We start from the raw sequence: 72,089 nt of genomic DNA on the forward strand, positions 1-72,089 counted from the left end.
AGCAAACCCTTCAATGAAATCACGAGAAAAAATTACCAAGCCTTAAAATTGTTCTAAAGGACTGCCTATGCAAAGGTCTGGGCACCTGAAGTATGGCTGATACTCATTCTCTAGTAGTGCATCTTGTACCCATTTGGATTGATACTCCCAAAAATGTCACCTTTTGTCTCATTAATTATACTTTTGAAGTGTTTAACTTGAGGCCAGATTCAGCAATAAACTCAAACAGTTCATTCAGCTGCTCCAAATGTTCCTCTACTGTCTCTGTTTGTAACAAAATATCTTCTACATACTGTCTTTCTGGGACTGAGAATGTTTTTAATACCTCTGCTAATGCTTGGTGAAAGTATGATGGAGAATTATGAAAGCCCTGAGGGAGAGAATTGAAGCAATATTGCGTGTTAGCAAAGCAAAAAGCAAACTTATATTGGCACTCTGGGGCTAGTCTGACACTCCAAAAACCATTACTTTTATCCAGAATGGAATACCACCTACATGTGGCACTCAATTTGGATACAACTTCAGGAGTAGAAGCAACTACATTTGTAACAGGTGGGGTAACTTTATTCCCCATACAAAAATCAGCAGTTAACCTCCAAGTATTATTCACTTTCTTCATTGGCCAAAAAGCAGAATTATTAGAGGAGGAACATTTTCTAATTATTCCTTGGCTTTCAAGCTGACTATTAATTTGCCTCACAGGTTCAATAGCTTCTGCTGAAAAACGATACTGTCTTTGTGGAGTGGGGTCAGGGCCTACAATATTGATTTCAATGCCTTTTAATATGCCACAATCATTCTTATGTTGAGCCCATATGTCAGGGAAATCCATGACCAATCTCTTCAAATGAGAGTGACTTTCAGTATCTGGCCACACCCTTTCTGAAGGAATTGATGCAATGGATGCTATATGACTGATGTAAGAGTCATCTAATATAACAGGCTTTCTCCCTCTAGTATCCCTCCACAAAACATTGTTACACAGGTCCACTATCATCCCTTCTGATCTCATTATATCAGCACCAAGTATTGTACCCTCTGTGTTTTTGCTCTGCCAAATGGGAATTTCCTTAGTCCACTGATTGCCTAGTGTCATAGTCACATTTGGGATATGGGATACTTGGGACTGGGATCCCCCAAGTCCCACAAGAAATGTCTGACTTGTCCCCTGTGGGGGACTTAATGGTAAGTCTGTCAGAGTCACTGAAGCTCCTGTGTCTATGAGAAGTTTTGTGCAATGGCCCTCAATCACACCATAGACACAGGGACGTCCAGAATGATCCCTAAAGGTGTTACATATAGGGACTATGTCATCCAGGGCCTGAGGTAGTCAGTCAGAGCAGGATATCAGAGGATAATTCTTTTCATAATTCTTTTCATGATATCCCACTTCCCTCCCCCTACAGTTATCAATCTCAAAGCCTCATATGCTAGGCCAAACAGATTAGTACCAGGCCTAAGCTTTGGGGTGTATTCCTGTCCTGTTTTATCTGGGGGCTTAAGCTTGTTATTTTTCCCTACCCAATTCTGTCCATAGCTTTCCTTTGGAGGTGCAGAGGGATGTAATCTTTCCTGCCCTCCCTCAGTTTCCTTCTGAATCCTCTTTAAAAATATGCAATCTGTGCCCATATTTATTGCAATAATGGCAAGTACCTTTAAAGGGACCCTCTGAATATTTTTGTTTCCCTTCATTAGTGGTTACCACAGCAATCCTATGTTGCCCTGTGTTCCTTTTCTTTAGAATGTTTTGCCTAGCCTTACCTATAATAGATAACACATCCTCTAGTGTATTCTTTTCCTCAGCCATCATTTGTGTGCTAGGGTCAAAGTATGTGAATTTTTTAATTAAATATTGCAACATATCATGGTTCTCTGTTCTGGTGTCTGTTCTAGTGAAATTCTATGTGTCTAAATATTTGTTCAAATTTAGCTGCAAATACTCATGGGTCATCATTTAATGCTATTTGCATTACAGAGTGACTGTCTAAATCTCTACTCCCTGTGACTAGTTTACAAACTGCTTTTAATCAGTCCCCATCTGAACCCCATTTATCCTCCTTAAACCAATCTGTGTTCAAAATAACTGGGCCTGCAACTGGTGATTGTAATCTAGCCACAATGCTGCCTGGAAGCCAAATCTTTAACGTTATACATGCTTCTTTAGGAGAAAGCATGTATTGTTTTATTGCAGACTCAAAATTTGACATGTTAGTAAATAAATCTGTTTTTACATCATACACTGGAAAGAGGGGTTTTAACTTCACCAGTTGTCTCATTACTTTATCTCTATCTTGGTTTTTAATGGTAGTTGTTACCAGGGATGGTGTTCCAGGAGAGGTGGTAGAGAAAAGTAAATTTTGCGATTGAGTTAAATTTCTTCCCCTGGATCTTAAACTGGGTGTTAGTGATAAAGTATCTGTTTGGTGTTCTGGACTTAATATTCTTGGCTAAGTTTTCTGTGGAGTTAGTATGGGAATGTGTGTGCTCTCTGTATTTTGTGTGTGATCAAATCTTTCCTCACTGTGTGGAATAGGCACCCTCCCCCCATCAACATGTGGACTTCGCACCCTCCCCCCATCAACGTGCCCCATCTTCCTCAGAAGTAGATGGATTATCCTGACCTAATACTGCGATCGGGGTTAAGTTTGCAAGCCCCTGTCTCAATGAAGCTATAAGTTGGCCTCTCGCGTCATAATTTTCTTCTAAAGTATTAATAAATTCTGCATTCACACCACACATGGGACAGTTCTCATCTAATGTGTTACAATTGATCTCTGTTAACATGGCTATTGGGGGAGAATGTTCAGAGATTGCTCTATTCATTTGGTCTTTGATTACTAACAACATTTTCATACAATTTTGTAACTTAGATTTTTCTTTTGTTAAACAAAACCTCTTTTTATCAATAAGCTTATTTTCATTCTCACATTGCAACCATAAAACTTTCAGTCTTTTAACTATATTAGTGTTTTCATCAATAACAGGCTCAAATCAGAGTCACGTCCTGCGCGATATGATTTTCTCTGTGTCCGGTTCGACTGATCCCTAGGTATTCACCTAATTGCCTCTTGAATCTAGTCCTGACCAGGTACTTATTGCTGAAGCGCTCATGCAAAAACAGTATAGCAACAGAAAAACTAGGTTAAATTTTCGTCCAAAAAAATCACACTTGTATTATAAAAAGAACATGGATTTGTCCCCCCCCCCTTTAAAACAAGTGTAGTTGGTAAGAAAATTATCGCTGGGGCTCGCCAATGAAATAAATGAATGAACTAAGATTTTGTATTTCTTAGTGTCTGTTTGCTATACCTTTAGTGATAGGCTAATATTCCTCTTAATAATCCCTTATGAATTATTAAACTACTATAAAATATTAACACACAATCACTAGCTTAATTTAACTACCTGCAAGGACATAACTCACAAAGTCTTGCTTCAAGCAATGCAAATTTTATTACAATGAGGCTATATAAACATTAATACGATATGCAGATTAACTATACATGTACATCACTGAATTAAACATCAATATACGTATGCCCATTCTATCATATATATATATATATATATATATATATATATATATATATATATATATATTACTGATGTAGCATCAATATCACACTAATACATGTGCTCATTCTATGTGAAAGTACATGGTGTGTCTGTAATGGTGGTCTCAGTAAGAAGTACTCACGTGGTGTTATCAGAGCAAAATCTAAAAGACAAGAGAGATAGAAGCTTGTGTGTGGAGGGACTTTATTGTTTTTCATCCCTACCCCAATGATGAAGTACACACAACAAGTGAAAGTATGTACAATAAGAAAATATAGAACTTATTCTTCAGCAGCAAAATAAAGAACTCCCTGATAAAGTAACATATATTATCGTAACCAACATGAATAAGTTTGCAACATGTAACAGAGAATAGCATAAGGCTTTAAATGAACAATGTATCCCCATTGGATGCCTAACTAAACATGATTGACATGCAATCCTACCAATCAGAATCAAAATAATTCCTTATGATCATCCAATCCCACACATAAAGTGGGACTTATGAACCAGTAAATAGATTTACCAAACAGCCGGCGTGTAACCCCTTTGAGGAAGCGTGAGCGAAACACCTGTCAGGGGTCTGGCTTCAGAGAGTACATACTCTCGTTTTTTAACCACTTACTATCCATGATAATTGTTGATTGCAATAATTTTTGCCAATAGCTTGTAAGAGTGTGTTATATTCTGAGATCAGACGTTATGCTATGATAGTGAAACAAGTCAGTTAAACGTTAATCTATTACACTGGACAGCTGTGCTAAAGTTAACTGTGTAAGCAAGGATTTTATAATTACAGATAGAGTATTAGCTAGATAGCTTTAATCTCGTAAATTCGTAATCTGACATCTCACATATTAACAGGTCCTCTCTTTACAAAGTTATTTCTGAATTTATTAATAGCCGGCTACAAAAGATATTCACCTAGATTGCGAGTTTTGCGTTAACAGGGGTGCGGTGCTAATGAGCAGTTTAAGCTCACCGCTCATTTGCAGACAACGCTGGTATTACGGGTTTTTAGAAACCCGCCGTTAGCCGCAAACAAGTGAGCGAAGAGCAAAATTTAGCTCCACATCTCACCTCAATACCAGCGCTGCTTACGGTAGCGGTGAGTTGGTAAAACATGCTCGTGCATGATTTCCCAATAGGAATCAATGGGGGAGAGTCGGCTGAAAAAAAACTCTGCAGAAAAGCAGCATTCAGCTTCTAAGCAGCCCCATTGATTCCTATGGGGAAATACTTTTTATGTCTACACCTAACACCCTAACATGAACCCCAAGTCTAAACACCTCTAATATTACACTTATTAACCCATAATCTGCCGCCCCCGACATTGCCGACACCTACATTATATTATTAACCCCAAATCTGCCGCTCTGTAAACCGCCGCCACCTACATTATACTTATGAACCCCTAATCTGCTGCCCCCAACATCGCCGAACCCTACATTATATTTATTAACCCCTAATCTCCCGCCCCCAATGTCGCCGCAACCTAACTACATTTATTAACCCCTAATCTGCCGCCCCCGTTGCCACCACTATAATAAAGTTATTAACCCCTAAATCTAAATCTAACTTTAAGCCTAACCCCCCTAACTTAAATTTAATTTAAATAAATCTAAATAAAATTAATACAATTCAATAAATTATTCCTATTTAAAACTAAATACTTACCTATAAAATAAACCCTAAAATAGCTACAATATAACTAATAGTTACATTTGCCTAGATTATGAGTTTTGCGGTAACAGGGGTGCGTTGCTAACAAGCCTTTTTTTTTTTAACGCTACCTTAAGATAACGCTGGTAGTACAGGATTTTTTCAACTCGGCGTTAGCCGCAAAAAGGTGAGCGTAGAGCAAAATTTAGCTCCACATCTCACCTCAATACCAGCGTTGCTTGCGGTAGTGGTAAGCTGGCTAAACGTGCTCGTGCACGATTTCCCCATAGGAAACAATGGGGCTGAGCCGGCTGAAAAAAAACCTAACACCTGCAAAAAGCAGCGTCCAGCTTCTAATGCAGCCCCATTGATTCCTATGGGGAAACAAAAGTTATGTCTACACCTAACACCCTAACATGAACCCCGAGTCGAAACACCCCTAATCTTACACTTATTAACCCCTAATCTGCCGTCCCCAACATCGCCGACACCTGCATTATAATTATTAACCCCTACTCTGCTGCTCCGGACACCACCGGCACCTACATTATCCCTATGAACCCCTAATCTGCTGCCCCCAACATCGCCGAACCCTACATTATATTTCTTAACCCCTAATCTGCCCCCCCCCAATGTCTCCGCAACCTAACTACATTGATTAACCCCTAATCTGCTTCCGCCTACGTCGCCGCCACTATAATAAAGTTATTAACCCCTAAACCTAAGTCTAACCCTAACACCCCTAACTTAAATTTAATTCAAATAAATCTAAATAAAATAAATATAATTAAATAAATTATTCCTATTTAAAACTAAATACTTTCCTATAAAATAAACCCTAAGCTAGCTACAATATAACTAATAGTTACATTGTAGCTAGCTTAGGGTTTATATTTATTTTACAGGCAACTTTGTGTTTATTTTAACTAGGTACAATAGTTATTAAATAGTTATTAACTAAATTAACTATTTAATAGCTACCTAGTTAAAATAAGTACAAATTTACCTGTAAAATAAATCCTAACCTAAGTTACAATTACACCTAACACTACACTATCATTAAATTAATTTACTAAATTACCTACAATTAAATACAATTAAATTAAATAAACTAAAGTATGAAAAACAACAAACACTAAATTACAGAAAATAAAAAAATAATTACAAAATTTTTAAACTAATTACACCTAATCTAATCCCCCTAATAAAATAAAAAAGCACACCAAAATAATAAAATTCCCTACCCTATACTAAATTACAAATAGCCCTTAAAAGGGCCTTTTGCGGGGCATTGCCCCAAAGTAATCAGCTCTTTTACCTGTAAAAAAAAATACAATACCCCCCCAACATTAAAACCCACCACCCAAAAACTCAACCCTACTCTAAAACACACCCAATCCCCCCTTAATAAAACCTAACACTACCCCATTGAAGATCTCTCAACCTTGAGACGTCTTCACCCAGCCGGGCACAAGTGGACCTCCAGAGGGGCAGAAGTCTTCATCCGATCCGGGCAGAAGAGGTCCTCCAAGCGGCAGAAGTCTTCATCCAGGTGGCATCTTCTATCTTCATCCATCCGGAGTGGATCTGGTCCATCTTCAATCCAGCCGACGTGGAGCCATCCTCTTCAAACGAAGTCCAAGAGAAGAATGATGGTTCCTTTAAATGACATCATCCAAGATGGTGTCCCTTGAATTCCGATTGGCTGATAGGATTCTATCAGCCAATCGGAATTAAGGTAGGAAAAAAAAAAAAATGAAGTTCAATCCTATTGGCTGATCCAATCAGCCAATAGGATTGAGCTCGCATTCTATTGGCTGTTCCAATCAGCCAATAGAATGCGAGCTCAATCCTATTGGCTGATCCAATCAGCCAATATGATTTTTCCTACCTTAATTCCGATTGGCGTTAATTTATTAAAACGCTGCATTTTAAGCCTAACGCACAACTCGTAATCTAGCCGACTGCATAGGAGCAAGATTTACATCTCCTACTACCACATTTGAAAAAAACAGGTTTAATAGACAACCAATTATGGCTTTTAATTATGGGTAACATTGATGGGGACAAAATACTCCCTAATGTTTTCGCCTTACGTGACACAAAAGGAACCCCTTTTCTAATAATGCTTTGTAAATTCTCATCTGTTTCAAAAATTGGAAGCGCTTTGTGCACTATGTTACATATTTGACCATATTCTTCACTATATGTAGTGATACATTTGGGCTGATTAAATCTCTTGTTTCCTTTGCCCTTCCTTGTTTGAAATAAACTAGGCCTATCTGTGACATCAACTTCTCTCTTAGCAGATTCTAGTACCTCTCTACAGTACCCCCTGTGGATCAATCTGTCAGTTAATTCATTGGAGTGTTTCTGGCAACCCTGTTCATTCGTACAATTTCTCTTAATCCTGATATATTGGCTTTTAGGAATGGATCGAATTATGTGTTTTGGGTAGCAAGATTGTGCATTTAAAATAGAATTACCCGCAATCTCTTTGCGGAATAATTCCACATCTATAGATGAATTTGCAACATTAGACAAAAGTCTAATGTCCAAAAAGGGCATTGACGTTTTACTGAATTCCAGAGTAAACTTAAGATTCATGGTATTATTCTGTAGGTACTCTGAAAACTGTTCAATGAGGTCCATGGGACCCTTCCAAATTAACAAAATATCATCGATGAAATGACCGTAAAGATAAATAAACTCTTTGAAGAGGTTTCTATCCCCATAGACGTGGGGCAGCTCCCACCAACCCATATACAGGTTGGCATAGGAGGGGGCAAATTTCGCCCCCATGGCTGTCCCACGTCTCTGGAGATAGAAACTCCCCTCAAACAAGAAAAAATTATGTTTCAGTAAATAGTCAACCAAATTGATTATGAACTGCTTCAGAGCATCTTCATAATCAGAAAAGGGATTAAGAACTCAATGGCCATAATACCCTGCTCATGAGGGATGCAAGTATATAATGAGACCACGTCAATGGTCACAAATACATAATCCTCATGCCACACAATATTTGCCACACATTTTACAACATCGGTGGTATCTTTGATATAGCTCATCAGATTCAAGACAATTGGCTGTAAATATCCGTCTATCATTTCTGAAAGAGGCTCATTTAATGAGCCAATTCCAGCCACAATTGGTCTACCTGGGGGATTGTACTTGTCTTTGTGGACTTTAGGTAAATAATGAAAGATGGCTGTAACAGGATGCTCAGTGTATAGGAAGTCAAAATTTACCTCTGTTATCAAACCTTCAAGTAAAGCCCAATTGAGGATTCTTTTAAGTTCAGTTTGGTAAAAAAAATACAGGATTATACTTGAGCTTCTCATAGACTGATGCATCTAATAACTGTCTGTGTGCCTCTTTGATATAATCTTCACGATTAAGGACAACCACCTTACCACCTTTGTCCGAGTTACGGATAACCAACTCATTATTTGTCTCTAACTGTTTGATAGACAGATATTGCTCTTTAGACAAATTGTCATTCCTATGATCCATAGAGGATCTGTTAGAATTAAGCTTTTTCAATGCAATTTCAACAGTGTTCTGAAATACTTCTATAGCGCTAGACCTAGCATTCAAAGGATAAAATTTAGATTTCTTCCTTAATCTGGACATACAGTATCTTGTACATCTTTACTCACACACAAATGTGAGTCTTTAATATCTTCATTTAATGCTATAAGGTCTAAAAGAGTGCAATCATCAACAAATTCAAAGCCACATCTAACCGGTTCAGGTCTCTCTTTATACCTCACATCATGACTCACACTTGTAGTGCCCAAAAAATGCTTCTTTAGGACTAATGATCTCACAAATCTATTGAGATCTACTACAGTGTCAAACAAGTTAAAGTGCGAAGTAGGAGAGAAACCCAGACCAAGAGACAGTATCTTTAATTGAGTTTGAGAAAGAACAACAGATGAAAAATTTATGACATTATTAGTATCTATGCATATTTCTGAAATAGTACGGCTCTCCTCCTCTGTGGTTAGCGCCGAGGCTTGGGTGGTAAAGTCTCTTGATAACAATCCTGCCCTCCCAGACCTTCCACCTCCCCCTCTATGTATTTTTTTCTTCGAACACTGGACTTCTGTGGGCCCCTCTCGTTTTTTGACTGTGAGGAGGATATAGTGGATGCATGATCATCATGGGTTGTAAGGGCAAATGAGGTACCCGCCACAGGTGTTGGTGAACTCTCATTAGTGACTTCCAAGTCTGAGGGGTCATAATCATACTCAGTGTCAGTCTCTGCAAATCTTACTCTCTTATCATGTTTATATTTTCTATATCTTCTCCTAGTTTCAGAGACTGTCCATTTGTATACTTTATTATTTTCATAATCTTGTTTGTCACGTAAAAGTTTCTGTTTCTTAAAATGCCACAAGTTATCTCTAAACTCAGTAATAACTTTCTGTAGTTTAGTGTCATATTTATTAAAAACAGGATCTTGACTTAAAGGTTGCATATATGACTGCAACTTAATCTTGTCACGACACAACTCTTGATGTATTTGCTTCTTATATTCTATAAGTAAGTCAATTAATGCTAAAGAGCATTCTGTTAATATTTTGTTCCACTTATCAATGAACGTTTGATCAGTCACCTGGAAAGAAGGAAACTTCCTTATGCGAAGCCCTCTTGGTATACGTTGGGCTTTTTTGTAGATTTGAAAACTTTTTATGTCCATTTCAATAATGGAATCCTTTTTTAATAAAGTATCCATTTTGAAAAAGAGACTATCCAAATTAGTATTTGCTTCCTGCTCAATTATGTCAGTATTGAATAGATCTTCCGTATCACTTACATCTTCAGCAAACTGCTGAAAAACATATCCTCCAGCTGCCATGTCTATGCAACACAAGGCCTATTCGATATAACCAACTGCAAACTTATGAGCCTATTCATAAAGTCCAAACACTAGCTTCAGGGGCACCTTACGACTTTAGCACATGAATAACCTTTAATCCCAGACCACATTAGTAAAGTCTATATAAAAGACAAAGAATATCCGTGCTGCTTATCCTTTCCAAACCGGTGGATGATCAAAGTAATGGCAACAGCGTGGGAGCGCTCAGACATCCGCTCTGTGTGTGGCCGTAGGCTCGTATGAACTTCACGTAAGGACACGCCCCCCTTAGTTCCTCCTGACGTCTCATTGACGCTACACGGACACTTCTACTATGCCGGTGCAAATGTAAAAAGCGATCCACCACCGCTTCAAAATGCAAATAAAAGACAACATCCAATAATTAATTGGATTAATTAATAATAATATAATAATAATATAATAATATAATGCAGGTGTTGCGATGTCGGGGGCGGCAGATTAGGGTTAATAAGTGTAAGATTAGGGGTGTTTAGACTCGGGGTTCATGTTAGGGTGTTAGGTGTAGACATAACTTTTATTTCCCCATAGGAATCAATGGGGCTGCGTTAGGAGCTTTACGCTGCTTTTTTGCAAGTGTTAGGTTTTTTTCAGCTGGCTCTCCCCCATTGATTTCTATGGGGAAATCGTGCACAAGCACGTTTTAGCAGCTCACCACTAACGTAAGCAGAGCTGGTATCGAGGCGAGATGTGGAGTTAAATTTTGCTCTTCGCTCACTTTTTTGCGGTTAACGCCGGGTTTCTAAAAACCCGTAATACCAGCGTTGTCTGTAAGTGAGCGGTGAGCTTAAACTGCTTGTAAGCACCGCACCCCTCCTAAAGCAAAACTCGTAATCTAGGTGTGTGTTTCCTAACAATTTGCATACATCAGAACATGAAAATGATGCATTGCTATTTATGGCTGCTCATTTTATTGTGTTGACACCACTGAGATAGCAGCAATGCAAAATGAATTGTGAACGTAAATTGTATAGGGAAATTAAGGTATTGGATCAATAAAGTATAGAATCATGCTAAAATGCAGCTAACATTTGGAAGTGTTTAATGTGTGTGAGTATGTATATACTGTACATACATACACATACATACACAATATACATACACACATACATACACATACATACACAATATACATACACACATACATACACATACATACACAATATACATACACACATTCATACACAAACATACACAATATCTACAGTACATACATACACATACATACACAATATACATACACACACACATACACATACATACACAATATACATACACACATTCATACACAAACATACACAATATCTACAGTACATACATACACAAACATACACAATATATACAGTACATACATACACAATATACATACACACATACATACACAAACATACACAATATATACAGTACATACATACAAAATATACATACACACATACATACACAAACATACACAATATCTACAATACATACATACACAATATACATACACACATACACAAACATACACAATATCTACAATACATACATGCACACATACATACACAAACATACACAATATACAGTACATACATACACAATATACATACACACATACATACACAAACATACACAATATATACAGTACATACATACACAATATACAGTACATACATACACAATATACATACACACATACATACACAAACATACACAATATACATACACAAACATACACAATATATACAGTACATACATACACAATATACAGTACATACATACACAATATACATACACACACAATATACAGTACATGCATACACAATATATATACACACATACACACCCATACATAAACAATATACATACACACATACATACACATACATACACAATATACATACACACATACATACACAGACATACACAATATATACAGTACATACATACACAATATACAGTACATACATATACAATATAAATACACAAACATACTCAATATACATACACACATACATACACATACATACACAATATACATACACACATACATACACAAACATACACAATATATACAGTACATACATACACAATATACATACACACATACATACACATACATACACAATATACATACACACATACATACACAATATACATACACACATACATACACAAACATGCACAATATACAGTACATACATACACACACAATATACATACACAAACATACACAATATATACAGTACATACATACACACTATACATACACACATACATACACAATATACATACACACATACATACACAAACATGCACAATATACAGTACATACATACACACACAATATACATACACAAACATACACAATATCTACAGTACATACATACATACACATACATACACAATATACATACACACACATACACATACATACACAATATACATACACACATACATACACAATATACATACACACATACATACACAAACATACACAATATCTACAGTACATACATACACAAACATACACAATATATACAGTACATACATACACAATATACATACACACATACATACACAAACATACACAATATATACAGTACATACATACACAATATACATACACACATACATACACATACATACACAATATACATACACACATACATACACAATATACATACACAAACATACACAATATCTACAGTACATACATACACATACATACACAATATACATACACACACATACACATACATACACAATATACATACACACATACATACACAATATACATACACACATACATACACAAACATACACAATATCTACAGTACATACATACACAAACATACACAATATATACAGTACATACATACACAATATACATACACACATACATACACAAACATACACAATATATACAGTACATACATACACAATATACATACACACATACATACACAAACATACACAATATCTACAATATATACATACACAATATACATACACACATACATACACAAACATACACAATATCTACAATACATACATACACACATACATACACAAACATACACAATATACAGTACATACATACACAATATACATACACACATACATACACAAACATACACAATATATACAGTACATACATACACAATATACAGTACTTACATACACAATATATATACACACATACATACACAAACATACACAATATACACACACAAACATACACAATATATACATACACATACATACACAATATACATACACACATACACACCCATACATAAACAATATACATACACACATACATACACATACATACACAATATACATACACACATACATACCCAAACATACACAATATATACAGTACATACATACACAATATACAGTACATACATACACAATATACATACACACATACATACACAAACATACACAATATACATACACACATACATACACAATATACATACACACATACATACACAAACATACACAATATATACAGTACATACATACACAATATACAGTACATACATACACAATATACATACACATACATACACAATATACAGTACATACATACACAATATACATACACACATACACACACATACATAAACAATATACATGCACACATACATACACATACATACACAATATACATACACACATACATACACAAACATACACAATATATACAGAGCATATACATACACAATATACATACATACATACATACATACATACATACATACACAAACATACACAATATCTACAGTACATACATACACAATATACATTCACACATACATACACAAACATAAACAATATACAGTACATACATACACAATATACATACACACATACATATACAAGCATACACAATATATACAGTACATACATACACAATATACATACACATACATACACAATATACAGTATATACATACACAATATAAATACACACATACATACACAAACATACACAATATACAGTATATGCTGTACATACACATACATACACAATATACATACACACATACATACACAAACATACACAATATACAGTGCATACATACACAATATACATACACACATACATACACAAACATTCACAATATACAGTATATACTGTACATACACATACATACACAAACATACACAATATACAGTACACACATACACAATATACATACACACATACATACACAAACATGCACAATATACAGTACATACATACACACACAATATACATACACAAACATACACAATATATACAGTACATACATGCACACTATACATACACACATACATACACAATATACATACACACATACATACACAAACATGCACAATATACAGTACATACATACACACACAATATACATACACAAACATACACAATATATACAGTACATACATACACAATATACATACACAAACATACACAATATACAGTACATACATACACAATATACATACACAAACATGCACAATATACAGTACATACATACACAATATACATACACAAACATGCACAATATACAGTACATACATACACACACAATATACATACACAAACATACACAATATATACAGTACATACATACACACTATACATACACACATACATACACAATATACATACACACATACATACACAAACATGCACAATATACAGTACATACATACACACACAATATACATACACAAACATACACAATATATACAGTACATACATACACACTATACATACACACATACATACACAATATACATACACACATACATACACAAACATGCACAATATACAGTACATACATACACACACAATATACATACACAAACATACACAATATATACAGTACATACATACACAATATACATACACAAACATACACAATATACAGTACATACATACACAATATACATACACACATACATACAGAAACATACACAATATACAGTACATACATACACAATATACATACACAAACATTCACAATATACAGTACATACATACACAATATACATACACAAACATACACAATATATACAGTACATATATACATAATATACATACACAAACATACACAATATACAGTACATACATACACAATATACATACACACATACATACACAAACATACACAATATACAGTATATACTGTACATGCACATACATACACAATATACATACACATATACGAATATACACAGAAATATGTGTAATCCTTTATTCTAATATGTTTTAAATCTGTTTCGATACTTTTTTCTAGCCCTATCAATTTATTTCAGGTCTCAAGTCCTGCTAACTTTTCTAGTGCTGATCTGTGTAATATGAGCAATTTTTACCACAATATCCATTGAAAGTAAAGGACAAGCTAAAGATATATGGCTGCAATAAATATTCAAGTCTACTCAAGTTCGGATGATTCTTATGAAGGCTAATATCTGCTATCCGATGCAGTCAAGATCCCTATGAGCAAAGGTGATATGACTTTGAAAAGTGGAGGCAGAAAGCAGTTTGACGTCGAAAGTACCTGTCCCGACTCTGCACGTAACTTAATTATCCATACCCGAACCAGAGACTGAAGTTTTCAATTGCGGATATAAGGTGGATCAGGAGGTGAGCACTAATACAGACACCCGGACCTCTACTAATCGCAGAAATCCGGAGGAGAGTATTGATGCAGATACTCGGACTGCTACTTACCGCAGTTTCCTGGAAAGCTGCATTTGTCTTGGGTCATAAGTAACAACGGTATTTGGTTTGCAACACAGTATCGTATATCCATGCTAGCTAGAGAGGACGTTCTTACCTCGGAGTTCTAGCATACAAGTCTTGTCACAAAGACCTTGATTAAAAGCAAAGAGAGAGCTTTGGAAATATTTTCCTTTAAACACGCTTTTCTTCATCTGGAACCTGGGCCCAGGCAGAAATGGACTCTTTATGAACCTATGGGTTTTTTCTTATCCGTAAACCATAAGGAGGACTTTAAAACAGGTCGTATATATGATAATAAGTAAATCTGCTTGGTAAATAGCTATATTTCTCTCTGCTTTACAGGAATCAATATAATGTTACTACATTGTTGCTGTTTTAGTAATATATTACGATTGATAGTTTGTTTTAATATCCCACTGAAGTGGTAGTAATATATTCTTTCTAAGTACCTAGACAAATTGCAAATGTCAGTATGTTTGTTACTTTGTAAATAAATTTGTCGTGCTATCTGAACCTATGTGCATCCGTGTATATGTCTCTTAATAGCTTCCAGTCAAACACCTAAACTGGGTAAGATGAAGTTCTATTGAGTGCTGAAATCCCCCATCTTTACACAGTAACTCTTATAGCTCTACTGTGGCACTTTCTCTTTTCTAACTATATATATATATATATATATATATATATATATATACTGTATATATATATATATATATATATATACTGTATATATATATATATGTATACATATATATATATATATATATGTATATATATATATATATATATATATATATATACCTGTATACATATTCATATAGATAATAAATATTTAAAAAATAAAAATAAAGTTTTCCTCTATGTGGAGAACATTGGAATGTAAAATATTCAGTCTAAAGAGGTGTTAGTCTAAAGAGGTTTCAGGTTAGTGCACAAGCACTATTTTTTTAATTTATTTTTTAAACAGCCCACTCCATTGAAGTCTATAGGGGAGAATAAATTAACACGTTGTTATATAAAGTCCCGGATTTCCACTCAATGTTAACTTTTTAAGATTTAATTACAACGCAGATTGCATGTGAGTGAAAAAATCAGTTTGGGCAACACTTATAACCTGGCCCATAGCCTTGAGCCTAGATTATAAAAGTTACATTTAGTGTCTGCACTCCTTAGCTGTGGCCGGCTAGAGAATGAATGTAGTTAGTTACAATCATCCAGATTAAAAGTTTTGCTCTAAACCGGGTGCGTAAATAACGCAACAAAATGAACGGTATTGCACTCTCCATAACACCCTAACATAAACCCCTAGTCTAAATACCCCTAATCTGCCTCCCCCCGACATCACAGACTCTAATTAAAGTTATTAACCCCTAAACTGCCACCCTCTGACATCGCAGACACTAAATAAACATTTTAACCCCTAAACCGCTGACACCCCACATCACCAACACTAAAATAAAGTATTAACCCCTAAAACCCCGGCCCTCCACATCACTACTAATAAAATAAAATTATTAACCCCTAAACTGCAGGCCCCCACATTGATAATACTAAACTAAAACTATTAACCCCTAAACCGCTGCCCCCCCACATCGATAATACTATACTAAAACTATTAACCACTAAACCTCCGCCCCCCCACATTGCAAAGCACTAAATTAAATTATTAACCCCTAAACCTAAACCCCCCCTAACTTTAAATTAAAATTACAATATACATAGTAACATAAGGTTGAAAAAAGACCGAAGTCCATCGAGTTCAACCTATACAAATCTAAAATACTTACAAAAAGCTCCAGTTAAGCTTAAATAACTCCACTAAAAGGTGATCCATTTAATACTAGCAATCATATCCATGAATTTTGTTTATATACAGAAATGTATCCAGACTATTTTTAAATGTATCTAGGGTATTGGCATTCACTACCTCCTTTGGCAATGAGTTACACAATGTTATTGCTCTTACAGTGAAAAAACGTTTCCGTTTCAGGAGATTAAATATCCTTTCCTCCAACCTTAAATTGTGACCTCTTGTCACAAACAATTTTTTTGGAATAAACAGAGCTTCTGCCATCTCTGTATATGGGCCTTGAATATATTTATATAAAGTAATCATGTCACCTCTCAAGCGCCTTTTTTCTAACGAAAACAGACCTAGTTTGGCTAGCCTCTCCTGATAGGTTAAATTCTCAAATCCCCTTATTAGCTTTGTGGCCCTTCTCTGAACTTTTTCTAGTTCTGCAATATCTTTTTTGCGATCGGTCCCCAGAACTGCACTCCATACTCAAGGTGAGTACTACCTTAAAATAAGGTGAGCACTACCTTAAAATAAATAAAAACTCCCCCTGACATCACCAACATGAATTAAAGTTATTAAGCCCTAAACCGTCGCCCTCTGACATCGCAGACACTAAATAAACGTATTAACCCCTAAACCGCCAACCCCCCACTAAAATGAAGTATTTACCCCTAAACCACCAGCCCTCCACATCACTACTACTAAAATAAATATATTAACCCTAAAATGCTGAGCCCCCACATCGATAATACTAAACTAAAACTATTAACCCCTAAACCGCCGGCCCCACACATCGCAAAAAAAAACAAATTAAACTATTAACCCCTAAACCTAAACCCCCTAACTTTAAATTAAAATTACAATATAACTACCTTAAAATAAATAAAAACTTACCTGGTCTCAGATAGCAGAATGGATCGTGGCAGTATAAGCTATAACGCTAATGTCATAGCCGGACCACGCAATCTTTAATACAGATGCAATGAAAATCCAGCACTCTAAAGCCATTTTTTGAGGCGGGAATGGAGAGTTGCATAAAGGCTAAAATGCTGTACCGCCGCGACTTGTAATATGGGCGACCTGCATATACTGTGCACAATGGCCTATTTTTCAGCGGTATAGTTGTACCGCAAAACTTGTAATTTTGCTGATTGTTAGGAGGTTGGTGTTTTTTTCAGCAGGTAAAGTGATTTGGTGAGCTAATAAATATCTAAGGACTTTAAAGAATTTATTTTAAATTAAGATCAGCCATTTGTTTTTGGTTTTAATTTCTTATTACATTTATTTGTACAGGTGGCCCTCGTTTTACAACGGTTCAATTTACACCGTTTCAGAATAACAACCTTTTTTTCCAGTCATGTGACTGCTATTGAAAAGCATTGAGAAGCAGTGCATTTCTTAAAATAGCCAGTAGGTGGTGCTGTCAGCTTGTGTTGCAGCAAAGCCAAGCAAGCTGAAATTAATCAGTTTAACCAGACCTGAGCTATCGAGCAGATTTCAAAGTAACAAGATCTTCCTGTCTATAAATCAGTCCAGATTGGAATGCATAGAAAGAACTGTTTGCAGAAAAATGCAAGTGAAGTCTGTGTTGTGTGATTATTTTATTAGGTTTATAATGCTGTTTAGCATTTAAAGTCTTCATTTCAAAGCTTTAAAAATAATGTATTAGGTGTTACTTATGACACTTTTGAGAGGGGCCTGGAACCTATCTTCCTCACTTCCCATTGACTTACATTATAAACTGGGTTTCAATTTACAACGGTTTCAATTTACAACCATTCCCTCTGGAACCTAACCCCGGCGTAAACTGAAGGCTACCTGTATATGTAATATTTAGTGCTGCCCCAGGCATAGGTCTAGTCAGAGTTATGTGCTTAATTATATTTTTATATGAAGTACAGACTGAAAAATAATTAAGAACATAATTCCAAACTGCCTGTGGCAGCAGCAAATATTACATATAAAAACAAATTTAAAAAGAAAAAAACTAGCATTGTTTGCAAACTTTAAAATCTCAATGGAAAAGAGTCCATACAAAGCTTATTTTTTCCTCTCTTTTTTTTTTTTTGTTTAAATGAATTTTTATTCAGTTTTAGAATGTAAAACAACATTTGGGGACACGCAAGACCCCTGTTCAAACATAAACAGACAAAAAGGGATGCAGTGATTAAACGATAATTTCAATTCAAGTGAGTTACAACAGGTATGCTGGCATCAAAGTGGGATCTTAAACCAAGTATGTATGAGCAAAACCAATAAACAAGACAATCAGTAATTAGTCATGGAAATCAAGGCCAAGCTCCTCATATATATATTATGTCAGGGTAGTGAGGGTAGGGGCGAGAGGAGGAATTGCTCAAAGAAAGAAAGATCCCTTCTGGGTCTCACTTATAGGACACAAACTCAGTATAATAAAATGGAAAGAGTGGAGTTTAAAGATGGTTTGGTAATACGAGGGGGATTTTCAAGCACCCCCTTAAATTGACTTGTATGTTTAGAGTGGGGTGGGGGGAGGCAGGAAAGTTAGGGGGGTAATGGGTAAGGTGGGAAAATGTAGAGGGTGAGGAAGTGGTATGAACCTAGAGAAGAATCTCTACTTGTAAGTCGCCTATTAAGGGGAAGAGGTGAATTCAGTAGTCAAGTGTCCTGAGCAGTTATGTTTGGCTTCCAGTCAGTATTGTGTTGTTCTTTCCAGTCTGTCTAGACTAGTTCAAACAGGTCAGAGTTGTTTAGTTTATAAAAGATGTCCTCCATAGTATATAAGTATGCCATTGTGTTACAAACTGTGGACCAACTAGGGGAGAGCTCTTTTTTCCATGAGCAGGCTATGGAATGTTTGACAGTCATAAATAGGTATATACAGATGTGTGAGTGATGTTTAGGAAGGGCATGAATGTGTAAATGCAGAAGGGCAATAGCAGGCGACTTAGGGAGGGGAACACCCATACGCGAAAGAAATGCAAAACATTGACGCCACAAGGGTTGAATCACAGGGCACTCCCACCATATATGGAATGCTGTACCTCTGAGGCCACATTTCCTCCAACACTCAGAGGATGCATTCGGGAACATCTTCGCCAGCCTAGTAGGCACATAGTACCAATGAGATAAGAGTTTAAAGTAAACCTCATAAAGCGTTGTACAGTGTATGGCCTTCTGCGTTAAACAAAAGGCATGTTCCAACACATCAGGGAGGACACTCACCCCCAAGAGTTTCTCCCAAAGTGCCAGATGGGAAGATGTTTCAGGGCATTGCGCACCGCCTAGCATCACGTAATGAAGAGATAGGGGCCTGCACAGCCTGGCGCCCTGATCCCAAATGGTCTCCCACATGGTCAGCGGGCGAGTGAGGCTTGGTTTAAATCCCCAACTGTTAAAGAAACTCTTGATTCTGTAGAACTCAAAGGGCAAGTAGGGAGGTACTTGGGTATCTCCACTAATTTGGGGGAGCTGTTTGAAGGAGTCTCGAGTGGTTGCAGACCACAGGTCCGACACCCGATTAACCCCCATTTGAATCCATTTATTAGGATGAGAGTCCTGAAGGCCCGAAAGGAGACCCGCCATAGAGGTAATAGGGGAGGGATGTGGAGCAATGTGTGGGTGGTGTCTAATCTTGTCCCAGAAGTCGAGACACCCCGCAACAACTGGGTTCATGAGTTCTAGTTCTCTGCGACAATGCAGCGGAGTCCAAATTAAGTTGCACAGACTAATTTGGTGAGGTAGGGAGGCTTGCTCAATCGCTCTCCACTTAGAATGGGACAGCTTAACACCCCATTGGGACACATCGGTTAGCATAGCACCATCATAGTATCTAGAAACCGACGGGGATGCTACCCCTCCAGAAGTTTTAGGAAGTTGAAGTAGTTTGTGTGCCACTCTAGGAGGTTTATTCTGCTAGATAAATCTCGTAAATCCAATCTGGAATTGGAGCAGGAGGGATTTAGGAATCGTGATAGGGAGGCATCGAAAAAGATAGGTAAGTCTTGGGAGAAAGGACATTTTTAAAGCAGCAATTCTTCCAAGCCAGGATACATGCTGCACGTTCCAATCTCTTCTCAGGGTGCGGAGTGAGGTGAGAAGGGGAATATAGTTATCCTTTATAATCTGGGGAAAGCTACTCGATAGTCTAACACCCAAGTGCAGGACAGAATGTTCTGTCCAGGTGAAATTAAAGCTTTTTTTCATGGAGGCCAACTGCTCGCCAGTGAAACCTTGTGTGGACACTTCCATTTTTGACAGGTTTAATTTGTAATAGGAGTGGGCACCGAAAGAGGTAAGTATGTCCAGGAGTCTAGGGATATTCTGCATGGGCTGGGTCGCAAAGAGTGTGACATCATCCGCAAAAAGCGCAATTTTGAGTACAGTGCCAAACAAGGTGATACCCTGTATCTGAGGATCAGTCCTAATTTGCTCTGCTAAAGGCTCGATTGATAAGGCGAACAACAACGGCGATAGTGGGCAGCCCTGTCTGGTGCCGTTTGCAATGGTAAAGGCAGAAGAACGAAAGCCCAATCCGCTCACAAACGCTGTGGGAGTCGCGTAAAGGGCCCTAATTGCTCCAATAAAATCACGAGGGAGACGAAAATGCTCAAGAACCACCCAGAGATATTGCCATCTGACGTGGTCAAAGGCCTTCTCCGCGTCAAGAGAGATGACCGAAAGCGGTTTCCGTAGTCGGGAAGAGAGAGTTAGGATATTAAGTAACCGTCGCGTGTTATCCGGGCCCTCCCTCTGGAGCACAAAACCCACCTGGTCTGGGTCAATTAGGGAGGGTAAAAACTTAGCGAGTCTGTTGGCCAATATTTTAGAGTAAAACTTTATGTCAGTATTTATCAGAGAAATGGGTCTGTAGCTGGCGCAAAGAGTTGGATCTTTGTTTGGTTTTAAGATGGTAACTATGTTGGCTTCGAGAAATTCTTTTTGAAAGTAGCCTTCCTTTCTGGCTAGATTATAAAACTTAAGTAATAAAGGGGAGAGCTCACGCGCAAACATTTTATAAAAATGTACCGGATATCCGTCTGGCCCAGGTGACATAAACGATTTTGCATTTTTAATGACTGTCATAACTTCCATGAGTGAAAAAGGGGAACTTAAAAGGTTGTGTTGCTCAGAAGATAGTGTGGGAAGTGACAGGGTCTCCAGGTAGGTACGTAGGACCTCTTCTGGGGTAGACCTAGGAGATTCAAATGCGGCTGTATTATACAACTTAGTATAATAGTCAGCAAACGCCTCCCCGATGTGAGACGGGATTTGGAGGTGAGAGTCTGAGGTTCGTATGCAGTGAATTCGTGAAGCCCCGGTTCTGTTTCTGATCTTATTGGCCAGTAAAGAATCAGCTTTGTTACCTTTGTAATAAAACATGTGTTTCAGCTTAGTGAGGTTGACCTGAGTTCTGCAAAGCTCAAATTGAGAAATGTGGTTCTTGACCGCAGTGATTTGTGACGTAATGTCTGCATGAGCTGCACCTCTATTTTGCTCTTCTAATTGTCTCAGTTTAATATGGGCCTGCGAGAGGGTCAGGCCAGCTTGCTTTCGGAGGTGTGCTTGTTTAGTGATCAGGAGTCCTCTAAATGTGGCTTTGGCCGCACCCCATAAAGTGTCATCCCTAACTGTGGCGTTATCGTTTGCTTGTGTGTAATGGGTGATATCCCTTCGAAGATCTTCCCTAAAGGGTATATCCTCAAGGATGTGATGGGGTAAACGCCAATTGGACCTCAAACGGGTGCTGTTAGCAGTGTCAATATCAATCTGGACCAGGTCATGATCAGACCAAGCGCAGAGGGAAATTCTAGCCTGTGAGACTAGGTATAGGGATTCTGCAGAGGAGAAGATGTAGTCTAATCTGGAATACAGTCTATGTGGGTGAGAAAAGTGTGTATAGTCATAATCTTGTGGGTGGATAGCTCTCCAGATGTCATAGAGACCTTATGATGACATTAGATGACAAAATCTACTAGATAATTGTTTGGCTGGAGAAGACGCCATAGTCCTAGAGGTAGTTTTTCTGTCAATTGTGTGGTCCCACACCATGTTGAAATCACCTGCTATGAAAACTCTGCCTTGTTGTACACGCTCAAGGATGTGGAGGATATGCTTAAGGTATCTCGGTTGGTTGGAGTTTGGGAGATATATGGAGGCCAAAGTGTGGGTGACATGATTTAATTTGCAAATTAAAATAATATATCTCACCTGTGTATCTTTAATAGTTTTAATTGGCTCAAAGGCGAGTCTTTTGTGTAGAAGAATCGCTACCCCTCTAGCTTTTTTGGTAAATGAGGCTGTTTCAATGTGCGAATAGGTCTTGGAAACAAGTTTGAGGGGTTCACTATCTAGCCAATGGGTCTCTTGGAGGAATACTACATCTGGATTGTGATGCTTCAGGGATCTTAATAGGAGGCTGCACTTATAAGGAGAGTTGAGACCTCTAACATTGTGTGTTAATAACCTAATAGAGGGCATAGGGGGTAGTAGGTAATAATGTTTCAGAGATGGGGTAGGGAATTTGAGGGAGAAAGTGGAAGGGTAGGGCGGGCTCTAATAAAGACCCCTAGATTGTGGTGATAATAATCCACCTGAAAGAGTCCTAGTGCGGACTTCTAAGTGGGGGCGGAGGGTATGAGGTGATAAACCAAGGTGTATAGGGCTGAGAACATCATCAGCCCCACTCCATAAACTACACATACTTAAATATTAATAAATAAAAGTTAATCTGAACTAATTCAGCAAAACAATGAAAAAGTATATAAACACAGCATACAGTGCAATTTAGACTTGCAAAGGTGTAACAGATAGAACAGGACTACAAGAAATATGTAGAAGTGTAGTCCACTTAAACCTATCAATGACCCTTAAGATATTCAGGGAAACATTCAAAACATATATGAACAAAATATATAGTGGGAATTTTAGGCCTGTATAGGTGCTGCAGAGAGAGACAGGCCTTCAAGTTGCAGAAAAAAGAGCAGATCACTTGAATCAGTCAGCGTCCATGGGCTGGGGTATCCTCGCCCTTTTAATTCTCTGTTCTTTAACAGACCACTCAGGTGCAGAAGCTCGTAACTTAGGATGAGGGGGATCTCGGGCATGAGACCCCAGTTCATTAAAAGAGAAAGGCCCTGGACTAAGGTTGCTGCCACAAAGGTTTGGTTATCCTTAGTGATAATGAGCCTGGTGGGATATCTCCATCTGTACTTGATGCTGTTTTTACGCAGGGTAACAGTGATAGGTTGATAATGCCTCCTTTGTTGAAGGGTGTGAGCCGAGAGATCGGGGAGGAGTTGTATATCTTTAAATCTCTCACTGAGAGATGGCTTCTTGAAGGCTGCTTGCATTAGTCTGTCCTTGTATAGGAAACTATGGAAGCAAACTATTACATCCCGCGGCTTATCAGAGGCCACAGTTCTAGGACGCAAAGCTCTATGCGCACGTTCCATGGTGTTGGTCAAGCCCTCCGGAGTGCCTATTAGATCACGAAACAAGTCCACCAGAAACTCCTGTAGCTCAGCTGGAGCCACCGTCTCAGGAACTCCGCGGAATCTAATATTATTGCTCCTGGATCTGTCCTCGACGTCTGCTAACTTAAGCTCAAGCTGAGATATCTGGTCAGCTAGAGTTTCTGAGTATGTAAGTAGGTTAGACTGATCAACCACAATGTCATCCTGCTTCCGTTCCAGGGAATCCACCCTTTCGCCTATTTCAGAGATCTCTTTTTTAAGTTCGGCACAACTACGCTGTATTTCTTGTGTGATGAATTTAGTCTGCGAGGCTAACATCTTCTTTAGTGTTGTTTCAGTAATGAAATGCTGTGAAGCAGACACAGAATGAATGCTAGATTGAGATTCCTCATCTTGAGAATCAGGGTCACTTATATCTCTTTGGGATTCCATGTTTGAACCTTTGGGTGGCTGCGTAAAGTGGTCATAGACCGTCTTCTTAGATTTCAACGACAACTTGGGGAGCTTTCTACCTGAGTGCGGCATATTGCGAAGCTAAAGTATTAGCGGAAAGCCGCAAGGCAAGGGTCCCAAGCTCTCTCTGCAACTTAAAATACGAATAGCTCTGCTGAAAAAGAAAGTCAGTAAATCACATGTACATGACAAATACTATCCTGACCTCTGTGGAGCGGGGCTGTATGTCACTTTAATGATCTCTATCACATTGTTAGATGTAATGAACCATTACCTCCCTCCTAATGGAGCAGTGGGCTCCTATAGAACCTGTGTGGATGGTGGAGACCTGTCGAGTGGCCCAGCTAAGGATGAGGAGCGCAGTAAAGCTAGGGTTATCTGGGTACCTCCCCCTCACCTCGGGGAGGTAGAGGATACGACCCGAAGGAAGAGGAAAAGGGAGTGGGAAGTGACCCACCCAGACAAGCTGGGCAGGAGCGGGGAGGTGAGGGGAGACTGTATAAAACACAACTTAGTGAGGGATGAATGAGCAGTTAGTATACCTTAAGAGTGCTGTACTGGAGGAACTAATTAAGATTAAGCTGGCCTTTGATCCTGCCTATAGTAAAGTATTAGGTATCTTGCTTCTAATGATGCTCTACTGTGATCCTATGTGAAATCAGTATGGGGAGGGCTCACCATGCAGATTAAAGGTATAAGGAAACAGTTAGACAATGCAAAACTTCAAAAAGAAAAGGGCTACGTAAGTGGCACAGCTACCTCCTAAATGGTCACTTATAGTCAAAATGGAGTATGGTAGCGCTAGAGGAAAAAAGTCAGGCTCACTAATCTGCAGTGCCTAGGTTACTGTGAAGAGAAGGGTATGGTTAATAAGAAAAATGACACTACACCCTGAAAGAACAATTTTCAGAGACACCGGAGCTGGCGCAGCAGCCTTAGCAAAGTGAATACAGAATTTCCTGCGCACTTCTTACGCTACTTGTCACTAATCTAAGTATGCATATAACTAGGTGGCCTAAGGTGACTTTACTAAAGGCAAATATAACACAGGAAATATATGCTTGACCGGTGTCGGTCAGTAGAACCTGGAAAGAAGAGACCCTAGGAGGTTACAGAATGCAAAACTCACAGAAACAATTTCATAAGGACCAATAATGTACAAAACATTAGCAATAATATCCCTGCAAAGGATAGGTTAAAGTTACTTGACAAATTAACACTACAATTTGGGCAGATAGCCCAAATACAAAAAGCTGGCGCAGCAGCTGTTAGTGTAAAGGGTCCACAAGATGTAATGAGAGTAGTGGCAAGAAGTATGGGCCTTTAGTGTGTCAGAAGAAAGTCACTGCAGATCAGGTGCAAGGATAAGTATTAATCAATAAAGTTCAGTAAATGAGAAGTTTATTGCATATGTAAGAGCAGTGCAGCCATTAAGGGAAACTCTGCTGATAAGGTGAGGCTTGTAGAGTACCAGGAAAGAGCTGGGTACAGGAGGACCCCCCTGTTTATGGCAACGCTAGGTGTCTTGGAGAACACTTCCAGGGGCCACAAAATATATTTGGAGTATAGTTCCTATTATCGTGGTGGCACTCAAAATATATACAAATGATCCCAATGTCACTGCTGTGATGTAGTGGCAAAGTTCATAAAGCGGTGTGAAGGGCCTTAGAGTTAAGTTTATGCCACCTAAATAAGAAACAGGGGTAACAGAAGGTGTCAGTGTCCCCAGGCAGCCCACATGCTATATGTAAATTAGATTGATCTCACCCAGATTGCTCAGTCAAAGGTCCACACACCGGAACTCCTTGATGTCACACCTCACAAAAGGCTCTTAGTGCTCCTAGGACAGTCAGCCGGACACAAACGTTGCAAGTGTCCCTGCTGCTTTAAGGCCACAGTCACCTCCAATGGCCGCCTCCTACTTGTTGAAACAATATGGCCGTGGTTCGTGCCAGAAGTGCTGAGGGTAAGCTCACAAGCCTCTGCTTACCCTCCTCTTGGTCTGCAGGGTCACCAGTGGTCCCCTAACACCCCACTTCACCCCACTCTGGGCAGCGTGATGTAGGCGAAGCTTTCAGGCATCTGGGCAACACCGAATTATAGTGTGGGACACGTAAGTGTGGCACGGAACTCCCCAGCCAGACCAGGGTTGTTGTCAGCTACAGTCCGCTTCTCTTGGCCTAAATTGTAGATGTGGCACAGTTCTTCAGCTCCGGAGCGGATCCCCGACCCTCCGGAGCCTGCTGCAGGGCGTCTGTGTGGGACTGGCGTGAGGGAAGGTAACATGGCGGCTTTTTGCGCCACACCGCACTGACAATGTGAAGTGCAAAAGCACTTACCTGTTTGGCCTCACAGCTTTCTCAAGATGAGGGACATCTTCCGTGATTTGAGACCGCCTGGATAAGTCGCAGTCAGCTGCAGTTGGGTTGCAGCCGGGTCCCCTACTGTGTCAGGTATAGGTCTGAGCCGCATCCCCGCTTATGGTTGGAGACCAGCGATGAGGAGATGCGATGCCTGAGGCTGCTACAGCTCCGGAGCGGATCCCCGACCCTCCGGAGCTGGGTCTCGGTTGCAGATGCCGGCTGACAGGTAGGGTAACTGAGTAGAAGTGGTTAGTGTGAGACGCAGACTGTTAGGCAGTTGAACTCGATGCAGTTCCCTCAATATGCACTGGTCAATGCAGGGAGAAATCCTGAACCCAAACCCTCCGTACAGGGGGATAACTATGTGCATAAAAAAAAGTTAATCCCAAGGCTGTAATTAGAGAAAACTAAACTTTTAAACACTTTTCTGTGAGGGGTTCCTCTCTGCTGCGACTGTTCAGCTAGGCAGCTAACTCCACTCCTATTTTTTCCTCTTTTACAACAGTTTACTATGCTGTAATGTTTCAGACCTTATTAATAACCAGAAGTGAATTCTTGGCTGCCAGGGCTGCAATGCTTTGCACTGCTTCACTATCAGGCAGTCAAGGGGTTAAGCAGGGGTTGCTGATAACATGAAAACAAAGTTTATACTCTCAATATAATTTTGTTGCCTCCTGATTTGTTAGGATGAAGATGGGAAACCCAATGTGGGAGTATTGCAAGGCAAAAAAAATAAAAGTGGGCAAACATCCCCTAAAAGTCGTTTCAAGAATCACAGACCCCATTTCTCATTGCCAAAGGGAACATTATCAACTGCCCATCTTCTGGGGGGAGATTGTCACAGACGTGCAAGCAATGGCGAGATATGAGTTATTGATTTAACAGTGACATTTGTTTTTACTTTTACATATGGTCAATGGTCAGCAAGTACACTAATCAAATATTGGGTCGCATTCAAGTTTGAGACTTGTGTTTAAGATTTCTTTCATGTAATTAGCAAGAGTCCATGAGCTAGTGACGTATGGGATATACATTCCTACCAGGAGGGGCAAAGTTTCCCAAACCTCAAAATGCCTACAAATACACCCCTCACCACACCCACAAATCAGTTTTACAAACTTTGCCTCCTATGGAGGTGGTGAAGTAAGTTTGTGCCAGATTCTAAGTTGATATGCGCTCCGCAGCAGGTTGGAGCCCGGTTTTCCTCTCAGCATGCAGTGAATGTCAGAGGGATGTGAGGAGAGTATTGCCTATTTGAATTCAATGATCTCCTTCTACGGGGTCTATTTCATAGGTTCTCTATTATCGGTCGTAGAGATTCATCTCTTACCTCCCTTTTCAGATCGACGATATACTCTTATATATATATATATACCATTACCTCTGCTGATTTTCGTTTCAGTACTGGTTTGGCTTTCTACAACATGTAGATGAGTGTCCTGGGGTAAGTAAGTCTTATTTTCTGTGACACTCTAAGCTATGGTTGGGCACTTTTTTATAAAGTTCTAAATATATGTATTCAAACATTTATTTGCCTTGACTCAGGATGTTCAACATTCCTTATTTCAGGCAGTCAGTTTCATATTTGGGATAATGCATTTGAATCAATCATTTTTTTCTTACCTTAAAATTTGACTTTTTCCCTGTGGGCTGTTAGGCTCGCGGGGGCTGAAAATGCTTCATTTTATTGCGTCATTGTTGGCGCGGACTTTTTTGGCGCAAATTTTTTTTTCTGTTTCCGGCGTCATACGTGTCGTCGGAAGTTACGTCATTTTTTACGTTCTTTTGCGCCAAAAGTGTCGGCGTGTGTGAATTTGTAAGAGAGATAGACAGACAGAGAAAGGGTGAGAGAGTTCTTGTTAGCAACTGTGCCATAACAACTACTTTACTATAATGCAAATTAAATCACATTTCTGTAGTTTAAGAAGTTATATTATGTAGCCTAGGTTTATATTTTAAAACATAAAGCATGCTATTTTATTTTTTTCCACAAAAAAGCTTATAAAATGTGCACTTAAAGCTAGATTGTTATCTCTTAAAGACCTGGAATACATTCTATTCAATTGGCATAAACATTTTTTTTCCATGGCAACACTTAATTAGGATAAACTATGACTCATATTTTCTCTGGTCTGCATTTTTCTAATTTTGGTCATACTCTTCTCTTAAACTTGGAAAGCAAGTCAAAGATTTGATTCAGATAATATTTTATTTCAGATAAAAAATCAATACATTTATTATATTTTTGATTCCTAAGTAGTTAAACAGAGCAGGTCATTTGGCAAAGCTCTCAAAAATATATCTCTTCAGAAAAATAATAATAATAATAATAAAAAAAATTAAATGACAGATGACTCACTAAAATATTTTTTTTTGTTATTGCTTAGTATGTGTGATTGCTGTAAATTGCTGATGTTTCTGTTAACAGATTGCAGAAACACCCACAGACTCAGAGGGACGCTCTCTAAAAGTTGCACTTACCTTACTTGAGCAATTTGTTCTGTGACATTTTTAAAAGCTTTGAATTAATTGTCACTTCAAATATGAAACATTTTGATTACTTGACACGTTTCATATACTTTAGGCTGGATAAATCCTGCTTCCATTATTTGCATTGAGACTAGCAAATACGCAAACAAAAACTGGTTGCAATAAAATATAATCAAGATGCTAAGAGCCTGATAATCTAAAGGTCTCCGACATCATCTAATAAGTTTTGTTAGCACTGTGGAGTCCCCGAAAAAAATTTAGAACGGCAAATTTTACCTTGAGAGCTATTTATCTTTTTATGCAGAATGCTGCATGTGAAGGAGAGAGACATCTACTTTACAAAATAATGCTAAAATCCCCCAAACATGTCTAAAATCTCCAAGTTATAGGACATTGTACTTCTTAATAGTGATCTGATTTATCCACCTCAGTCCTGCACATAGAAAATTACACAACCATAAGAGAAACTGTATTGAAATTGTTTTACACATATTTGCCACTTTATTAGGTCCACACTGTTTTCAGTATCTTGTTGAATCCATGTCTAGATGAGTTCAGGCTGTTTTAAAGGCTAAAGGAGGCTCAACATGCTACTAGGTAGCTGTACCTAATAAAGTGGCTGCACAGTGTATGTTTAATTGTAACTGCGAGGAAGAAAGGACAGCTCTTTTAATATCAATCAACCCAGGCTCTACTTGTGTTTGAGGGATTTCACCCTCCTTAAAGGGACATGGAACCAAATTTTTTTCTTTCATGATTTAGAAGGAGCATGCAACTTTAAACAACTTTCTAATTTACTTCTATTATCTAATATGTTTCATTCTCTTGATATTCTTGGCTGAAAAGCATATCTAGATAGGCTCAGTAGCTGCTGGTTGGTGGCTGCACATAGATGCATTGTGTGATTGGCTCATCCATGTACATTGCTATTTCTTTAACTATGTATATCTTAAAAATTAAACAAATTAGATAACAGAAGTAAATTGGAATGTTGTTTAAGATTGTATTCTCTATCTGTATCATGAAAGAAAAAAAATTTGGTTTAGTGTCCCTTTAATGCTGCTGATGCCCCAGAACATGTATTTTACCTTATTTTGTTTATTTCTTTCCTAACAGGTTTTCACAATGATTAGTAATTCCTACAACTATGTGACCCACTGGTAGCTAATGAGAACAGTCCAAAACCCTGGATTAAAGGGACAGTCTACACCAGAATTGTTATTGTTTTAAAAGATAGATAATCCCTTTTTTTAGCCATTCCCCAGTTTTGCATAACCAACACAGTTATAGTTATATATTTTTTACCTCTGTGATTATCTTGTATCTGAGCCTCTGCAAACTGCCCCTTTATTTCAGTTATTTTGTCAGACTTGCAGTCTAGCCAATCAGTGATAGCTCCCAGGTAAATTCATGTGCATGATCACAGTGTTATCTATATGAAATTCATGAACTAACACCCTCTAGTGGTGAAAAACCTGTTAAAATGCATTCTTAAGAGGCGGCCTTCAAGGTCTAAGAAATTAGCATATGAACCTCCTAGGTTAAGCTTTCAACTAAAAATACCAAGAGAACAAAGCAAAATTGGTGATAAAAGTAAATTGGAAAATTGTTTAAAATTACATGCCCTATCTGAATCATGAAAGTTTATTTTGGACTAGACTGTCCCTTTAAGCAACAATCCACCAGAATGCAAGGTTGGAAAAAGGAGTATGGGTAAGAAGTGAGTCTTATTTGAATAGAAGACTCACTTTGAGAACCTGGTTAAATATAAAATAAAGGCCCACACTGCCCCATATTAACAAAAACATTGCTCATTGACAAAGGGAAAAATCAACTGCAAGTTATTTTTTTTACACTTATACATACATTTAATAAAACATATTTTATATACTTATTAGGCAGGCCATAAAAATGTAGATTAGTGCTAGGTTCTTTTTATGGTCATAGTTTTAAAACCAGAGGGACTCCATAAGGTGCTTGTGGGGCCTTGGGTGCTAGTGGTGTTGTTTGATGCAAATGGGGTTTCACTAAGGATTTGTGGTGTTTACACCAGAAAAGGCACCAAATATACATATTAGCACTGGAAAAGGGATGATACTCAAATGCTGTAAAATAAGATCTATTTTATTGTAAGCCTAACTTAAAATAAAGTGATGATTGTACATTCAGCAATTCTTAGCTTCAGTCAGTTAGTGGTTAGTGTAGCATGCACTGGAAGGTAGGTAAATTACAGTAATCACACACAGAAGGAACTTCATCTTATTAAGTGACAAAACTCTCTGCAAGCAAGTGTCTCAGCAAGATTGGATCTCAGGAACAGGACACAAGTTAATTCCCACAGAGACTGCACAAGTTGATTCTGCTAATAAGTAGTTTGGCTTACAAATTTCAATCCTGCATCTTTGTCAGGGTCTGGTGATCTAAATCTCTTTGCTCAGGTGAGATGATCTAAAATGATCCCTAGGTCTCTATGTATCAAGCCGTCTACTTACCTGCATTCGCCGGCCCAATATGCTCGCCTAAGCTCACCTACCATCGCCGCCGCGGACCTGAATACGTTCGCCAAAGTTATCAAGAAAGCTGTCAAGAAGCCGCGCACCAAGTATGGTGCGATGAGCAGCGGACTGTTGTTAACTGACAGTCATCGATCTTGCTGCTCATCGGCTTCTTTGCAGCTTTCTTGCTAGCCTGTCACTAAGCACTCACACTAAACTATACTGTTTTACCCCCTAAACCGCCACTCCCGGAGCCCCCTGCACCTAAATAAAGTTATTACCCCCTAAACCGCTGCTCCTGGACCCCGCTGCAACTATAATAAATATATTAACCCCTAAACCACCGCTCCCGGACCCCGCCGCCACCTACTTTATACCTATTAACCCCTAATCTGCCGCTCCCGGACCCCGCCGCAACGAAATAAATATATTAACCCCTAAACTGCCACTCCCGGACCCCGCCGCCACCTACATTATACCTATTAACCCATAATCTGCTGCCCCCTATACCGCCGCCACCTACATAAAGTTATTAACCCCTATCCTGCCGATCCCGGACCCCGCCGCAAATAAATTAATTGTTGAACCCCTAAACCGCCGCACCCGGACCCCACCACCACCTACATTACATTTATTAACCCCTATCCTGCCCCCCCACACCGCCGCCACCTACAGTAAGTACATTGATTAACCCCTAATCTACCCCTCCTACACCGCCGCCAATATATTAAATGAATTAACCCCAAACCTAAGTCTAACCCTAACACCACCCTAACTTAAATATTATTTAAAATAATCTATTAAAATATTCCTATAATTAAATAAATTATTCCTATTTAAAACTAAATACTTACCTATAAAATAAACCCTAAGATAGCTACAATATAACTAATAATAACATTATAGCTATTTTAGGGTTTATTTTTATTTTACAGGCAACTTTGTATTTATTTTAACTAGGTACAATAGCTATTAAATAGTTATTAACTATTTAATAGCTACCTAGCTAAAATAACTTCAAAATTACCTGTAAAATAAATCCTAACCTAAGTTACAAATACACCTAACACTACACTATCAATAAATTAATTAAATAAATTAACTACAATTATCTATAATAAAATACAATTAAATAAACTAAACTATATTACAAAAAACAAACACTAAATTACAAAAAATAAAATAATTTTACAAGAAGTTTAATCTAATTACACCTAATCTAAGCCCCCTTATAAAATAAAAAAGCCCCCCAAAATAATAAAATTCCCTATCCTAAACTAAATTACAAATAGTAGTAATCAGCTCTTTTACCAGCCCTTAAAAGGGCCTTTTGAGGGGCATTGCCCCAAAGTAATCAGCTCTTTTACCTGTAAAAAAAAGAAATACAATACCCCCCTAACATTACAACCCACCACCCACACACCCCTACTCTAAAACCCACCCGATCCCCCCTTAAATAAACCTAACACTACCCCATTGAAGATCACCCTACCTTGAGCCGTGTTCACCCAGTCGGGCACTACTGGTCATCCGATGCGGCAGAAGAGGACATCCGGACTGGCAGAAGTCTTCATCTGATTGGGGCAGAAGAGGTCCTCCATCCGGCAGAAATCTTCATCCAAGCGGCATCTTCTATCTTCATCCTTGTGGTGATGAGCGGCTCCATCTTGAAGACCTCCGGCGCGGAACATCCTCCTTGGCCGACGACTACCCGACGAATGACCGGTCCTTTAAATTACGCCATCCAAGATGGCGTCCCTCGAATTCCGATTGGCTGATAGGATTCTATCAGCCAATCGGAATTAAGGTAGGAAAAATCCGATTGGCTGATGTAATCAGCCAATCGGATTGAAGTTCAATCCGATTGGCTGATTGGATCAGCCAATAGAATGTGAGGTCAATTCTATTGGATTGGATTTCAGGAACAGGACACAAGTTAATTCCCACAGAGACTGCACAAGTTGATTCTGCTAATAAGTACTTTGGTTTACAAATCTCAATCCTGCATCTTTGTCAGGGCCTGGTGATCTAAATCTCTTTGCTCAGGTGAGATGATCTAAAATGATCCCTAGGCCTCTATGTATCAAGCCATCTACTTACCTGCATTCGCCGGCCCAATATGCTAGCCTAAGCTCGCCTACCATCGTCGCCGCGGACCTGAATACGTTTACCAAAGTTATCAAGAAAGCTGTCAAGAAGCCGCGCACCAAGTACGGTGTGATGAGCAGTGGACTGTTGTTAACTGACAGTCATCGATCTTGCTGCTCATCTGCTTCTTTGCAGCTTTCTTGCTAGCCTGTCACTAAGCACCTACACTAAACTATACTGTTTTACCCCCTAAACCGCCGCTCCCGGAGCCCCCCGCACCTAAATAAAGTTATTACCCCCTAAACCGCTGCTCCTGGACCCCGCCGCAACTAAATAAATATATTAACCCCTAAACTACTGCTCCCGGACCCCGCCGCCACCTACATTATACCTATTAACCCCTAATCTGCTGCCCCTATACCGCCGCCACCTATATAAAGTTATTAAACCCTATCCTGCCGATCCCGGACCCCACCGCAAATAAATTAATTGTTGAACCCCTAACATAAAGTTATTAAACCCTATCCTGCTGATCCTGGACCCCGCCGCAAATAAATTAATTGTTGAACCCCGCCACCACCGCACCCGGACCCCGCCACCACCTACATTACATTTATTAACCCCTATCCTGCCCCCCTACACCGCCGTCACCTACAGTACATTGATTAACCCCTAATCTACCCCCCCTACACCGCCGCCAATATATTAAATTAATTAACCAAAAACCTAAGTCTAACCCTAACACCCCCCTAACTTAAATATTATTTAAAATAATCTATTAAAATATTCCTATAATTAAATAAATTATTCCTATTTAAAACTAAATACTTACCTATAAAATAAACCCTAAGATAGCTACAATATAACTAATAATTACATTATAGCTATTTTAGGGTTTATTTTTATTTTACAGGCAACTTTGTATTTATTTTAACTAGGTACAATAGCTATTAAATAGTTATTAAATATTTAATAGCTACCTAGCTAAAATAACTTCAAAATTACCTGTAAAATAAATCCTAACCTAAGTTACAAATACACCTAACACTACACTATCAATAAATTAATTAAATAAATTAACTACAATTATCTATAATAAAATACAATTAAATAAACTAAACTATATTACAAAAAACAAACACTAAATTACAAAAAATAAAATAATATTACAAGAAGTTTAATCTAATTACACCTAATCTAAGCCCCCTTATAAAATAAAAAAGCCCCCCAAAATAATAAAATTCCCTATCCTAAACTAAATTACAAATAGTAGTAATCAGCTCTTTTACCAGCCTTTAAAAGGGCCTTTTGTGGGGCATTGCCTCAAAGTAATCAGCTCTTTTACCTGTAAAAAAAAAGAAATACAATACCCCCCCAACATTACAACCCACAAACCCCTACTCTAAAACCCACCCAATCCCCCCTTAAATAAACCTAACACTACCCCATTGAAGATGAGCCGTGTTCACCCAGCTGGGCACCACTGGTCATCCGATGCGGCAGAAGAGGACATCCGGACCGGCAGAAGTCTTCATCTGATCGGGGCAGAAGAAGTCCTCCATCCGGCAGAAATTTTCATCCAAGCGGCATCTTCTATCTTCCTCCTTGTGGTGATGAGCGGCTCCATCTTGAAGACCTCTGGCGCGGAACATCCTCCTTGGCCGACGACTACCCGACGAATGACCGGTCCTTTAAATTACGTCATCCAAGATGGCGTCCCTCCGATTCCGATTGGCTGATAGGATTCTATTGAAAACCAGGTACGCTGGCCCGAAATAGAGGCGAGCGTACCTGGTAGGTATTTGATAACTACCAAAAGTAGTCAGATTGTGCCGAACTTGCGTTCGGAACATCTGAAGTGACTTAACCATCGATCTGTGTCGGACTGAGTCCAGCGGATCGTATGTTACCTCACTAAATTCTACTTTTGCCGGGCTGTAGGGCTTGATAACTATGGTGAAACAGCCTCGCCACAAATACGCTGTGGAATTCGAGCATATTTGCGGTTGACGGCTTGATAACTAGAGACCTTAGTGAAATTCTTAAAAGGCAGATTTTTCTTTACTTCTCCAAGAGGCGTTTCCTGCATTTCTGTATGTGGAGAGACAAGCCCAGTGCAATATAGCACTGCATGACATGACAGTTTTTCTGCATGTACACTTTGTGCTTTGTGTTTTATATTATTTTACACGTTGTTTAAGTTTTATTACATTAAAACTTTGCACTTTCTGTTTTGTATTTTATAAACAGCAGTGTATTAATGATTGTGATTTTACAAATTATGATTTCACAGTTTCTGTGTAATTTAACAAATTAGGATCATAATTTGTATATTTATGAGCATATTTTACAAATTACACTTCACTTTGTATTTCTTCTATTTAAAATAAAACTGACAGCTTCAATTTCCCAGAGAGCTTTATTTATTTCTATGGCTCAAGTAATCAAATATTCTCTAGTTTAGAGAGAAATTATATTGTAGACTTCACTGGGGCTGAACTCACTGAAATCTCTAAGAATAAGGGTGGAGCTTGGAAGTCCCAGAGAGATGAGAAATGCCCTCCATTGTGTAATGAAGCACTATTTGCCTATAGTTTAGTATATCTTACTTTTCTGTCAGGTAATAAGTATATTGTGAATTTTGAACAAACTTCACCTGCAAAAATCTGGTGCAAAAAATCTTTAAGACCAGTTTGTTTAAAATGCTTACAGCATTTCATAATACTTGTGAGAGAGCTTCAGACATACCCCGGGAATGCACCTGTTCAGCCCAGGGTACTCCCCTATCCCTCCCACGTTTTGAAGCCGAGTGTTATTTTACAATTGAGAAAATACCAAGTGCAATGTAGGTTGTAAAAGATAGACAGAAAAATATTAACTATGATCTTAATTTGTTAAAGTAACACAGAAACTTTCAAAACATAATCAGAATTTGTAACATCATTGCTGGAGATAAATCTAAATGTATTAAAATATAAAATAGAAAGTGCAAAGCAAAAAAGTAATACTGAATGCACAAAGTGTAAGTGTACTAAAACTCTAATTTCATGCAGTGCTATATTGCACAGGACTTGTCTCTCCTTCACATACATATATGAGGGAGATCTCGAAGTGCCGTAGAGTCCTGTCCTTTTTCTTTGAGCATTAAGTGATTTCAACCCCTATGAAGTCTGCACTATACTTTCACTCCAAGCAGGAAAACCTTTTATCATTAGGCCCTTAGATTGCTTAAAGGGACAGTATTCACAAATTTTCATTTAACTGCATGTAATAGACACTACTATAAAGAATAATATGCACATATACTGATCTAAAAATCCAGTATAAACCTTTTAAAAACTTATTTAGAAGCTCCCAAGGTAGCACTCTTGATGAGGTAATCTGGGACACTACCTGAAAGGGGATGGAAAGCAAAAAGAGCAGACACTCCCCCCTTGCCTGCATATGAAAAGGCAGATAACATAAACAGGAGCCTGCTGGAAGATACAACACAGAAGATCTGCACTCGCTGGTCTTTTCCAAGTGAATAGTGACTTTATTTAAGTAGTGACATTTCGAGGATAAAAACTCCCCTTCCTCAGACCAACAACTGTAGCAAAAAAAAAATAATCAAACTTTTATATTGTGAAACCCCACCCCCACAGGAAATGACACCATCTTGGCCATAGAAATGTGCAAAAACATGTCAACAAATCAATATAATCATACATGTAAACAAAACCTGTGCTCAAATTAACTTATAAATCATACAGATATAAAAGTGAAGAGTTATGCATTATTCATCATGTGTATATGTTGTATAGGAGGAGTATAATGGAACCTTACCATATCTCATATGATTTACAATTTTGAAATGCAGCAACTAAAACTGAATGTTCAAATATTTCATATCTGCAACACATACAGTGGCGTCACTAGGGGGGTGCGGGGGTGACACCAAAAAAAAAATATTTTTTTTTTTTTAAATTTTATTGAAATTCAAAGAAATACAATGTTGAGATGCATAGATTATTTTATTAGAGGCTGGAATTTGTGAACATTAGTGGGACTGGGGAAGTTGTAGACACACAATTTTTTTGCCCCTTGAGCCAGTGCTGCAATTTAAACAAATAGTTTTCCCGGCTGCTTTTGCTTGTTTGTACTTTGCTCCTCCCCTGCCCAATTTCACTATGAATGTTGTGGGTGTGCCGTGGGGCTTGCAAAGTTGCGCTGCTAGCCTAAACCTGCCTGCCTATCTGTGCTCACTGCTCAGTGACATGCGGCCCAGGGCTGTGCACTGACAGACTTGGAACAGAGTCAGAGAGCAGAATTTTCATAGTTTGCGCGCCTAAAACGTTTCTTCAGTGATTTATTTTAGAGTGCTCTGTTTATCTTTCATTTGATGTTCTGCTGAGCAGCTCTAGGCATGAGCTTCATAATTAATGCAGTGCAGTTTAAATATTTTGTATGTGTGTGTCTGAGTTTTTGTGTGCCTCAGTGTTTTTGTGTGTGTGTTTTTGTGTGTGTGTCTGAGTGTGTTTCCGAATGTTTGCGTGTGCATCTGAGTATGTTTTTAAGTGTGTCTGAGTGTATTTATGTGTGTTTGCCTGTGTTTTTGTGTGTGTCTGCTTTCTGGGGGGGGGGGTGACACCATGACTTACCGCACCGGGTGACACCAACCCTAGTGACGCCACTGAACACATATTTAACTCACTATGGTTGCATGTCAGTCATATTGAGTATCTTTATTTAAGGTGAAGGTCATTTTCATGAATGAGCGCCCGGTTTTTAAAAATTCTATTAAAAACAGGGGTACTTTTATTCATGAAAGTTTACATTGCAGTGGTTTTGTTAAAATACTTAACTTTTTCTTCTTCCAAGCCGGACCAGTGATCCCCCGCCCGCAGCTACTCGATACGTATGTCAGCAATGATGAATCCGGCTTCCTCCAATCATGGCTTCCCCCCCAGAGCAAACATTTCCTGAGGCCATGCCATGATCGTCATTGCTGTGTAAGTATAGCAGGAAGAAGCAGGCGGGGGATCGCTGATCTGGCTTGGAAGAAGAAAAAGGTATTTTAACAAAACCGTTGCAATGTAAACTTTCATGAATTAAAGTGCCCCTGTGCATTCATTCATGAAAATGTACCTTCACTTTAAGATCTGCTCACTACTTTGTACGTATCATGTATTACATGCTGACTACACGCCACACCCATTGTGGGCGTACATATATACGCTCTAAACAAATTAACTCACTCAGGCAAATCTATTACTAGAACCCTTTTCTTGCGCATATAAGCCACGCCCAAGTCACCAAAAAGATGTAAATAAATAAATGGATAGATATGAACAGATTATATGCTAGTGTCAAACAATCATGTCAAATAGATCATTAATCTAAATTAGGTTGAGAATACCTATTGCCCTGTATATGTAAAAACTACTAACATCTGTCACAATCACTGACTCTAGATAAACATACTGGGCAAGATTACAAGTGGAGCACAAAATATAGCTTTCGCTAAAGCGATATTTGCGCTCCACTTTGTAATACCAGTGCACGCAAATGTGCGCTGGTATTACAGGTGACGTGCAATGCAAACATGACTTTGCATTCGCATTGCATGGAACGATTGCACTCATGAGAGTGAAGAAGAAGAAGAGTGCACTTCCATAGGCTCCAATGGGAGAGTTGTTCTCATGTCGTGAGACACAGCATGAGAACTAGCGCAGCGAACGGGGTAAGTCGCTCAGCGATGGACAGAAAATGTAAATATATGTATATGCTTATATACATATATTTATATGTGTTAATATGTGTATATACACAAATTAACAAATAAATATATATGTACTGTATATAAGTATCAATCAAGTAGGGTAGGTGCACTCCCACTAACAAACTTCATATGCCAGGGTGCTAAGGATTGTTGATAAAGCTGATAGACGAAGCACTCTCTTATCAAGTGTATAACACAATTTTATTTAAAGTGACGTTTCGGGGTGTTCACCCCTTTATCAGACCAATATGAGTGAAAATAACAAACAATCTTTTAAAGCATACTTGATCCCTCCCCCACCAAACCAAAAAAAACACCAAACAGGTTACCATGGTGATACACCTAGTGATATGCAGTAACCCACATTCAATGAAACAAAAATAAGTAAACAAAAAAAACCTAACAATTGTAACTTTCACAAACGTAAACAGTGTGATAGCATATACTTACATCCCCAACACAAAACATGTGTGTGTGTGTTTACAAAGAATATAGCTATAGATATAAAATTTACACTAGGACATGTTAAATACGAGATATGCGGTCTCAAATCATAATAGATGGAAAAAAACAACAGTATTCATATGTATAGAAACACAGTAGCCAAAGTCTATCTGTCCATGTTGCCTACCGTTATCACAACTTAATCTATTGTTGATGTATACAACATCTGTCACATCAGTCGTGTATAGTGATCATGCCGTAGCCTTGATCGTACCGGTTTAGCTTCGTCCCGCCCATATGGGGCGTGTGTTACAGTGTCAACAAAAAATTTTCAGAAAAATTGTCAGAAAGGACTAGCTGTTACTACTTATAACTGCCTAAGTATCAGTACATTACTGTCAAGTCTTGTGGGTGGTCAAGTGTTTAAAGGCTCATAACACAAGGGAATATATTCATACCGTAATGGCCAATATATGGTAATGAGAGTTAGGTTAGATGCATAACCTATGCGCGATATGGTGCTTGTCTAGAGGTGAAGAGTAGCTTGTTAGACTCACAGATCAGTTAAAATGTTTGTATGTTAACATAGCAGATATAACTTTAGCACTGAAAACTCGTATTGCTATTTCAGCACCACAAATAAATGTCAACATCACAGTTCTTGAACATACTATGCACATTAAAGAGTTAGAACTTATGCATGTTAACATGGCAGATAAAGCTGTAGCAATGAATGGGAGTAATAATACAAGCTCATATTGCTATTTCAGCTCCACAATTTTGAACGTCAGCTGTAAATTATAGAGTTAACACGTATATATGTTAACATGGCAGATAAGGCTATAGCAATGGATGAGAAAAATAATGCAAAGGCATATTGCTATTTCAGCACCACAAATAAATTTAAACACCACCAGAAAATATCATGGCAAGAAAAAAAATATGCAGCAAATAGAAGAAAAACCATCAAGCCTTCCAAGCGTATTAAATTCACAATTTTTTTTTATGTAATTGGCTTCATGGAGATGCATAAAACAGTGATAAAAGTGGAAAATTCCCCTGGTAATCCAGGACAAAAAAAAAACACAGTCCTACGCATTTCGGCAGCCCACTGCCTTAATCATGGACAAGAAAAAAAATGCCCAGATATAAAAAAGAGGGCGAGATAGATTATTTCATAACCATTCATTGTTTACCCTCCATGCAGAATGCATCTTCATCCTATATCACATAGCTGACAAGAGATCAATGACAGAAATATAAAAAGGAGCAATACAGAAATACATAAACACACAGAATTCACCGATATAAGGGACCTCATAGGTATAAATCTTTATTATAAAGTGCGTCTACGATATTCCTAGCAACACTGTAACCTATATCATTGGACAATACTATACAGGCAACACACGACAGTGGAATACATCCTATTTATGTAACGGGCTCAATGACTAGGGCCTCATCTCTGGACATTGTAATTAAAGAAAACATTTTAGTTAAAGAAAGCAACGCCAATCGATACTTGCGGTCAGTCCCCTTGGTTGTACAGTGTCCAGTTTATGAATCCAGCTGGCTTTAGTGTGTAGTAATCGTTTGTTTCTATCGCCACCACGACATAGTGGGGAAACGTGATCAATCAGCTGAAATCTAAGGTCTTTCACCATGTGTCCTTTATGGGCAAAATGCAAAGCTAACGGTTGGTCACTGTCTCCTTTTTCTATGGCCGTGCGGATGGCACTCCAATGGTTCGCCATCTTCTTCTTTATGTCATCCGAGGTCTTACTCACATAAAACAGCCCGCAAATACAGCTCAACATGTACACTACAAACGGGGTTGTGCATGTTAAGTAATGCTTTATAGGGTATCTTTTGTTTGTATGGGGGTGTTTGAAACTGGTCCCTTGAACCATGGAGTGGCAGGTGAGACCACTGGGGGCATTTGTATGATCCTTTCTTGGTGGATTTCAGCCATGTCTGTTTCGTATAGCAGTGTTGTGGATCTGTCAATACCAGTAGGTCACGTAAGCTCTTTCCACATCTAAAACTTACCCTTGGTGGTGCATACTATAAGTATATATAATGATCTTTTAGTGAAGAATATATTCCAAAAAGGACACCATAGGTAGAGACCTCTGACCTTATCAAAGCGCATTGTTTGTTGTGTGAAACATGTCTCTACCTATGGTGTCCTTTTTGGAATATTCACTTTTAGTAATGTAAACAATAAAGTAATAACTTTATTATTTTTCCCTCTTTGGCATAATTTTTTACTCTGTGATGGAGGTTTGTAATCTGCCTCTACAAAAGGTAACTTTTTTCTTCACTAAAAAGATTATCTATCCATTTGAAGCCTATTTGGGATAAGGCTTGAAGAACTGAGTATCCCCGGTAGGGATTACCCCCTTGGATTGGGTGAGTGAATACACATTTAAATTGATGTGTTATATATAAGCATATACATATATATTTACAGGGAACACACAGTTCCCATAGATGAAAAGGTTAAGGCACCCCACAGCCGCTGACTTAAAAACTGCTAAGTGCAGTTTAAAGAAAAAAAATGCTAACACTTAAGTTTGGGGGCCAGTTATAAAATTAACCATAAATTAATCTGATCTCTGGTTAATTTAATAAGCGCTAATTGCAATAAACAGCCACTTTAATGAATAGTTAATTATCTTCTGTCCGCCAAACCTAATTCCTGTCCTCTAACACCCACTGCAGTCTGGCTTCCATCCCCAACACTCAGCTGAGACTGCCCTCACCAAGGTTACTAACCATCTTCTTGCTGCTAAAAATAGTTGCCACTACTCTATACTTATCTTACTTGACCTATCAGCTGCCATCAACACACCGTTGACTACTTTCTCCTCCTAAAGACTCTCAGCTCTCTTGGTCTCTGTGACACCACCCTCTCTTGGATTCTCTCTTATCTCTGAAACAGTTCCTTTTGTGTCATCTGCTAGTGACTCCTCCTCTTTAATGTCTCTGTCAGTAGGAGTACCTCAAGGCTCTGCCCTGGGTCCTCTGCTATTCTCTGTTTATACTCCTTCACTGGGTAAACTTATTGGTTAACAACTTTGGCTTCAAATATAACCTCTATGCTGATGAAACTTAGATCTACCTCTCCACCCCTGCTCTCCCTCTGTCTTTTCTCATGTCAGTGATTGCTTATCTGGCATTTGTTTCTGGATGACCTCTCACCACCTAAAGTTTAACATGTCCAAGACTTAGCCCCTTCTACCTCTACTCTAGTCACTGTAGGCAGCATCACTATCTCACCATGTCCTTCATCCCCCCACATTCAAATGCTCTCTTCATCCAGCACAACCACCTATGCAATATCTCCAAAATGCATCCGTTTCTGAGCGCTGACACCACTGAGCCACTAATCCACTCCCTGGTAATTTCCCGACTTGACTACTGTAATAACCTAATAACTGGACTTGCTCTCTCCCTCCTTCAATCCATCTTAAATGCCCCTGCTAGGCTAATCTACCTTTCCCTCCACTCTGTGTCTACTGCCCCTTTCTGTGAGTCCCTTCACTGGCTCCCCCTGACCTACAAAGCTACCAACACTGCCCCCGACTACCTGTCCTCACTAATTAAGAAATATACTTCAGCCTGCCTACTAAGTTGCAACAATGACCTGCTCCTTGGAATTTCCACCCTCACTTCCTTCCCTGCTAGACTGCAGGACTTCTGTGTGGCACCAACCCACTGGAACGCACTTTCTCACATTGTCCAACTTTCCCTTAATCTGTCCTCCTTTAAGCACTCCCTAAAGACATTTTTGTTCAAGCAAGCCAACCACCCAACTCAGTAACAAATGAATTCCACTTACCTAATAATTACCTTCATCTAACTATGTAGTAGCATCATTCTCACCCTTGCAGTCCCAGCCTCCTGTTTCTTACCCTCCTACTCTTCTAGATTGTAAATTCCCACAGGAATAGGGCCTATAATTCCTCCTGAGAGGTTAGCCAAACTGGTTCTGTTTTCTCTAGAAAAAAGGCGCTTGAGAGGTGACGTGGTTACTTTTTATAAATATATTCAAGGCCGATTTACAGAGATGGCAGAAGCTTTGTTTATTCCAAGAAAATTGTTTGTGTCAAGAGGTCACAATTTAAGGCTGGAGAAAAGGAAATTTAATCTCCTGCAGCAGAAATGTTTTTTTACTGTAAGAGCAATACAATTGTGGAACTCATTACCAAAGGACGTAGTGAATGCTAATACCTTAGATACATTTAAAAATGTTTAGATACATTTCTGGCTAGAAACAGAATTCATGGATATGATTGCTTGTGTTAAATGGGTCACGTTTTAATGGTATTAATTTAAGCTCAACTGGAGCGTTTTTGTAAGTATATTAGATTTGTATAGGTTGAACTCGATGGACTTCAGTCTTTTTTTTTCAGCCTCATCTACTATGTTACTATCAGCTAGATTCCGAGTTTTGCGTTATGAGTGAAAAAGCATTGTTATGCTTCATAACGCCGCTATTACAAGTCTTGTAGGTATAGGTGTACCGCACACCTTTTTGGCTGTCACGCAACATCAGTATCACACTTTTAAAAAAGTAATTTTTCAATGGGACTCCCATAGCGCCGGTATTAAGAGTTTGCCTGGGAGGCCAAAAACTGAGCGATACACTCTATAACCACAAGATCCGTACCGCCATCTAAAGTCAGTAGTTATGAGTTTTATGTTACAAATCTGTAACATAAAACTCATAACTAAAGTGTTAAAAAGTACACTAACACCCATAAACTACCTATTAACCCATAAACCGAGGCCCTCCTGCATCACAATTATTAACCCTAATCTGCCGTCCGCCCACACTGCCGCTATAATAAACCTATTAACCACTAAACCGCAAGCCCCCCATAACAAAATATACTAAATTAAACTATTAACCCCTAAACCTCTGGCTTCCCACATCACTACATAAATATATTAACCCCTAAACCTAACCCTAACGTAACCCTAAGCCTAAATCTAACCCTAACCCTAACACCCCCTAACTTAAATATAATTAAAATAAATCTATATAAACCTTACAATTATTACCTAAATAATTTCTATTTAAAACTAAATACATACCTGTAAAATAAAGGTAGACTAGTTAGTAAATAGTTATTAACTATTTACTAACTACCAAGTTAAAATAAATACAAATGTACCTGTAAAATAAAACCTAACCTGCCTTACAATAAAACCTAACATTACAATCAAATCAAATAAATTAAATGAATTAAATACAATTATCTAAATTACAAAAAAACAAACAAAATTACACAAAATAAAAAACTAAATTATCAAATAAAAAAATGAATTACTCCTAATCTAATAGCCCTATCAAAATATAAAAGCCCCCCAAAATAATAAATCCCCTAGCCTACACTAAACTGCCAATAGCCCTTAAAAGGGCCTTTTGCGGGGCATTGCCCCAAAAATATCAGCTCTTTTACCTGGCAGTAAAAATTACAAACACCCCCCCAACAGTAAAACCACCACCCACCCACCCACCCACCCACCCACCCACCCAACCAAACCCCGAAATAAAACTCTATCTAAATAAACCTAAGCTTACCATTGCCCTAGATGGGCATTGCCCTTAAAAGGGCATTTAGCTCTTTTACGGTGCCCAAACCCTAAGCTAAAAATAATACCCACCCAATAAACCCTTAAAAAAACCTAACACTAACCCCCGATGATCCACTTACAGTTTTCTGAAGACCAGACATCCATCCTCATCCAGCCGGCAAAGTCCTCATCCAAGCGGGCAGAAGTCTTCATCGAAGCCGACAGAAGTCTTCATCCAAGCGGCCAGAAGTCTTCATCCAAGAGGGCAGAAGTCTTCATCCAGACGGCATCTTCTATCTTTTTTTTTTTGAGGGGGGGGGGGCTTTTTTATTTTTATAGGGCTATTAGATCAGGAGTAATTTGTTATTTTTATTTGATAATTTCATTTTTTATTTTGTGTAATTTAGTGTTTTGTTTTTTTGTAATTTAGATAATTGTGTCTGATTAATTTAATTTATTTGATTTGATTGTAATGTTAGGTTTTATTGTAAGGCAGGTTAGGTTTTATTTTACAGGTAAATTTGTATTTATTTTAACTAGATAGTTAGTAAATAGTTAATAACTATTTACTAACTAGTCTACCTTGTTAAAATAAATACAAACTTACCTGTGAAATAATAATAAAACTTAAGATAGATACAATATAACTATTAGTTATATTGTAGCTATCTTAGTTTTTTTTACAGGTAAGTATGTATTTAGTTTTAAATAGGAATTATTTTGGTAATAATTGTAAGGTTTATATAGATTTATTTTAATTATATTTAAGTTAGGGGGTGTTAGGGTTAGGGTTAGACTTATGCTTAGGGTTACGTTAGGGTTAGGTTTAGGGGTTAATATATTTATGTAGTGTTAGTTATGTGGGAGGCCAGAGGTTTAGGGGTTAATAACTTTAGTATAGTGGCGGCAAAATTGGGGGCAGCAGATTAGGGGTTAATAACTGGAATGTAGGAGGTGGCGATATCGGGGACGGCAGATTAGGGGTTAATAACTGTAATGTAGGTGGTGGCGATGTCAGGGGCAGCAGATTAGAGGTTAATAACTGTAATGTAGGTGGCGGCGATGTCGGGTGGCAGATTAGGGGTTAATAACTGTAATGTAGGTGGAGTCGATGTTGGGGGCGGCAGATTAAATATCGTTAAATTGTAAATTTAATTTAAAATTAGGGGATTTTAGGTTTAGGGGTTAATAGTTTAATTTAGTGATTTGCGATGTGGGGGGCCGGTGGTTTAGGGGTTAAAAGGTTTAGTTTAGTAGTAGCGATGTGGGGGGCGGTTTAGGGGTTAATAGGTTTATTATAGAAGTAGCGATGTGGGGGGCAGCAGTTTAGGGGTTAATATGTTTATTTAGTGTTGGCTATGTGGGTGGGCGGCGGATTAGTGGTTAATAAGTTTAATATAGTATTTGCAATGCGGGAGGGTGGCGGTTTGGGGGTTAAAAGGTTGTTTATGGGTGTTAGTGTACTTTTTAACATTTTAGTTATGAGTTAAATATTTTTGTTTCGCAAAATCCATAACTACTGGTCTGGTCTCAGATCACAGTATGGATCACAGTGGTATAGGCTATAACGCTAGCACTTTAGCCGGACCACAAAACCTGTAATACAGCGGTATGCAAATCCCGCACTCAAACATCATTTTTTGAGTGCGGAATGGATTGTTGCATTATTGGCTAAAATGTTTGCGTTATAGCTATACCACCACGACTTGTAATACGGGAGACCTGCCATTCCACGAGCAATGGCCAATCTTTAAGCAATATAGCCTTACCGCACCATACCGCAAAACTTGTAATCTTGCCCTTAGTGGTTAGCGCTGTAGGTCTAATAATGCTGTCATCTAGTGCTCTTGCAAATGCATAACATTCTTGCAAAACTGTTGCCATATAGTGCTCCAGAAATGGGCCGGCTCCTAAACATACATACCTGCTTTTTCAACAAAAGATAGCAAAAGAACAAAGAAAAAATAATAATATAATTAAATTAGAAAGTTGTTTAAAATCACATGCTCTGAGTCATGAAAGAACATTTTTGGTTTCATAACCATTTAATGTGGCAACTAAAGCAAAATTAGTTTATAGAGAGATCTGTCAAATTATTATTTTCAAAAACATGTTTACCATCAAAAACTGATGGGAAATTTATTAATAAGCTGCCAAATTATGTTAACACAAATCAAAACTGCGTCATTTGCACCTATTTTAGATGTTGTGCCAGGTCCATACTATCTAGACAAGTCTTGCAAATATTGCCAAAAAATAAATTTATTTTGTAAACTTTGTACAGGTTATAGCATATTTATAAGCCAAGTGTTTTTGTAGGCAAAAGAACAAACACGATCCACGATCAAAAAACTTGCAGGATGCTAAAAGGTTAATGGTAAACTCTTTTGAACATATTTCTGAGTTCTACAAAGTGTAGCAATAACAATCCTGTGTGATTAGCCAACATTGTTCATTCAAGTGAGAAACTATATAAATTGTTCTTTCTTTATTTGTTTTGTTAAATTTTCATTGAAATACATCTCATGAGTATTTTCAAAGCTACAATACAAAAATGTTACGGTATTCTCAAGGACTTGATCTGTAGATAGCTTTAAATCTGTAAGGAACAGGTATGCTGCATTTAAAACTGTAACATTTTTGCAAGACTTAAAATCTAAATTGTTTTGAATACAACTGTCTGATGCCTAGTTCAACACTTTTGGAAAATTAAAGTGACATAAACAATCAAAAATAAATACTCTATTGTAGCAGTATATTTTATTATAGCATTGTTGCTAGTAGATAACTATGGCCTCGATCACAATCATTTGCTCCAGAAAAGGCTTCCTATCTAATTGTTAGCAGAGTTTCTTGAGTGATCACAATGCTATATAATTTCATTTTTTAAAACCTCGCTGTCCCAAAAACAATTGCAAATGAAAACCTCCAAAAACTACTTCTTATGTACGTTTTCAAAATAGAAACTGGGAGGTCTCCCAAAATAGACACACACAATAGCCCATTCAAACAATTTAAGATCACTGGAAAACTCTACTCATGTATTTTCTTTGTTCTTGCTGCAAGGAAAAACAAAATTGCAGGCTGGAAGGATAGTGATGTCGCGAATAGTTCGCCGGCGAATAGTTCCCGGCGAACATAGCTTGTTCACGTTCGCCGCGGTGGGCGAACATATGCGATGTTTGCTCCGCCCCCTATTCGTCATCATTGAGTAATACTTTGACCCTGTATCTCACAGTCAGCAGACACATTCCATCCAATCAGCAGAGGACCCTCCCTCCCAGACCCTCCTACCTCCTGGACAGCATCCATTTTAGATTCATTTGGAAGCTGCTTTCTTATTGAGAGGAGGGACAGTGTAGCTGCTGCTGATTTAATAGGGAAATCGATAGCTAGGCTAGTGTATTCAGTGTCCACTACAGTCCTGAAGGACTCATCTGATCTCTGCTGTAAGGACAGCACCCCAAAAAGCCCTTTTTAGGGCTAGAACATCAGTCTGCTATTTTTTTTTTTTCCTGTGTAATCTAATTGCAGTTGCCTGCCTGCCAGCGTGTGTGTCAGGCTCACAGCCTATACTGTGCCCACTTGCCCAGAGCCACCACTCATATCTGGTGTAACAGTAGTGTACATTTAAAAAAAACAACACTTTTTTGACTGTGTTAAATAATAGCAGTCAGTTTCCTTCACACGTGTGCGTTTTAGTGCCTGCCTGCCAGGGCACAGTGTTACCCCAGTGCAACTCATATCTGGTGTAACAGTAGTGTAGATTTAAAAAAAAAAAAAAAACTTTTTTGACTGTGTTAAATAATAGCAGTCAGTTTCCTTCACACGTGTGCGTTTCAGTGCCTGCCTGCCAGGGCACAGTGTCACCCCAGTGTAACTCATATCTGGTGTAACAGTAGTGTAAATTAAAAAAAACAACAACACTTTTTTGACTGTGAAATAATAGCAGTCAGTTTCCTTCACACGTGTGCGTTTCAGTGCCTGCCTGCCAGGGCACAGTGTCACCCCAGTGCAACTCATATCTGGTGTAACAGTAGTGTACATTTAAAAAAAACAACACTTTTTTGACTGTGTTAAATAATAGCAGTCAGTTTCCTTCACACATGTGCGTTTCAGTGCCTGCCTGCCTGCCAGGGCACAGTGTCACCCCAGTGCAACTCATATCTGGTGTAACAGTAGTGTACATTTAAAAAAAACAACACTTTTTTGACTGTGTTAAATAATAGCAGTCAGTTTCCTTCACACGTGTGCGTTTCAGTGCCTGCCTGCCAGGGCACAGTGTCACCCCAGTGCAACTCATATCTGGTGTAACAGTAGTGTACATTTAAAAAAAACAACACTTTTTTTACTGTGAAATAATAGCAGTCAGTTTCCTTCACACGTGTGCGTTTCAGTGCCTGCCAGGGCACAGTGTCACCCCAGGGCAACTCATATCTGGTATAACAGTAGTGTACATTTAAAAAAAACAAAAAACCTTTTTTGACTGGGAAATAATAGCAGTCAGTTTCCTTCACACATGTGCGTTTCAGTGCCTGCCTGCCTGCCAGGGCACAGTGTCACCCCAGTGCAACTCATATCTGGTGTAACAGTAGTGTACATTTAAAAAAAACAACACTTTTTTGACTGTGTTAAATAATAGCAGTCAGTTTCCTTCACACGTGTGCGTTTCAGTGCCTGCCTGCCAGGGCACAGTGTCACCCCAGTGCAACTCATATCTGGTGTAACAGTAGTGTACATTTAAAAAAAACAACACTTTTTTTACTGTGAAATAATAGCAGTCAGTTTCCTTCACACGTGTGCGTTTCAGTGCCTGCCAGGGCACAGTGTCACACCAGTGCAACTCATATCTGGTGTAACAGTAGTGTACATTTAAAAAAAATATACAATTTTGACTGTAATAGATTGAATAGCAGTTAGTTGTCTGCAAGCGTGTGTGTCAGGCCTACAGCGTCTACTCTGCCAACTTCTGCCAGTGCACAGTGCCACTCATATCTGTTGTCACAGTAGCTTGCACGCATAGTACCACTAATCGAAAAAAAAATGACAGGCAGAGGCAGGCCACCCCGCAGGGGCCGTCGTGTTCATGGTGCTGTGATTCCCTTTGGCCCTAGAATAATGCCCAGTGTTCAGAGGCCACGTACCCCGAACTCGAACAGTCCTGAGGACATAGTTGACTGGCTGACACAGGACACCCAATCTTCTACAGCTTCGGCTCGGAACCTTGATGCACCATCCTCCTCCAGCTTAGCTTCGGGCACCTCTCAAGTTACCGCTCGCCCGCCTGCCACCACCACCAACACTAGCACCACAGCCGCTTCACTTGATCTGTCAGAGGAGTTATTTACACATCAGTTGGAAGAAATGAGTGATAGTGATGCGCAACCATTATTGCCAGAGGATGTAGATAACAGGGATATATCTCAGTCAGGCAGCATTACACACATGGACGTATGGTGTGATGATGATGATGGTGTACCCGCTGCTGCTTCCTTTGTTGAGTTGTCAGATACAAGTGAAGCGGTTGATGATGACGATGCGTCCGTGGATGTCACGTAGGTGCCTGCTAGAAGAGAAGAAGAAGAGGGGGGAAGCTCAGATGGGGAGACAGAGAGGAGGAGGAGACGAGATGGAAGGAGGGGGAGGTTGTCGCAAGGAGCTAGTGGCATAGTCAGACAGCATGCATCGGCACCCGGGGTCAGCCAGACAGCACACTAATCAATGCATGCTGTTGCCACCACCAGAATGCCGTCATTGCAGAGCTCAGCAGTGTGGCGTTTTTTTGTGTGTCTGCCTCGGACAACAGCGATGCCATTTGCAACCTGTGCCAAAAGAAACTGAGTCGTGGGAAGTCCAACACCCACCTAGGTACAACTGCTTTGCGAAGGCACATCACAAACGCCTATGGGATCAACACATGAGTAGAAGCAGCACACAAACTCAAAGCCGCCATCCTCCTCCTGGTCCAGCATCTTCAGCCACGTCAACCAATGCTGTCCTCCTTAACCCCTCTCAACCATCCGCCGCTCCGTGTCTCGCCTTGAGCAGTTCCTGCTCATCTGCCCACAGTCAGGTGTCTGTCAAGGACATGTTTGAGCGTAAGAAGCCAATGTCACAAAGTCACCCCCTTGCCCGGCATCTGACAGCTGGCTTGACTGAACTCTTAGCCCACCAGCTTTTACCATAGAAGCTAGTGGAGTCTGAGGCATTCCAAAAATTTGTAGCTATTGGGACACCGCAGTGGAAGGTACCTGGCCGAAATTTCTTTGCAGAAAAGGCAATCCCCAACCTTTACTCGATTGTGCAAAAGGAAGTAATGGCATGTCTGGCACACAGTGTTGGGGCAAGGGTCCATCTTACCACTGATACCTGTTCTGCAAAGCATGGTCAGGGCAGGTATATCACCTACACTGCGCATTGGGTAAACCTGCTGACGGCTGCCAAGCATGGAATGCGTGTCTCTGCAGAGGAGTTGGTGACACCGCCACGACTTGCAGACAGGCTTGCTGCCACCTAGTCTACTCCTCCTACTCCATCCTCTTCCATAACATCCTCGGCTGAGTCCTCTTCTGCTGCTGCATCTTGCTCCACATCAAAGGCACCCCCCAGCTCCCCAGGTACTATTCCACATCCCGGATATGGCAGTGTCACGCCGTCTTGGGGTTGACTTGCCTGAAAGCAGAGAGTCACACCGGACCAGCACTCCTGTCTGCCCTGACTCCGCACCAACTGGAGATCAGCAAAGTGGTTTGTGACAACGGAAGAAATTTGGTGTCAGCATTGAATTTGGGCAAGTTGACACATGTGCCGTGCATGGCACATGTGTGTAATCTGATCGTACAACGCTTTGTGCATAAGTACCCAGGCTTACAGGACGTCCTGAAGCAGGCCAGGAAGGTGTGTGGCCATTTCAGGCGTTCCTACATGGCCATGGCGCACTTTTCAGATATCCAGCGGCAAAACAACATGCCAATGAGGCGCTTGATTTGCGACAGCCCGATACGTTGGAATTACACACTCCTAATGTTCGACCACCTGCTCCAACAAGATAAAGACCTTAACGACTATTTGTATGACCGGGGTGCTAGGACAGCCTCTGCGGAGCTGGGAATTTTTTTGCCACGTTACTGGATGCTCATGCGCAATGCCTGTAGGCTCATGCGTCCTTTTGAGGAGGTGACAAACCTAGTCAGTTGCACCGAAGGCATCATCAGCGACATCATACCATTTGTTTTCTTCCTGGAGTGTGCCCTGCGAAGAGTGCTGGATCAGGCAGTAGATGAGCGTGAAGAGGAAGAGTTGTGGTCACCATCACCACCAGAAACAGCCTTATCAGCATCGCTTGCTGGACCTGTGGCAACGCTGGAAGAGGATTGTGAGGAAGAGGAGTCAGAGGAGGAATGTGGCTTTGAGGAGGAGGAGGAAGACCAACCACAACAGGCATCCCAGGGTACTTGTTGTCACCTATCTGGTACCTGTGGTGTTGTACGTGGCTGGGGGGAAGAACATACCTTCAGTGAGATCACTGAGGACGAGGAACGGGACATGAGTAGCTCGGCATCCAACCTTGTGCAAATGGGGTCTTTCATGCTGTCGTGCCTGTTGAGGGACCCTCATATAAAAAGGCTGAAGGAGAACGACCTGTACTGGGTGTCCACGCTACTAGACCCCGGTAAAAGCATAAAGTGCCTGAAATGTTACCGAATTACCGCAAGTCAGAAAGGATGCAGCAGTTCCAAAATAAATTAAAAAGTATGCTTTACACAGCATATAAGGGTGATGTCACAGAGGTGAAAGTAATCCTCCTCCTCCCACGACCACACCGGCAAGGACAGTACGTATTACAGATGTGTTGTTGATGGAGGACATGCAGAACTTTTTAAGTCCTACGCATCGCCACAGCCCTTCGGGGTCCACCCTCAGAGAACGACTCGACCGACAGGTAGCAGACTACCTCGCCTCAACTGCAGATATCGACACTCTGAGGAGTGATGAACCCCTTGACTACTGGGTGTGCAGGCTTGACCTGTGGTCTGAGCTATCCCAATTTGCGATTAAACTTCTGGCCTGCCCCGCTTCAAGTGTCCTGTCAGAAAGGAACTTCAGTGCAGCAGGAGGTATTGTCACTGAGAAGAGAAGTTGCCTAGGTCACAAAAGTCTAGATTACCTCACCTTTATTAAGATGAATGAGGGATGGATCCCGAAGGGACTGACAGTGGGCGATACATTCGACTAAAAAGGCCTGATGAGATGAGCTGCCTTGGGCTAAAAATAGTCCACACACTGCTGTATTTTATCTCTGAATGCCGGATGACTTGCGTGACTTATCCGCCACCAACTAGGGTTCAAGCCACAATGTTTTAGGGCACTTTCTGCCTGGGAAACAAACATCAATTTTTCAGGCCGCTGCTACAGTAGCGGCTGCAACAATACCTAATTTTTCAGACATGTTTACATGCCTAATTTTTCTGGCCTGGTGCTGCACTGTGGCTTCAAAAACCAAAAAAAAAAAGGCACATAACAGGGATTAAACTGATAGGAATAGTGCTACTTAACACACCACTCCTATCTGGTGGCACATTAGATTGCATGCGCAGTGCCACAAATTTTAAGTAGGAGGTCCGACCAAGCATCTTTTTCCATCTCCCGGTTCCTAAAATTGATGCCATATACACGGCAGGGATTAAACTGATAAGAATAGTACTACTTATCACACCACTCCTATCTGGTGGCACATTAGATTGCACGTGCAGTGCCCCAAATTTGAAGTAGGAGGACCGACCAAGAATCTTTTTCCATCTCCCGGTTCCTAAAATCGATGCCATATACACGTCCCCTGATAGGGGACGTAACAGGGATTAAACTGATAAGAATAGAACTACTTAACACACCACTTCTATCTGGTGGCACATTAGATTGCACGCGCAGTGCCCCAAATTTGAAGTAGGAGGACTGACCAAGCATCTTTTTCTATTTCCCGGTTCCTAAAATCGATGCCATATAGACGTCCCCTGATAGGGGACGTAACAGGGATTAAACTGATAGGAATAGTACTATTTAACACACCTTATAATAACACAGAGAGAGGCAATGCAGAGAGAGGAGCCTGAAGAAGAGGAGTCAGAGGAGGAAGGTGGCTTTGAGGAGGTCGAAGATCAAACACAGCAGGCGTCCCAGGGGGCTTGTTGTCACCTTTCGAGGACCCTTGTTGTTGTACGTGACTGGGTGGAGGAAGAGACCTTCAATGACATCAGTGAGGACAAGGAACGGGACATGGCTAGCTTGGTATACAACCTTGTGCAAATGGGGAGTTTGCAGTTGTGCAAATGGACTGTTTGCGGTGCGTTAAAGGGACAGTCTAGGCCAAAATAAACTTTCATGATTCAGATAGAGCATGTAATTTTAAACAATTTTCCAATTTACTTTTATCACCAATTTTGCTTTGTTCTCTTGGTATTCTTAGTTGAAAGCTTAACCTAGGAGGTTCATATGCTAATTTCTTAGACCTTAAAGCCCACCTCTTTCAGATTGCATTTTAACAGTTTTTCACCAATAGAGGGTGTTAGTTCACGTATTTCATATAGATAACACTGTGCTCGTGCACGAGAAGTTATCTGGCAGCAGGCACTGATTGGCTAGACTGCAAGTCTGTCAAAAGAACTGAAAAAAGGGGCAGTTTGCAGAGGCTTAGATATAAGATAATCACAGAGGTTTAAAGTATATTATTATAAATGTGTTAGTTATGCAAAACTGGGAAATGGGTAATAAAGGGATTATCTATCTTTTAAAACAATAAAAATTCTGGTGTAGACTGTCCCTTTAAACAGGGAGTTTGGTCTGTTACTGTGAAGCGGGCACAACCCTTACACTACCTGATCGATACAACATCATACCTGATGTTTTAAAGCACGTTATTCCAAACAATTTAGGAATGTTAGGTGATTTATGCCCTTTATGGATTAAAACCAGACTCTGCATCAACTATGTATGCCATGGATCCCCCTCCGACATGCCACAGTCCAGGTGTTAGTCCCCTTGAAACAACTTTTACATCACTATTGTGGCCAGAAAGAGTCCCTGTGGGTTTTAAAATTTGCCTGCTTATTGAAGTCTATGGCGGTTCGCCCGGTTCGCCTGTTCGCGAACAGTTGGGGAAGTTCGCATTCGCCGTTCGCGAACCCAAATCTTTATGTTCGCGACATCACTATGGACAGATAGCTCAGCATGCTAATGCACTGTGGCTGAGCCCTGTAGCAACCTGAGGGTTGCAGGTTCGATCCCCGGTGAGATCCACTCAGCCTTTCATCTTTCTGAGGTCGATAAAATGAGCAGCGCCTTGAGACCCTTACGGGTGATTAGCCGTGCTTTACAAGTACCCAATACAATACAATGTTTACATGATTCATTCCAATTTCTAGTGGGATATTCAACTCCTGGCCAGCAGGAGGAGACAAAGAGCACCCCAGCAGTGCTGTTAAGTGTCACTTCCCTCACCCATAAGCCCCAGTCATTTGGCCGAAGGGAAATGGAAAAAGAAGAAAACACAAGGGTATAGAGGTGTCTGAGGTTAGTACATGAAAATTACGTCTTAAATTTAAACAAGGGTGGGTCATGGATTCTCCATGCCCAGAAATAAATAAATTTATTAGGTAAGCATAAATTTTGTTTTCTTTCCTAAGGCATGGCAAGTCCATGATTTGTTCCAATTATTAGTGGGAACCAATACCCAAGCTAGAGGACACAGAATGAAAAGGGAGGGAGAACAAGACGGGCGGACCTAAACAGAAGGCACCACCGCTTGAAGAACTTTTCTCCTACAAGAAGCCTCAGTTGAGGAAAAAAGTATAAGATTTGTAGAATTTGGAAAAGGTATGCAAAAAGGACCATGTTGCCGCTAGATATGTGCATGGCGACAAAAATTAGGTTCGGTTCAGATTTTTTCGATTTTCGGTTCGGACCAATTCGAATTCGGAGAAATTTGAATCGATTCGTTTCGGATTCATTCGGATTCGAAGAAATTTGGCTGGATTCGGTTCGATTCGGAAATTCGGAATTTCGGTAAGTATTAGGTGGGATTAAACTAGTATTATGTACAGTATATTAGGTGTAACCCATAGCAGAGTGATATAACCTAATATACTGTACAATACTAGTGTAATCCATGGCCATCCGAATCTACCGAATAAATCCGAATAAATCCAAACTAATTTGGATTTATTTGGTTGATTCAGCAGTATTTTAATTCGGAAATTCGGATTGATCCGAATCCCGAATTTTATGAATTAGGCCGAATTTCCGAATCGATCCGAAATGAATTGCACATGTCTAGTTGCCGCCTTGCAAATTTACTCTACAGAAGCTTGAATTTTGAAAGCCCATGGAGAAGAGACAGATCTAGTGGAATGAGCCGTAATTCTCTCAGGAGGCTGCTGTCTCATAAGCCAATCAGATAACACTTCTCAACCAGAGAGAAAGGGTAGTAGAAGTGGCCTTCTGACCTTTACGCTTACCAATGAACAGGGCAGAAGACTGACGAAAATCTTTAGTTGCTTGAAAGTAACATTTTAGAGCATGCACAACATCCATATCTGCCAGATGTTTGTGTAAAAGAATAGACAGTGCAGAAATCTGACCCTTCAGAGTGCTGACTGACAAACCCTTCTCCAGGCCCTCCTGAAGAAAAAGATAAAATTCTGGGTACCCTTACCCTGCTCCAAGAGAAATAATTTGATTCACACCAATATAGGTATTTGCGCCATACTTTATGGTAAATCTAGTGAGTAACAGGCTTACAAGCCTGAAGCATGGTATCAATGACCATCTCAGAGAAGCCATGCCTAGCCAAAACTAGGTGTTCAATCTCCAAGCAGTCAGCTTCAGAGAATCTAGATTGGGACCCTGAAGGGACCCTGAAGTAGAAGGTCCTTCCTCAGAGGTAACCTCCAAGGCTGAAGAGATGACATCTTCCCCAGATCCGCAAACCAGATCCTGTGAGACCATGCAGGAGCTATTAGACTCACAGACACTCTCTCCTGATTGATACGAGCAATGACACATGGAAGGAGAGCAAACGAAGGAAACAGGTAAGCCAGACTGAAGATCCAAGAAACTGCCAGTGTCTTTCAGAGCAGCTTGAGGATCTCTTGACCTTGAACCGTACTTTGGAAGCTTGGTGTTCTGACGAGACTCCATCAGATACAACTCTGGAACCCCCCACCTGAGGGTTATCTTTGAGAATACCTTCGAACGGAGAGCCTACTCCCCAGGATGAAAAGTCTGTCTGTTCAGAAAATCCGCCTTCCAGTTGTCCACCCCTGGAATGTGAATGGTAGATAGGAGACAATCGTGAGCTTCCACCCACTGTAGAATGCAAGTCACCTCCTTCATTGCTAAGGAACTACAAGTTCCTCTTTGGTGGTTGATGTAAGCCACCAAGGTGATGTTGTTCGACTGGAATCTGATAAACTGGACCAAGGCTAACTGAGGCCAATTTATCAAGGCATTGAAGATTGCTCTCAACTCCAAAATGTTTATGGGAAGAGAAGACTCCTCCCGAGTCCACAGGCCCTGAACTGCTCCCCAGCCTAACAGGCTGCCGTCCTTGGTCACAATCACCCAGGATGGTCTCAGGAAGCAAGTGCCCTGAGACAGATGGTCCGAGAGAGAGTCTCTTGTTAGGGGATCCAGATCTATCCTCTGCGAGAGATTTGAGTGGTCTCTGTTCTATTGACTAAGCATGCACAGCTGTAGAGGTCTCAGATGGAACCGAGCAAAAGGAATGATGTCTATGGAAGCTACCATTAGACTAATCTCTTCCATGCATTGAGCCATTGATGGAAGAACAGAAGACTGGAGAGAAAGGCACAAAGCAAGAAGTTTGGATTTTCTGACATCCGTCAGAACAATTTTCACGGATTGAGAATCTATAATTGTTCCCAAGAAACACACCCTTATATCTGGTACTAGGGAAGTCTTTTCCATATTCACTTTCCACCCGTGGGAATGTAGAAAAGACAACAACATCTCTGTATGAGATCTTGCTAGTTGAAAAGATGACACTTGAACCAAAATGTCATCCAGGTAAGGTGCCACTGCTATTCCCTACGATCTGACCACTGCCAAAAAAAAACCTCTGAACCTTTGTGAAGATTCTGGGAGCCGTACCAAGACCAAAAGAAAGGGCTTGTCCAAAAAGGCAAACCTCAGCAACTGGTGATGATCCCTGTGAATGAGAATATGAAGATAGGTGTCCTTCAGGTCTATGGTCGTCATGAACTGACCCTCTTGAACCAAAGAAAGAATGGAGCGAATGGTCTCCATTTTGAAGGACTCTGAGGACTTTGCTGAGAAACTTTAGGTCTAAAATGGGATGGAAAGTTCCCTCCTTTTTGGGAACCACAAAAAGATTTGAATAGAATCATAGACCCTGTTCCTTTATGGGAACTGGAACAATCACCCCCAGGGAAGATAGGTCCTTTACGCAGTTTAAGAAGGCCTCTCTCTTTACCTGGTTTGCAGATAACCTTAATAGGAAAAATTTGCCTATGGGAGGACAAGTCTTGAATCCTATTCTGTAACTCTGGGATACTATGTCCATGGCCCAAGGGTCTGGGACATTGCATATCCAAGCCTGCCGAAAAAAAGAAAGCCTACCCCCCACATGATCCAAGACTGGATCGGGGGGCAGTCCTTTTGTGCTGATTTAGAATCAGAGAAAGGCTTCTTGGTTTGCTTCCACTTATTCCAAGGTTGACTGGACTTGCATGAGGTCCTGGATTGATCTGGCTTGGAAGAGGAAGACTTTTGTCCTTTGAAGTTACAAATGGAACGGAAATTAGAATTTTGATGACCCTTGGGTCTATTCTTCTTGTCCTGAGGAAGGAAAGAACACTTTCCACCAATAATTTCGGAAATGATCTCAGCCAGCCCAGGACTAAATGAAGTCTTGCCCTTATAAGGTAAAGACAGAAATTTGGACTTGGAAGATACATCTGCAGACCAAGATTTTAATCACAGAGCCCTGCAAGCTAAAACAGCAAGGCTAGAAATCTTGGCTCTCAATCTAAGCACTTGCATGTTGGCATCACAGATAAAAGTATTGGCTAGCTTAAGAGCCTTGATCATATCCTGGATCTCCTCTATAGTAGTCTCTTCTGAAATCAGGACAGACAAAGCTTTGCACCAATAAGATGTTGCCCCCACAAGTGTAGCGATACTTGTCACTGGTTGCCACTGTAATCCCTGATGAATGTGCATCTTTTTTAAGTAAGCCTCTAGCTTCTTATCCATGGGATCATTGAAGGAACAACTATCCTCAATAGGAATAGTAGTTATCTTGGCTAGAGTAGAGATAGTCCCTCTACCTTAGGCACAGTGCGCCATGAGTCACATACAGATTCAGCAACAGGAAACATCTTTTTAAAAACAGGGGACGGGGAAAAAGGAATTCCCGGTTTATTCTACTCCTGAGCTTACATTTCCGACATACGATCTGGAACTGGAAAAACTTCCACAGATGAAGGAACATTTTACTAGACTTTTTTGGGTTCTCAGCGACAGATGAATCTGAGTCATCCAAAGTAGCAAGGACCTCCTTCAAAAGTAACCGGAGGTGTTCTAATTTAAATCTAAAATGAACCTCATCTGACTCTGTGGATTTTTCCACTATAGAATCAGAGTTCTCAAAATCAGAGATCTCACCCTCAGAAGTCACTGAGGTATCATCATCATCAGATAACAGAGGTAGACTGACTAATACAGACTTTACTGAGTCAGAACCCTTACTGATAGAAATATGTTTAGATTTTCTGTTCTGCTTACCAGCAATGGGAAAGACTGATAATGCTGCAGAAACTGCAGAAGCTATCTGTGCAGCAAAATCCCCTGGCAAATAAACACCACAAGGAGGATGATGAGAGGAACCGCAGGGCACTGCTTGTGAAACTGTTAAGTCTTGCGAAGTCTGAGGGGAAAGTTGAGGCATTGCTAGGACAACATTATCCTGAGAGATATTTTTATTTAAACAAGAGGAACAAAATTGCTCAGGAGGCACCACCTGAGCCTCCAAGCAAAATATGCATTTGTCCAAAGGCATATTTCAATTTTCATTATTGCCCATATTTGAATCCCACAAGAACTTTTTTTATAAAATTTTCAATCCAAAATCTCTATCTCAATGTAACATAGAAATGGTAATCATAAACACTGTCTGCGCATAAAAGAAAACTGCAGGATTTCTTAAAGATTTAAAACCTGGCACCAGAGGTTAAAATGGTTATTAAAAAACTAAAATCTCTTAAAGCCCCAGGTCCTGATGGCTTCACGGCCATTTTCTACAAGACATACCTAGCGGAACTCGTCCCCATGCTTACTAGATTTTTCAACAAAGCCATGTCCACAGGGAAGTTCGACAGGGAATTCCTTGAGGCCTCCATCATTACCATTCCCAAACCCAATAAAGATCCTACTCTTTGCACTAATTACCGACCCATTTCACTCATTAATACCGACGTTAAGATATACGCCAAAATCCTGGCTAATCGGTTAGCAAAATTGCTCCCAACACTTATTGACCCAGACCAGGTCGGGTTTATACCAGGGAGAGAGGGCCCAGATAACACCAGGAGACTCCTGAATATACTCCTAGAGGCCAAGAGACTGAATAAGCCACTTGCGGTGCTCTCCCTGGATGCTGAGAAGGCCTTTGACCATGTCAGATGGTAGTATCTCTGGCGGGTCTTGGAGAACTTCCAGTTCCCCACACGAATTATTCTGGCGATTAAAGCCTTATATTCCTCCCCAGTGGCCCTAGTGAGAGGACTGGGGTTTGACCCCACTCCCTTTCCTATAACCAATGGCACCCGTCAGGGTTGCCCCCTATCCCCAATTTTGTTTGCACTGGCCATGGAGCCTCTGGCTGCGGCCATCAGGACGGATAGCGAGATTTCGGGAATCACCCTACACGGAACGGTTCACAAAGTAGCCCTATTTGCGGATGATACTACCCTGTTGTTTTCCAGACCCTCACGAGAGATACCGAGACTCTTGTCCCTTTTAGAGACATTCAGTTCCCTGTCGTACTATAAATTAAATCACTCAAAATCCAAATTATTCACCTCTGGGTTTCCTGAGGAGGTCTCCAAAAACCTATGTAAAAAATATAAGTTTATCCCCAGCCATAAGTACATTTCCCACCTTGGTGTTAAACTATCCAACTCTCTCCCCCAAATTCTTGATGATAACCTCAAACCACTTTTGATTGAACTAAGGTCCTTGCCCACACGTTGGAACTTCAAATGCGTATCCTGGTTAGGACGCATAGCGGCTCTAAAGATGAGCTATCTCCCTAAACTCACATATGCCCTCCGCTGTCTACCATTGAGAGTCCCAAGAACTCTTTTAGTTCAGTTCCAGAGTGCCTGCACCAAATACATTTGGCAGGGTAAACCCCCCAGAGTTGCTCATAATGTCCTGCAATACCCTAAGATACATGGCGGGGTTGCCTCTCCCTCTATTTTTAGGTATGCGGATGCCGCTATGCTCACTCATATTTCCCAATGGGGCGTCAAAGACTCAAACAGCAAATGGAGATCTATTGAGCAAGCCTCCCTACCATATAACCTTACGTTAAGAGACCTAATATGGACGCCACCCCATTGTAGAAGGAACCTGGGTGCCTCTAACCCGATTATTAAGGAATGCCTGTCTGCCTGGGACCGCCTAAGGCATAACCCCAAGGTAGCACCTCACCCTTCCCCAATTACCTCCGTAACTGGTCTTCTGTCTGGTTTGCCGGATTCCCATCCGAACGCTTGGGCTCGGCTGGGTATTATGAAGGTGGGAGACCTATGGCCAACACTGCCACATACAACTTTTCCCCCTTGCACCCAACTCAACATAAGTCCATCTACACCCTCGTATATGAAATTCGAATATTCCAGAGTCACTAGTTTCTTATTTAGATGGGGTTTTAAACCATCTTCATCCCGACAACTTACCATCTGGGAAGCGAGATGGCAACAGGGACTTAGATTGGGCAAACCAATGTCCTTACACTATTCTCTTATGGAAGGCGCTGCCCCAGCTGACAAAGCCCAACACATCCTGAAATGGGAACGGAAGTTAGACTTTACAAAACCCCCTCTGGAGTGGCAACGCACGCTCCTTTTTACAAAGAAAACCCTTCATTGCATTACCATACTTGAAACCTACATTAAAGTCCTCACACACTGGTATTATGTCCCAGCTAGGCTTGCGAAAATCTTTCCAGAGGCCTCCCCCACTTGTTGGAGAGACTGCTCACACATAGGAGATATGATCCACATTTGGTGGAACTGTCCCAGACTCAAACCTCTCTGGAACAAATGTTTCTCTACATTAACCAGTTTTGGCATCAACCTACCCAGAACTCCCGAGACGGCCCTCTTTCACCTAGGTGTATGTAAACTACCCAAACATTATGGTGCCCTTTGTATTTACCTCCTATCAGCAGTTAAACTTAATATAGCGAGATCTTGGAAAAGATCCCTTCCCCCAGCCTGGTCGGACATTATATCCATTATGGCATATATGTACTCTATGGAGAAGGGTATCTATTATGCCTCGGGTAGGACTGATTTCTTTGAACTGATCTGGTCCGATTGGAAAAATAGATTTGATACTATCTGGCTCCCCACCTTTGACACCTAATTGGCAGTACACCACTAACCATACGAGCAGTAGCTCTGACCTCATCCCTACAAATCTGGATTACGCCACTAACCATACGAGCAGTAGCTCTGACCTCATCCTTACAAATCTGGTCTAACCCCCTTTGTAGTCATCCTAGCGCATCTTCCTACCCCTTTTCCCCCCTCCCCCCCCCCCCTCTCTTGACGATAGCCTATGTCCTGTTAGGACACTGATTCTCTTCTCATTGAAATTTACTTCATGTCTGAAATGTCTACGTATTTGCTTTGATGTTTGATGTATCTGTACTTGTTGTACGATTGTTTCGTACAGTTGTTGTATTTATTACATTTTAACTCAACAAAATTCAATAAAAATTACATTTAAAAAAAAAAAAAAAAACCTGGCACCAAATACCTCAGCTTTACTGAGGGCTTACCGTTCATTGGCCAGAAGAGAAAATCCCACTAAAAGCTTTTTTATAATTCTCCAATGTAGAAGTAGAAGATAAGCGAGATCTTGCAGCTGCAAAGATCGCACACACACCTCAGCCAACTCCGCACACACACCTCAGCCAAAGTGCGTAGAAAACGGACACATGACCACAACTAAAATAAACTGCGCCACCAATGTAAAAAACGGTGTGATCTACTACAGAACGTTTAAAAACAATCGTACTTCTCCTTCCACTTTGTGAAATATCTCTTAGAGAAGAGTATAATCAAATAAATAAAATATACAAGTTTCCCAATCTATCAAACAACAAACACAAAGCCATATAACTTTTAAGTCAGACTCTAGCTTTTTTTATAACCTCCCCATAAAAAATCCACAACAGTAAAGCAGTGCCATCAAAATCTGCCCTTTTAATATATATGTCTATATACATACACAAATTAAAGGAACACTAAACCCAAAAAAATTCTTTCATGATTCAAGTAGAGATTACAATTTTAAACATCATTCCAATTTACTTTTATTATCTAATTTGCTTCATGTTTTAGATATCTTTTGTTTAAGAAATAGCAATGCACATGGGAGAGCCAATCACACAAGACATCAATGTGCAGCTACCAATCAGCAGCTTCTGAGCCTATCTAGATATGCTTTTCAGCAAAGGATATCAAAAGAATGAAGCAAAATAGATAATTGAAGTAAATTACAAAGTTGTTTAAAATTGCATGCTCTTTCTAAATCATGAGATAAAAAAAAATTGGGTTTCATGTCCCTTTAAGTCTCACAGAAAAAGTGTTTCTTCTTTAATTAGCTTATTTCAGTGCTGGTTCCTTCTAACCTAGAAGGGAAAGCACTTACCTGTGGAAGTGGCTTTTGAGGCAGGGAACAGCTTCTTAGTTATGACTGATTACTCCACATCTGTCAGGGACCTGTAGAAAAAGAAAAAAGCAGAGTAATCAACTCCACCTTGCCGCTTTCTAACACCTAAGAGCCACCATTACTCTTACTAAAGAGATTGACATGGACATAGCATAGCCCCAATCCTTACTTTCAGGGAAAAGTACCCATTAAAGGATTAATATCTTCAGACACTCATCTTCGCCATCCTCCTGATCATAGAGGCAAAGAATGACTGGGGGTTATGGGTAAGGAAGTGACACTTAACAGCTCTGAAGGGGTGCTCTTTGCCTCCTCCTGCTGGCCAGGAGTTGAATATTCCACTAGTAATTGGAATGAAACGTGGACTCTCCATACCTTAGGAAAGAAATATTCATTTACATGTGTGTAATACTCTGCCACTGGCTCTTTAATATTTCCTCACTCATGAGAGTAGCACACCTGCAACCAAGTAAACTTCATTGAATTCTTAATGAAAGGATTTTGAAGCCAAGCATTGTTGCTTGTTTATTGGTCAATCTGCAGCACTCTGTGCTGTGTCTCTACTTTAGCTGCTATATTAAATAATATTATACACATTTTTGCTAATCTCTTTTTGCTGTTTCCTCTACCTGGAAGTCTTTCTAAATTGACAGTGTGTGACCTTCTTTCCTTGCTGCATGACACTGTATTCATTGCCAGCAGGTCTCTCAGTTACCTGTAGTCAAATTGTTTATGCACACACTTTGTTTTCAGCTAAGCCTGCCACACCCCTTAACCCCTTTGTGCCGGTACTATAGTGTTAACATCGGAACGAACTACTGATGTAAACCCTATTAGTACAAATTAAATTACACAATTGTTGATGCAATCACAAAATTTCAAGGCCGGGATCAGATCATGGGGGGCTGCCTATGGTGCTATGCATGCCCCCTGGCCGATTCTTCACTTCATCAGTGGGGGAAGCTGCAGAACGTTGTATAAGGTAGGATGGTCCATGCCGTGGTCCATGCCATCCGAACACTGTTAAAGCCCAGGGCTATATTTGACTCAAATAAGAAAGATGTATCTTAATTAATGAACTCTATTATGAGAACATGTAAATCAATGAAAGGGGAATTGTATAGAGAACAACAAGTTAAAATATTATAACAGACATGTTACAACTATGTTTTTTCACAGTGGTTAAAATGGTTAAAATGGTGATAAAATATTTTGTATAAAATGTAAATATAGATGTGCAGATATTCTTCATTATTTTTGGCATTGCCCAATAGTCTAGAGGTTTTTGGGAAAGATCTCTTTTTGGGCAACTAAAGTTAACAAAAGACATATATATCTTTCCCAACTTGAACTCATAGGGGCCGAATTATCAAGCTCCGAATGGAGCTTGATGCCCCTGTTTTTGCGCAAGCCTTCAGGCTCGCCTGAAACAGAAGTTATGAAGCAGCGGTCTAAAGTCTAAAGACCGCGGCTCCATAACTGGTCTGCAGCCTCTGAGGCTGCGGTCTTCAATTTGCCCAATCCTATATGACGGGATGATTGAAACCCCCTGCTAGTGGCCAAATGGCCGCGAATCTGCAGGGGGCGGCATTACACAAGCAGAACTGCTTGTGCAATGATAAATGCCAACAGCGTATGCGCCTGCATAACTATATATATATATATATACACACAGTGGGGCCCATTTATCAAGCTCCGTATGGAGCTTGAAGGACTGTGTTTCTGGTGAACCTTCAGGCTCGCCAGAAACAACAGTTATCAGTTATGAAGCAGCGGTCTAAAGAACGCTTCTCCAAAACCTGTCCGCCTGCTCTGAGGAGGCAGACAGAGATCGTGTGAAATCATCCTGATCGAATAAGATCGGGTTGATTGACACCCCCTGCTAGCAGTCGATTGGCCGCAAATCTGCAGGGGGCGGCATTGCACCAGCAGTTCACAAGAGCTGCTGGTGCAATGCTGAATGCGGAGAGCGTTTTGAACGATCCTTTCTTCTTTTTTGTATGTATTCTGTATTTGTGTCTCTTTAATTAAAAAACAACAAAAACTAAGTAGTTACAAAATGTAATTACCCACTCTAAGATTTAAAGAGACAGTACAACAATATTCCTTTGTGTCAATACCCTACTCTTAAATATTTAAATAGACAGTATCACAATATTCATTGGTGTCATAAATTGAGGTCCTTTTATGCAAATAAGTTGTCATTGAGTTTGGCAACTGCGACAAAGTGTGACATTAAGCTGTTGTCATCAGAATACATCCTAAACACTCAGTAACCATATGAATGCCATACGTATCTTGGCATGACTTCTATAGTCACTGCAGGACACCAACATCTACAAATGTTTTTAATATAAGATTAAAATTCGTGATTGTCACTAGCAGTACTGGCATCTTTTAAATTGGGTTTTAAAAGAGGATAGCTTAATTGCGACTATCATAGTTAACTATTGTAATCAGTTTCCATCCACACCACTGCTAACCCATCTGAATGCATCTTTTTAAATTGTCAGGATCGGCAGACTGTGCACTATTTTTCTATCGCTTAATGGTTGCTTTTCAACTTTTGCAAGTATTGTGTTAGCAATATTTGCAACTTATAATATCTTATTTTACTGGATTTTAACATTCCTTAAACTGTAAATCATGAACCTGCTGCCTTTGTATCTTTTCTAAGAGACCCTTAAATGAGATTGTGAATATAGGGAATGTACATCCATGCAAGTTCAAACTCGTTCACAAAAATAAGTTTCAAAGTGCTTTCGCCTACATTACTTAACTAATGGTCACAAATGCTCACAAAATGCTCACAAAAGTTAAGTAATGTAGACACAGGCACTCTGAAAGGGCATATGGTGGGCTGGAAAAGCTGTTGAAAATTGACTTGGATGCATAAGAGAAACAGGACATTTATCAAGGATTTGAAAACCTATTTGTACAGGAATCAAACGAAATCCCATTGTGATCACATCAAATTTAAAAGCAGCCTTTTCAGCTTTTGGAATCTGTCCCACCTAAAGCCTTAAATGAACAGAACATTTGCATTTTGTACCTTCCTATATCAGTGAATGATATTTGCATATGCTAGTGTTTACTTTAGCAAAATATCACTTGCAATGAGATGTTATTAATATATACAAATCTATTCACAATGTTTTTAAGGGAAAATTTAAATCAAGCATATTTACAAATAAGGGGCCAGTCTTAAAATTAAATAGTTGAAAAAAATCACTGTCTCAGAGAAAGAAAAGGAATGTAATATTAAAGAGACATAGAGCTGTTTATTTTTGACTTTTCATTCCCCTAAAATGTATATATAAAAGATTAGCATAAAAATAAATCAAATGCAATTCCCTCACAAATGCCCCTCTACTAATACTGACCTGAGTCCATGTACATAATATCCAATATATATTGCAGTATAGTAGACACAACACTTCATTATTAGGGGATATGAGAGGAATACTTTTATTATTTCCGATATCTAGATCTAAAGTGAGCTCATTGTCAAAAACAAAACTGCTGCAATAATATAGAGGAAAAGACAAGTGGTGGAAATCTCTGGCAATGGGATTCTTTATAGTTTTACTGAAAAACTTAAATGATTTTAAAGTGATGATAAACCTAAGTGTATAACAAACATTAGTTTCTTTCATTGTTTCATAAAAACAATGTTAAACTTACCCTATCTGTAAAGAAAGTAAATCGCTAACACAGCTTCTCCGGGTTCCCGCGGCATATTGCTTTATTTAATGAGGTGACGTTTCCACCTCTAAACCAATAGCCATGCGTGTCAACTGACATCCTAGCATGGCTATTGGTTTAGAGATGGAAACATCACCTCATTGAAGAAAGTGCTGTGCCATGGGCAGCCAAAGGCACTGTGTTAGCAATCTACTTTCCCTAAAGATAGGGTGAGTTTAATATCATTTTTTATGAAACGATCACAGAAACTAATGTTTATATTTAGTGATGGTAAATTATAGTGTTTGTTATATGCTTGGATTTACCATCACTTTAAGTGAAATACTGTTATCTTTGTTATGCTGATTTATTATGCTGCAAATGCAGCAGTTTCCGTGCAAACCTTCAGGCTTGCCAGAAATATAAGTTAAGAAGCAGCGGTCATAAGAACGCTCCTCCTTAACTTTGAAGTGGCGGTCAGCAATCATCCCAATCGGATACGATCGGGATGATTGACACCCCCTGCTAGCGGCCAATTGGCCGCAAATGTGCAGGGGACGGCATTGCACAAGCATTTCACAAGGAAGCTTGTGCAATGATAATGCCGACAGCGTATGCGTATTTATTGATGTGCAGCGGATATGATCCGCTACAGTGGGCCATGTCCGCCCACAGAATCAGAAATCAGCCCTATTGACATTACATTTCCCTATAACAGAGAACAACAAAACATATTTCATGTGTGTTTTCTACCTCATTTTTATAAATATAAAGATAAAAAATAAAAATAGATAGCCAAACATATTTTAACATGTTACATTTGTGGTTTCTGTTTATTTTCTGAAGAAAATGAAACCAGGCTGGTATATCTGTCCCTGCATTTATTGGCAATAACAATGGATTCAATCCAGGTTCAGGACACAAATACATTTTCCATGCCTCTTGAGAATATAAATATCAGAAACATATATGTTTTTTTTTAAACTCTATGGCTACCACAGCCCTCAAACTTGCATACCTGTTTTTATAAATTATATATGTATTTTTTACTCCTACTTACGCCTATACAAAAGGGCCCTGTGGAGATCCTGATGTCTAGTGAAGGTGTGGGCACCTGGTTCAGAACAGACCCCTTCACATACAAAAGCACAATGTTAAGGACTGACATGCAGTGTTGATCTCTCTGTAGCTCGTATCATGTTTTGAAGAAAAGGTGATCAGCTTTCTCTGCAGATTTTTGAGAGGTGATTAGCATAATTGAGGAGGGATGGGGCATTAGTCCTATACCATCTGTTTTTTTTTAAATTAAATTTCACTTTTTGTTTTTTGTTTTTATTAATTGTACAATGTTTTTGATTTTTCTTTTTTAGAAAAAAAGTTGTTGTTTTTCCCCCCATGTGAAAATACCACATTGCTCCTGCACTAATCATTGCAAATAATTTCCCCATTTCCAGGGTAATTACCATTTTCTAGAACAGTCCCTTGGGAGATCCTTGTGTATACTGAGCTAGGGGCACCTGGGTGTGAGTAGACCACCCCACCTGGAACCACATCTCCAGGCAGAGGCAGGCAGCATTGCAATACTGTAAAGCACCACTGCATGCCTGTCCCCCAGCCTATAACCCTGGTCTGGGTTTACTGGAGAATCCAATGTGATTTACTGATGGTGTTACCCGGTACTCCAATCCAATATAAAAAAAATATCAGTTTGAAATGTTATATCTCTGGACCTCTGCTTGGCTTTATGAAGATATAGCAGTTTTCACTGGAGCTATACACACTAATATAGCCATACTGAGAAAAGCAAAACTTTCACATCTGAATCAGTCAGTTTTTTTAAATAAAAATTTTGACTGACTCAAAAAATTGTAATCAAATTTTCAAAATTTGCAGTAATTGACCTAAAGTTATAAATTGCACTCAAATATTTCCATACATTAAAGTTATAAGATATGTTATAATCAATCTTTAATATATTTGCATGTCTGTTTTGTTATGGTAAAGTATTCTCGCTGGATAAAATGAAAGGTGTTTCCAGTGGCTGACTGTTGCATTCTAAAGGAGTGGTTGGGATTTTGCACCTACACCTCTGCCAAGCATGCAGAATTCATAAACTGTTTCAAAGCTGTCTCATTTTTTTCTAAATTGTTTAATTTTTGCTGTTTATTTAAAGTGTTTGTTATGGTGGACTATTTTCTGTAAGTTTTTGAAGACATTGTTGTGAAGCTGGTATCCTCCATTCTATGGCCACTATTTATCAAAAATTCAACTAGCAATAGGGATACGCATTCTGATCTTTCGTGAGGATCTGAATGCGGAAGTAAGCAGCGGCTTATGCCCTTCGGATATTTTCATAGCCAGTTTTATTCTTGTAAACAATCCCCAGTTTAAGATCTAGATTTGCAGGGATCTTAGTGTGGGGATCTTTTACAGGAATTATTTCGGGTATTAAAATATACCTGAAGGGCACAATCTGCTGCTTACTTCTGCATCTGGATCTTTCATGGAATCTCTAACTAGCAATTCAGCTGTGTCCACTTCAAATTAGTATGTAATTTAGCTTCCCAATTTATGATGACATGCACCCTATTCAAAATAATGGCATTATTAAAATCCTCCCCCC

Source organism: Bombina bombina, chromosome 1 (assembly GCF_027579735.1).
Source record: "Bombina bombina isolate aBomBom1 chromosome 1, aBomBom1.pri, whole genome shotgun sequence".
Lineage (NCBI taxonomy): Eukaryota > Metazoa > Chordata > Amphibia > Anura > Bombinatoridae > Bombina > Bombina bombina.